The 72089-nt window shown below is 43.6% G+C and overlaps 1 protein-coding gene across 1 annotated transcript; it reads left to right on the forward strand.

Annotated features, from left to right (window-relative positions):
- The first annotated feature begins 4880 nt into the window (after positions 1 to 4880).
- On the forward strand, positions 4881 to 59680 carry PIAS4 (protein inhibitor of activated STAT 4). Its single transcript, XM_069962606.1, has 11 exons — positions 4881 to 5096; positions 13363 to 13807; positions 27783 to 27867; positions 33828 to 33869; positions 33953 to 34043; positions 34140 to 34268; positions 37311 to 37416; positions 37771 to 37844; positions 44476 to 44636; positions 56040 to 56170; positions 56453 to 59680. Exons 1-11 carry the CDS (start codon positions 4938 to 4940, stop codon positions 56659 to 56661), a joined length of 1632 nt encoding a protein of 543 aa, XP_069818707.1. The 5' UTR covers positions 4881 to 4937; the 3' UTR covers positions 56662 to 59680.
- The last annotated feature ends 12409 nt before the right edge of the window (positions 59681 to 72089 follow it).

Here is a 72089-nt window from a genome sequence, read left to right on the forward strand (position 1 = left end):
GGTGTATATTGCACTGTATGGTTCTGTATGGGTGTATATTGTTCTGTATTGGTGTATATTGTTCTGTATGGGTGTATATTGTTCTGTATGGGTGTATATTGTTCTGTATGGGTGTATATTGTTCTGTATGGTTCTGTTTGAGTGTAAATTGTTCTGTATGGGTGTATATTGTTCTGTATGAGTGTATATTGTACTGTATGGTTCTTTATGGGTGTATATGGTACTGTATGGTTCTGTATTGGTGTATATTGTTCTGTATGGGTGTATATTGTTCTGTATGGTTCTGTACAGGTGTATATTGTTCTGTATGGGTGTATATTGTACTGTATGTTCTGTATGGGTGTATATGGTTCTGTATGAGTGTAAATTGTTCTGTATGGGTGTATATTGTTCTGTATGGGTGTATATTGTTCTGTATAGGTGTATATTGTTCTGTATAGGTGTATATTGTTCTGTATGGTTCTGTATGAGTGCGTATTGTTCTGTATGGGTGTATATTGTTCTGTATGGGTGCATATTGTTCTGTATGAGTGCGTATTGTTCTGTATGGGTGTATATTGTTCTGTATGGGTGCGTATTGTTCTGTATGGGTGCGTATTGTTCTGTATGGGTGCGTATTGTTCTGTATGGGTGCATATTGTTCTGTATGGGTGCGTATTGTTCTGTATGGGTGCATATTGTTCTGTATGGGTGCGTATTGTTCTGTATGGGTGCGTATTGTTCTGTATGGGTGCGTATTGTTCTGTATGGGTGCATATTGTTCTGTATGGGTGCGTATTGTTCTGTATGGGTGCATATTGTTCTGTATGGGTGTATATTGTTCTGTATGGGTGCGTATTGTTCTGTATGGGTGCGTATTGTTCTGTATGGGTGCATATTGTTCTGTATGGGTGCATATTGTTCTGTATGGGTGCCTATTGTTCTGTATGGGTGCATATTGTTCTGTATGGGTGCGTATTCTGTATGGGTGCGTATTGTTCTGTATGGGTGCATATTGTTCTGTATGGGTGCGTATTGTTCTGTATGGGTGTATATTGTTCTGTATGGGTGCGTATTGTTCTGTATGGGTGCGTATTCTGTATGGGTGCGTATTGTTCTGTATGGGTGCGTATTGTTCTGTATGACCGTATATTGTTCTCTATGAGTGTGTATCATTCTGTGTGTGGGGGCACAGCAGTCTGAAATGTGTGTGTGGGGGGGGAGGGGGGGGCAAAGCAGCCTGAAAAGGGGGGGGGGGGACCGCAGCCTGAAGGGGGGGCACAGCAGCCTAAAAGAGGGGGGAGGGGCACAGCAGCCTGAAAGGGGGGGGGGGGAGAGGCAAAGCAGCCTGAAGGGGAGAACCCAGCAGTCTGGGGGTAAGGCTCACACAGCAGCCTTAGGAGGTACATATCAACTACAGGTGCAGAGGGGCAATGCAGCCTGTGGAAGAGGGTGCAGCTATAGGGGGTAAAGGGCAGCAGCTACAGGGGGTTGGGGGAACAGATGCTAGTGTGTGTGTGTTTGCCTCTGTCAGCCCAGCCCAGCAGACAGCCCTCTCCTCTCTGTCCCGACCTCCCTCCTATCTACAACCCGAAGTACCTGCATTTATAGCTGCTGAGCAGAGAGCAGGACATGAGGGGGATGGTCAGGGAGCAGGAGCCTGGAGCTGGAGGTTAGCAGCCGGCCTCCTCCTCTCCACACTGTGTAATACAGGAAGTCCCGGGCCAGGAGGAACATGGGACGGTACACAGGGGGCGGGGCTTAACGGGGGCGGGGAGCAGCTTCAGCTGCAACTGGCATCACAGAGCGGCCCTGCAGCACAGGCAGAGAGGAGAGCGCTGGGGCGGTAAGCAGCCTCAGTGCGGCCCTGTAATGTACTGGGGAAGGCCGGCCCGGGGGGCAGATGCCACCCTGCCCCCCGGCCCAGCCCGCCCCTGGCGTTATGGCTGCAGCAGGCTGTGTGTATGTGTGCTATGGCCGCAGCAAGCCGAGTGTGTGTGTGTGGTGTGTGCTATGGCTGCAGCAAGCTGTGTGTGTGTGCTATAGCTGCAGCAGGCTGTGTGGGTGTGTGTGTGTGTATGCTATGGCTGCAGCAGGCTGTGTGGGTGTGTGTGTGCTATTGCATGCCCCCACAGTGTCCTTCTATATCACTTTGTGTGACCCCTCTCTATATTACTATGTGTGACTCCTCTCTATATCACTATGTCTGACCTCTATATTACAGGGATCTGGCATTGTTAGCAGTGTTTCTTTAAGTATGGTGAATATTTAGCTAGAAACATAGAAGACTGTCAGCAGGAAAAGACCACCTGCTCCATCTAGCCTAGTTGTGAGTAGTTCAGGACATGGAGGCTGGAGACTGGCCGCACCCACTGCACACACAGGAGAAGCTGCTTTATATACAGTATTCCTTTATTCCCTCAGAAGTCGCCCCAGGATCATGTAGGACATTAGGGAGAAGCTGCTGAGCCAGTGTGATAAATAACTCCCCTCGTACATGACCGGCCATTTATGAAGGAGCAGGAGTCAGAGTCGCAGTTGGTCCTGATAAAATTCAGGAGTCGGACTTGGAGCCGGAGCTGCGGCTTATTGACTCCACAGCCCTGGAATGCAGGCATATGTACCCATCTTTGTATCACAGCTCTGTAAATTGTGTTATGGATGTTCTTTGAGTCTGGATGGAACTAGAATGTTTTCATTCACAGTCAGCAAGCAGAGATCTAAACCTACACTACACCCTTGCTCCCTGTAAACAGATGCCTGTTATGCACCACATAGCTACACCGTGCGCATGTCAGCTCTGCTACATCATCAGCTAGTAAGGAATATACACTCACCGGCCACTTTATTAGGTACACCTGTCCAACTGCATGTTACCACTTAATTTCTAATCAGCCAATCACATGGCGGCAACTCAGTGGATTTAGGCATGTAGACATGGTCAAGACAATCTCCTGCAGTTCAAACCGAGCATCAGTATGGGAAGGAAAGGTGATTTGAGTGCCTTTGTGGCTTGGTTGTTGGTACCAGAAGGGCTGGTCTGAGTATTTCAGAAACTGCTGATCTACTGGGATTTTCACGCACAACCATCTCTAGGGTTTACAGAGAATGGTCCGAAAAAGAAAAAACATCCAGTGAGCGACAGTTCTGTGGGCGGAAATGCCTTGTTGATGCCAGAGGTCAGAGGAGAATGGGCAGACTGGTTCGAGCTGATAGAAAGGCAACAGTGACTCAAATAGCCAACCGTCACAACCAAGGTAGGCAGAAGAGCATCTCTGAACGCACAGTACGTCCAACTTTGAGGCAGATGGGCTACAGCAGCAGAAGACCACACCGGGTGCCACTCCTTTCAGCTAAGAACAGGAAACTGAGGCTACAATTTGCACAAGCTCATCGAAATTGGACAGTAGAAGATTGGAAAAACGTTGCCTGGTCTGATGAGTCTCGATTTCTGCTGCGACATTCGGATGGTAGGGTCAGAATTTGGCGTCAACAACATGAAAGCATGGATCCATCCTGCCTTGTATCAATGGTTCAGGCTGGTGGTGTCATGGTGTGGGGAATATTTTCTTGGCACTCTTTGGGCCCCTTGGTACCAATTGAGCATCGTTGCAACACCACAGCCTACCTGAGTATTGTTGCTGACCATGTCCATCCCTTTACGACCACAATGTACCCAACATCTGATGGCTACTTTCAGCAGGATAATGCGCCATGTCATAAAGCTAGAATCATCTCAGACTGGTTTCTTGAACATGACAATGAGTTCACTGTACTCAAATGGCCTCCACAGTCACCAGATCTCAATCCAATAGAGCATCTTTGGGATGTGGTGGAATGGGAGATTCGCATCATGGATGTGCAAGCCGACAAATCTGCGGCAACTGTTTGATGCCATCATGTCAATATGGACCAAAATCTCTGAGGAATGCTTCCAGCACCTTGTTGAATCTATGCCACGAAGAATTGAGGCAGTTCTGAAGGCAAAAGGGGGTCCAACCAGTTACTAGCATGGTGTACCTAATAAAGTGGCCGGTGAGTGTATATTGTGGCGATGTGATGCAAAATCAGCGGGAAAAAGAAAACCGATCCTGTCTTTACTGTGCGTTAGTACTGACAGTAGTAGGCCAGAAAGCTAAGGGGGCGAGTACAAAAATGGACCTATCATGGAGATGCATGATGGGAAATGTAGTTTCCTATATTGGTTATAGATCGGCTTTTGAAAAAAAACTTGTAACTTGCATTTAATTTTTTCGTTCTTGTGGATAACCCCTTTAAAGAGGATGTACCACCTGGTACATCCTATTTAACCTAAACCCACTGATCGAACGGCTCCGGCACGGGGAAGCCGGTGCCGCAGTCTGTTTTTCGGACTGAGGCCGCGTTCCCATGCACAGCGCCGTTCTGTGCACCGGAACCAGACGGTGCTCAAGCACCATTCATTCTAAGGGAGCTGCGTCATACAGGGGAGGGAATTCCCTCCCACTGGGGACGGCCCGGCCCGGCTCCAGTGCTTGAGCACCGTCCGGTTCCGGTGCATAGAACGGCGCTGTGCACGGGAACTGGGCCTCGGTCCAAAAAAACAGACAGCGGCACCGGCTTCCCCGTGCCAACGCTGTTCGATCAGTGGGTTTAGGTTAAAGAGGATGTTCCTGGTGGTACATCCTCTTTAAAGCTATATGCACAATGATCTTTATAAGTAATGAATCATTATACCTTCTTTCACTCATTAGTCACAATCTTCATTCCTTTTACTCAATCCTTTCCTCCATTCTTTTTGGCTTGTCCCTATTACCAGTTATGACCTGATTAAAGCCTGGTGAGCGTCACAGCTCGAACCCTCAAAACCCGCCGTTTTCCCAAAGAACTGCGTCACAACGCCGCAACTTCACCATACAGTACAGCAGAGGGAAGACTCCGTACAACCCCGCCCTCGTGTGATTGGCGGAAAAACAATCATGAAGCCGTGTGCGCAGACGCGCAGAGCTGTTGGCCAGGCCCGGCGTGGAGCGGATGGGGATAGGTCTGACACAACGGAATTGTATCACGTGGTGCGTCGTCGGCCGGCGCGGAGGTCGCTGGAGTCCAAGATGGCGGCGGAGCTAGTGGAAGCGAAGGTGAGACCGGGAAAGATGGGGGAGTTACCATGAACGATGCAATATTGTAGTTTCTTCATATGTTGGTGACATGTGAATTTTTCTAGAACACATCTGGAGGAATTATACGGCATTTGTTAGCCCGCACGCTACCCCCCGTTATGTGCCCATTATTACAGCCTCCCTGCCAGAGCAGTCAGTCACCACGTCACTCACACTTCCTGTGAGGTGCTAACAAAGCGCTTTACTGTGGAGCGACGCTGCCGGTCGCTTCTACCTGCTTAGACATCTTTAGGGAAGGTGAAAAATCTGGTTTGGCTTATGTTTCTTAGGAATGAAATTAGTCTGTAGGCCTCTGCAAGTCGGGCTCATCTGTTGGCTTTACTGAGATAACATGAACGGGGTTCACATATTCTCACGAATTTATGTTTAAGAAACAAAAATTAGAGTGCTATATCTTTCCTTAGCCTCTTATAGACGTAGGGGAGTGAAGGTGTATTTTGCTGACACAGTAATATTAAGGGCACGTTCACATGTACCAATATTGCAGCGGATTTCATGCTGCGAGTCTTCTGAGCCTGTTGATGAGCGAAGCACCCGGAGAGGCTGCAAGAGGGCGATATGGGGGGGGCGTGGACAGGAGTGAACTACTACTTTATTGTTTTGATGAGGGAGGCACCCAGGGATGCTGCAGCAGGGCGCTGGGGGAGTGCGGACAGGTAAGAACTACTACTTTATTGTTTTGATGAGCGAGGCACCCAGTGATGCTGCTGGGTGAGCGCGGACAGGTAAGAATTACTACTTTATTCCTTTTTACTATATAACCGCAGCACAATATCGAAGGTTAACAATGCTATGGCAATCAGTTTAGTAGCGGATTTCAGTGCCAAACATGAAATCTGCTGCGATATGGTATGTGTGAAAATACACTTGGGGTGCCTTCACACCTACCGACTCAGCAGGGGGTTTGGGGGGGGACTTTGCTTCGGCAGCTAAAGGATCTGCAGAACACACTGGACACATGGTAAGGGAGTGTTTTGGCGTATCTTTCGGGCACTGGTAGTGGAGTTATCAGGAAATTCTAAGTGACTGGTTCTCTTTGAGGGTAGCTTGATACGTCTGAACGCCCGCTGCGTGTATGTAAATCTGCCGGCCTCCGACTCGGTAGTCTGCCGGCCTGCGAGTCGGTAGGTGTGAAGGCACCCTTAGGGTAGCTTCACACGTACCGGATTTGCAACGGATTTCATGCGAGTTTGCAGTATGGGTCACATACCCGTATGTGACACTGCCCCTTTAACTGCCCACTCCTGGAGCATACATTACCTGCTCGGCGCTGCGGCCCTACAAGGTAATGAAAATTTTGCTGCGGATATGTGACCCATTCAACTTTACAGTACATGGATTCGCAGCAGATTTCACTGCAAACTCGCAGCCTGAAATCCGCTGTAAAATCGGTACGTATCAAGCTACCCTCAAAGAGAACCAGTCACTTAGAATTTCCTGGTAACTCCACTACCAGTGCCCGAAAGATACGCCAAAACACTCCCTTACCATGTGTCCAGTGTGTTCTGCAGATCCTTTAGCTGCCGAAGCGAAGTCCCCCCCCCCCCCCCCCCCCCCCCCCCCCAGGCCAGTTAGAAACTTCTTTTCCTGCAAGAGTGCGCTGACAGACAAAGAGCCGTGACTAGTTACGGCCCAGATGGATAGTTTCCGGCTCTCTGCCTGTCTCGCACCCGGGAATAAAAGACCTTGTTTCAACAGCTAAGCAGTCTATAGAAGACACTGCACACATTGTAAGGGAGCGTTTTGGTCCATCTTCGGGATGCTGCTCGTAAAGTTACCGGGAAAATCTGTGATTGGTTTGCTTTGAAGGCTTTTGTTTTGGGGGTAAAGATAAGCTCTCCTCTTAAAGTGACTGTACCACCAGGCGCAGGCTGAAGCACTGGAGGCGGGCTGATCCACCCTTAGTGGGAGGAAACCCTAGACCCTCTATGATAGGGTTCCATTGATTCTAATGGAGTCACGTCATGGAGGGGCTGGAGTTTCTTCCCACTAAGGGTGCGTCGGCCCGCCTCCAGTGTGTCTGCCTGTGCCTTGTGGTACAGTCACTTTAAGCCAGCACAGATCCTCTGGTCAATTTTACTTTCTGCCAGTGTTGATGCTCCATAGCTGTGCATGACCGCCACAGCCAGTGAGGTCCTTACATGACGAACTACTGGTGTTTTGTAGAGTATGACTGGAGTCATTATTAATAGAACGATTTTAGAGTACAAATAAATTATTGGTTAGCTTTTATTTTTTATGGGTGTTTGGACAATTTAGCAATTGTGCATGATCTGCTGATATCAATGTAACTTAAATGATGGGACACAGCTTCATATCTGTAGATCCTGTACATATGATTAGACCCTTAGTGTGAATGTGACCCCATGACCACTTACTAAGCCTTTGCTTCCATTGAATAGTTATGAATAAAAGCATCCAGAACATACCTTTTGTTGTCTGTTATTTTCATTAGAAAAAAAACTTTTACTGGACCTTAGCATTGCTGCACCTCTCTATGTGGTATAACCGCCTCTTTGCATACAGCACAGAAAGGAACTGCTAGAGCCCAGGGAGTGAGAGGTGCCATCTCTTTGCCACCACAACCCAAATAAAGGTGTCTGAATGGTTATACAGTGGTACCTCGGTTCTCGAACTTAATTGGTTCCAGAAGGCAGTTTGAGAACCGAGCAGTGTCTTCTCATAGGGAACAATGTAAATGTGTGTAATTGGTTCCAGTACCCACTATTAATTACCTACAGTACCCATGTATTACATTGAAAAGTGCCCAGTTTGATCTGTACAGTACATTACAGAACAGCACTATACTGTACAGTACATTATGCACAAGAAACATTCAACAGAACCAGCAATTATAGTACAGTAGTCACTAACTCCTCACTCATCCTTTACTGTATAGAGTCCCCCCCCCCCTCCCCTTATCACAGCACTGTTAAAGGAGAAGCCTGGTGAAATTTTTTTAAGTATTGTATTGCCCCCCAGAAGTTATACAAATCACTTATATACACTTATTATGGAAAATTCTTATTAAAGTGCTTTTTTCCCTGCACTTACTACTGCATCAAGGCTTTACTTCCGGGATAAAATGGTGATGTCACGCCGCGACTCCCATAGTTGTGCGGGCTGTGGCTGCTGGGGAGGATGATGGCAGAGGGATGCTCAGTGTTCCTCCAGTACCCTGTGTCCCTCAGTGTCCCTCTGCCATCATCCTCTCCAGCAGCCACAGCCCACACAGCTCTGGGAGTCGGGTTGTGACATCACCATTTTATCCAGGAAGTGAAACCTTGATGCAGTAATAAGTGCATAGAAAAAAGCACTTTATAAGTATTTCCCGTAATAAGTGTATATTGGTGATTTGTATAACTTTTGTAGGGAAATACAATACTTTAATATAAATTTTCTCCGGACTTCTCTAAGTATGGGAGATGGTGGTGCACTGACTGTACTACTACTACTGTACTGTATATGCAGTCTTATACAGTACTGTGTGTGAAGCCTCACCAGTGCTTAACTTACCAGGTACAACCCACGATCCACACGCAAAAACGTTCAGATACTGAGTTCTTAAAGACTGGGTGCCCGAAAAGTATTTGAGAACCAAAGCAAACGTTCCTTGAAATTACAGTTTGAGTTTCAAGCAGTTTGAGAACAGAGGTACCGCTGTATTGATATTCATCCAGCAGTGCTGCCAGCTTGGTAAATGGTCAAGGGGGTCACAAATTCACTTTAAAGGTGTACTCTGGGCAAAGAAAAAATAAAGGGCAGACAAGGTTGGTGGCAACATAATAAAGAAGCTATACTTACTCGTCCCCCTGCTGCGTAGTGTCACCTGTTTGATCCTGTGACAGCATGGACCCACTAAGAAATGCTTGCTCAGCCAATCAGAGACTGAGGCAAGACATCTCGGCAACTAGGGTAATTCAGGAGTATGTGGGTGGCACGGGGACAGGTAAGTATAGCTTCCTCATTTTCCCTTGACCAACTGCCCTGGATTTTTTACTTATTGCCCGGAGTACCTCTTTAATTTTTTTTTTTTTTTTTTTTAAATACTTTGGGGAGCTTAAAGTGTACCTGTTTTAAGGTTTAAAAAAAAAAAGTTCAAATACACTTAGGGCTACCTCTTTGACTCCTGTTTGGTGATTTTCGCTTCATTCTGGTGCCCAGATATTTCCCCCATCTCCCTGCTTAGATCTTTGGCATTCACTCTCTTGGGGGTGTGTACTCATCAAATTGATGTAGCCTGTCAGCAGAAGCTGAGCAGGCTATGGCTCTCACTCAGGAGTGCTCCTGGCATGAACTCCTACATGTGCCAAGGGCCAATGTGTTACATCCCAGCTTGTATTGCTGTCGCCCCTGTGTACAGAAGCTTGCTGCGGACACCTCCCTTCAGTCCCCTGGTTTTCTTGCCATCCAACTTCTGCAGCTATAGGGTATCAAACCTTAAGCATTCAGATAATGTTCCTGAATATTCTGGCAGAATCGCTTAACACTACTCCCTACCTTTCCCCACATAACGTGCCCCTTAGAGAAATAAGGCCCCCTCTCAATGGTGTCTTCAGCAATAATGGGAGGGGGGGGGGGAGTAGGTAGGTGGCTCCAATAGATAGGTGCCCCCAATGAAGTAGGTCTCCCCTGGAGAGGACCACATCTTACTCCTATTGGATAGGAAACTGGTTCTTTAAAAGAAGCAAAACAATGCGAGTACGTTAAGCAACTTACCCCTAAACCCGCTGTGGCCCAGTGAATGCTTTACCTTTCTGCGCTCCGGCCTGCTTCTGTGGCTTCCGGCCCACTGATTGGCTGAGGGGGGGGGGAGTTGTAATCTAGGTGGCCACCTTTTTTTATACTTTATTTTTTTATAAATTATTACTGCGCTGATCTTTCATATAGATCAGTGCAGTATACTTAATACAGCACTGGTTGCTTACTGATCGATCAGTGCTGTACTGAAAGTCAGGATTAGTGTCAGTGTGACGCAGAGGCCCGACTGGGTAAGATGAAGGGATCTCCCTTCCATGATCGCATCACGGGGGTGAGATTTCCCCCCTCACCACCACTAGACACCAGGGAAGGCTATTTAAAGCCATTTATTTAAAATCAGCTGTCAGTTTTGACACCTGCATTTAAGTGGCTAATTAGCGGGTGTGGTTCGATTGCCGCACCCGTGTGGCGGTTCAGAGCGAGGTTACAGCGCAACCCATCTCTGAAGCCCCCACCCACAGCAGGACATGCAGTTACATTCTGGTGTGGAAAAAAGTTAAAGGAGTACTTTGAAGGAAAAAAATGTTTTAAAATCTACTGGTGTACAGATTACTAAAAATTTTAAACATCTCATGTCTTCCAGTATTTACAAGCTTCTTTATGTCACACAGGAAGTGGTGTATATTTTCCAGTCTGGCATTTTGCTCTCTGCTGCCACTTCTCCATGACTAGAACTGTCCAAAGCAGTAGAGGTTTTCTACGGTGATTTGCTACTGCTTTGGATAGTAAGGAACAGAGGTGGCAGGCGAGAGCACCATGTCAGACTAAAAAGAAAATCCACTTCCTGCAGGGCATACAGCAGCTAAGTACTTTAATTCACCAATATGTATAACTTTATGACACAATTTCTCCAGAGTTCCCCTTTAAGGATTTGTAGTGCAGCATCTTTGTCCCTTATCCTTACTAATTGGCTGTGCGGGTAGCTATTTAGTATATTTAATTTCTTTCCGCCCACCTTTACTGACGGTTTATTGGGATACATCTCTGAACACACAAACTGGTACAGGAGAGAAATGTAATACTTGCTATATGCAAGCGCCACTTAGTCTACTCGATCGTGCAGCAGCGCTTGCATAGACTTTGTTAGCGATGTCCATATTCCCCTGTTATCACCCTGGCTTTTTTCTGGAATTGCCTGCAGCTGCCATGGACACTTCCAAACTAGTCTCTGCATTGACAGCTTGCTCAGCCAGTCACTGGCATGGTAAGTGGTTGGCTGAGTGGCCTGTCACTACAGAGACTGGTTCAGAAGTGTGAGTGAGGAATGCAAAGAAAGCCAGGACAACACCCAGGTAAGGATGTGGCAGGTAAGGATCTTATTTTCTTTAGCCATAAGCCACACATCACCATTACTCAGTGGAGGAGGCGGGATCCGTTTGAAGTCCGCTCAGATCCCGCCTCCTTTACTGAGTGGCTGAGCGGCCCTGAGAAGTAGCGTCTCGGGCGGCGTCAGACACCAGGAAGCGGCCGGGGACCGGAGCGCAGCGATGAGTGACCCGCCGCTGGAACCGGGAAGGTGAGTGGACGTCTTTTATTTCAGCCTCCTCTTCCCCGGTCCCCCCAAAAAAGTGCCCCCACGCTGGATAACCCCTTTAAAGCGACTCTGTACCCACAATTTGCCCCCCAAAAACACTTGTACCTTCAGATAGCTGCTTTTTATCCAAGATCCGTCCTGCGGTCCTTTGGGAAGGTGATGCAGTTATTGTCCTAAAAAACAACTTTTAGGGTAAATTCACACGGGCTGATCCACAGCGGATTTAACGCTGCGAATTTGCAACGAAATCCGCTGAGGATCCTATGCCAGTGACTTTCAATGAGGATACATACTCGCAGCGGGATTTACATCCTGCTGCTAGTATGTATGTGACAGCGACGTTGATCCCCGCCTGCCAGAGCATACTTCACATGCTCCCCACTCCGGCTTGCTTCAGAGGCTCCTGGCGTCGGGAGCGAGGGTAGCCGGGAGCGTCTCACACAGCCGGTAATGTATGGTCGGGGCAGTGGGGGGGCTTAAAGGGACCGGGTCCCATGCAGACAGCGGATCCACTGTGTGTATGGGACACATTTAGCTTCATACTACAGGATCCGCAGCGGATTTAGCTGCAAACCTCGCAGCGTGAAATCCGCTGCGGATTCTGTACATGTGAAGCTACCATATAACTTGCAGCCCTGAGTCAAACGGCTGTAGCTTAGAGTATCTGTGCCCTAACTTTACACCTCCCCTCCTCATCATTATTAGGAATGCCCCTAGAACATTTTCTCCTGTCTGAGCATTGCACAGGTGCCTTAACGATCCAGCCCATGAGCCGTGCTGACACAGCTGATGAATAGGAGACAATCTGCCTGGCGCATTCCTAATGATGAAGAGGGCAGGGAGGATGGACAGAGGTTGTGCCAGCCTAATGCATACACAATCTAGGCAATGGCTGTTTGACACAGGGCCGGAAGTTGTGTTTTTATTTTTTATTTTTTTATTTTATAACAAATATATAAATACAAATCCTCTTGCCATCAAAATCCTACCTTTCACATAATATATGTTTAAAATCTTTTTTTTTTTTTTTTTCTCTACACATTTCAAGTTCCCTTAGGGGACTATTACATGCTCTCATTAGATCGCATAAACTGATCAAAGCTTTGCCATTGCATAGCATTGATCAGTATTATTGGCTATCTTTCTATAGTCTGCTTGAAGCAGACTCTGAGAAGATCGCTGATCTGAAAGGACTGGGGTAAGTATTATACCCCGCCTGTCAGGAAAAGTGATTCGGAGTAAAGCTGTGGGGATCCCAGTTGGTCAGTGACAGGTACTTCGCTTTTACAGACTCAAAGAGCATGTGTCACCTAAATTTTCTTTTACTGTTTAGAGGCAGATACTTTTTTTTTTTTCTTCTTCATTTTTTTTGTACAATGTTATAGGGGCTGTCATATTGCCTGGGCTGTTTTTAACAGCATTTAGTGACATGCTTTACAGCAAGACTTATGGACATAGATGACAATATACTGAGTCTGTCCCCTTGAGATGTATGTGAAACATCGCTAAGCATACCTTTGAAAAGATCATTCCACAGGGAGATGTATATTGTCTCCTCTATCAACTGATGTTGCATGCAATGCTGTACGGACCACTTTACAGCAGCCCTCTCATCACCACAGACAAAACAGAAAGTCGCAGCTTAGTTCCATCCTCAGTGGTGAGAATAAAAACTGCAAGGTCTCAGGATTATATTAGAATATAGATAGAAAAATGGAAAATTAGAATAAATGTCACCAAAAAGTCTTAGAGATGAGCGAACCGGGTTCGGGTTCGAGTCGACCCACAAATTCTTCTGTAACCACTATTGGCCCAGTTTATCAACAGCTTATTGACTGGCAGAACAATATATTTTGGTACTTAGTTTAATATTGAGTACAAGTGTGAGAGTTAACATGACTTTCCTTTTTATTTTTTTTATTTTTTAAGAACATGGTGATGAGCTTTCGAGTGTCAGATCTTCAAATGCTTCTGGGATACGTTGGACGCAGTAAAAGTGGTTTGAAGCATGAGCTTGTAACTCGAGCATTACAGCTTGTACAGTTTGATTGCAGCCCTGAAGTCTTCAAGAAAATAAAGGAGCTTTATGAGACTAGGTATTCAAAGAAGCCCACTGATGTTGTCTCTATTGCCCCAGCACCACCCCCACATCGATCACCAGACTCTTTAGCTGTCCATCCATCTTATGACCATGGAACACCAGGCCCAAGGACTTCTCTTTCTCCGACTAATATGGACTACACAGCTCTCTATGGCAAACATGTTAATGGCCTTTCACGATTACCTCCCAAAATAATTACCAAACCTGAGGTTCGACTTGTGAAGCTGCCCTTTTACGATGTAGTGGATGAACTTTTAAAGCCGACCGAACTTGGTGAGTTAAAATACTTTGAGTATATTTACAAAGTTTTCATGCAAGGTTAGTTACATTTTATAAAGTGATAGCATATTGCTGAGATATGCCATTACTCTATGATTGGTAGGGTACAATCCTACATCTTTGTAGTGTTGGGAATTGTGGGAATTAGTTCGCTATGATCTAGTTCATTTAAAAGATCAGTTTAAGGGTACAAACACACACGGCATATACGCTGCGTATTTACTGCTGCGATACGCAGCAAATACGCAGCAGATACGCAGCAGATTAGATCTAAATAACTGAACACAGCATAAAATCTGCACCACCAAATCTGCTGCGTTTCTGCTGCGTATCTGCTGTGTGTGTTTGTACCCTAAAAGATCAACTCATAAAGTTCATTATATCTCTGGCTCTGGGATACTAATAAGAAGTCACTAGAAATAGTTGCAATCACATATACAAAAAGCTCATATTGTCACACTGAACCCTGAAAAATAATTTTATGTACTATGTAATATACAAAATTTTTTTCTGCTTTTAAAAATTCATTGCATTTGCAAAAACAATGAGGCTATAAATAACCTGAGTCAGAGTAGTATCATACCCACATGGCATTTTTGTATCTTATCAGAATATTTTTTTAGGATAATCCCTTGCTCTGACTGCTGTTTTTTCCCCAAGATCTTCTATAGGAGGCAAAATGCTAACAAAAAAAACATTGCTAAAAGATTGTAATAAGATCAAGATACCTTGTGGACTAAAGAGAAGCACAGTACAAGCTCCATCATGGCTGCAGCTTACAGCTCCATCATGGCTGCAGCTTACAGCTTTGTGGCCTAACGAGCCACAGAGGTGATGGAGCATCATGTGGCCTACTGAGCTACCGGAGAATCTAGTTCACTCACTGAGTTATGAACTATATGAGCCAGTATATGAGCCAGGAGAACGAATCAAGAGTCTAGTTTAATCACATATATAAATGTTACATAATGGTAAATGTTGAGGTAGCTGATCAGTGACCTACTGAATGGATGAGCTGTTTGTGCCAAAGCCATGAGAATGTATCGTGAGAGTCTAGTTCACTCTGCGAGCTACAAACTATATAAACAGGAGAGACTAGTTTAAGCATATGTATGTGACTGTGCTCAGCAGTTAGGGGTGCCATAAGTAGAGTTGTGTTGCAGTTCCACAATACAGTGAGTAGTCTGATGTAGCTCTGCAGGAAATAAATGGTATCTGGACCATGACCCTCTTCATTCTTAGGATAGGTGGAAGTTCCGGCGGTTAAAGAGCTAGAAGAAACAGTGTGGTGCCACTGCCATGTATATGAGTGCACCCCACAAACTATAAACACAATCACCAAAAAGTATAAATTTTTTAATGCATCAAGACACACAAGTATGGTTAAAAACACACAAGGGGAATACAAACAATACCCAGGTACATCTGAGAGGAATCAGAAGGGCAACTGGCAGGAACATGTTAGCGGAAGGAAATCATGACCTATGTTACTAAAACATGGTAAGAAGATCACAAAATAAACTACACCATTGAAGAGTCTCCCCAATAATAAGACCAATGAACAACTAAATCACAGTGCAGCAAATGTGTGTATTCAATATTCAAATAAATCTAAGAATATCCAAGCACATATGAGACAATAATAAGGTGTGGAAATAGACCCCCACACAAACAACTAAGGCTAAAACCCTTCCAAGGAAAAAAGTATAGAAAGGTGTTGACGTAATGGATGGCCATGTTCTAGCGTGTCCTTGAGAAAACTCCACGTGTATCGTCACCCTCCGGTGATTTTAGAGTTCCTGAGGTTAGACGTCATACTGTAGCAATCTGCCAATACTTTTAGATGGGAATAACTTTTATAAAGGGACATGTTCATCCGATTTTATTTTATTTTTTTGCAATTTTTATTTTTTATTTTGACAGCACTATAGAATTAAAAATCAAATGCTAAAATCTTGTAGTTCTGCAGGCAGAAAGCAGCAGGGCTCGGGAGTCTGTAAGCCACATCTTCGACTCAAACTCCTGAATTTTATCAGGGGATAGACTCCGACTCCAGCTCCTTCATAAATGGCCAATCAGACACCAGGGGAAATATTTATCACACTAGTGTAAAGTTGATCTTGCTCAGCAGCTTCTATGTGATGTCCTACATGATCCAGGGGTGACTTCTGAGTGAATAAGGCAAAGATATTAAGTAGATTCTCCTCTGTGTGTGCAGTGGATGCAGCTACTCTTTAGCTACCATGTGCTGAAGAACTCAAAACTAAACTAGATGGAGCAGTTTGTTTTTTTCTGCTGACAGTCTTATATGGCTATAACTAAATATTCACCATACACAAAGGAAAACTGCTAAGAATTCCAGATACCTGTGATATAAAGGTCAGACACAGGCCCATATTTATCATCCCTCAGTCTGCGTCTGCGGTCCCGAATCATTGCGGCCCCACAGGAACTACCTGCTCAGCCATTCATTGATTGTTTCCCGCCTGACTTACTGATTACTTACTGAGCAGGCATTTCCGAGTGCAGCCATCACATCACAAGAGGCGACCGTGAGCTGTGACACCGCACCACCCTCTGCCCCACTGAATTTTTTTTTTTTTTTTTTTTACTGTTGCCCACAATTTCCCTTTTAACTTTTTGCTTTTCTCTCTTATACACACACGCAGCCATAGCTTATACACGTGCAGCCTTCTGCAGCCATAGCACACTGAAGGACATATTTTTCTCCCAGAGAGAAAACACCACATTGAGGACAGAGTTTACTGTTACACTACTTATGGCTTCTCCTCCGGCACTTTAAAAAAAAAAAAAAAAAAAAATTTTATCCAACTCCACAGCCCTGGAAAGCAGACACTGTGTAAACTTGGTGAAAAGCTGAGGAAACAATTGTCACTTAAAGGGAATGTATCACTCGGTATGTTTCACCTTAAGGGCTCATGCACACTGAGCAATGGACGAGGAATTGAAGAGGAAAGATTTCTGCTTCAAATTCCTCTTCTAGGGTATGTGCACACTGAGCAATTCTCGAGGAATTGTAGCTGAAAGTTTTGAGGCAGAATTCAAGCAGAATTTAAGCCCCCCATTGACTTCTATAGGATTCCTCTAGCAGATCTACAGCAGAAAATTCTGCTCGGAAATTCTGCAGTGTGAACAACAGAGCAGAAAACCCATTGAACACAATGGGACTTTGCTCTGTACATATTTTACAAGAGGAATTTCAAGCTGAATTCCTCGCCTTTTCCTCAGTGTGCACATACCCCTATTCTGCTCTGGCAGAATAGGAGCTGAATTAGGCCCCATTCACACTGAGCAAGAACGTCGGAATTCTCCGCCGTGCTCAGCTTTGAGTGAGGGAGAGGGCGCGCATGCGTCAGCTTCCTCACCTATCTGCTCAAAGAAATGTCATGTCATTTCTTTTAATGGTGAGCGGCGGCAACAGAGGAGCGAGCGCCCTCTCCTTCACTCAGTGGGACACTGAGCATGGCGGAGAGCTCCACTGCGGAATTCGGACCTTCTTGCTCAGTGTGAACGGGACCTTTGACTGCAGTTAAAGTTGAATTTTAAGCAGAATTCAAGCTCTATTGACTTCTATAGGATTCCTCTAGCTGAATCTGCCCAAAGAAGAGACATGTCACTACCTTGGGCGGAAAGCGGATGTGCGGCACAAAATTCTACTCTGAATTTTTACAGTGATAACAGATGGTAAATCCCATGAAACACAATAGGACATTGCCCTGTTTATATTTTACAGGAGCAATTTCAAGCAGAAATTAAGAACTGATTTCTCCAATTCCTTGCCTATTGCTCAGTGTGCAAGTGCCCTTAATGAGGGCAGCATAAACTAGTGCTGAACAGATTGTTGTGTTACTTCATTTCGTTCAGGGTCAAAGGGGTAGTTACCCTCCTTAAGGACAGCTCGTCATAAAGACGTGTGGAGACTTAAACACCATTGCTGCTCCACTGAGAATTCTGGGAAGATAGAATATGCAGTTCAGTCATTCTCCTGAAATGCAAGGCAATAGGATTGTTGCCACACCCCTTCCTCCGCTCTCCAACTGCTGATTGACAGTTGACTATTTATACACAGCATGGATAGATAACTGCCAATCAGCAGCTGGTGGGCAGAGTTTTCTCATTCATTTGAATATTGAGGACTACTGGGCTCATGCTCATAATGGAGAGGACTACTTATTGTCTGTTATTCATGAGGATATCTTTGCATCCGCTGCAAAGAACAATATATGAGATTCATCATTCTGTTCAGCTTCTGCCACTAGTTTATGCTACCATGAAATAGGACAGCAGAAACCTACTCAGTCTTTTACATCTGTTTCTCATAGCTGAAGTAAACTGTGATGTAGTGTCTGTGTAATAATGGGTGGTGCTCTGACCCCATGTCAGTGATTCTCTTGATGCCCCTAAATGATCATGGCTTAGAAGGTATGGCTTAAAATTACAAATATATGTATGTATGGTGTTTTAAATATGTATTCATATAACTGCTAACTGTATGCATTCATACACACTTATGCCCACACTCACATGCATACACATGTACACTTGAATATGCACACTCATACGTACACTTGCATATACATGCACAGGTACTTGAGCACATACACATGCACAGTCACGTTCACGTATACAGAAACATTAAAACATTTGCACATTCACACCTAAATATATACATACTCAAAGTATAACCATTTTATATGGTGAATCAAAGTACATAATCATGTACATAAAACACCAGTTCATTATTAAAGGTATTTTCAGGTGTTTTTATTTTCACACTACACATTGAATGGTCTGGAAGCATTTGGTCTTTTTTTAAAGCTAACACAGCAGATAAAAAATACTAAATTGAAACATTGTGTTAAAGTGGATAAAACACAAAGTAAATAGTAGGTATTAGTAATAAATATGGCAAGTCTAGCCAGGTGCGTCTCTTCAATAGTTTTCTACCTTTTTCAGGATCTTTGTAGAAGACAAGTCTCCCATTGTCAGTGTCTTTCATTTGGAAAGGGTAGAGAAGTTGGAACCCGACACTGTGTTCCAACAGAGAACGTTGGATGGGAGTAAAGGCGCTTCTTTTCTGTCGCTGAAACAGAAGGGTTTTGAGGGATCTTCTTGTCATTGATGTGTTCTTTTGGCGGTATGCTTGCAGGATCCTTTTTTTTTTTTTTTTTTTATGGGGGGGAGGGGTAGCCATGTGTACAGCCATGGCCAAAAGTTTTGAGAATGACAAATATTAAATTTCCACATGATCTGCTGCCCTCTGTTTTTTATGTGTGTTTGTCAGATGTTTTTATCACATAAAAAGCTTATATTGACAGTCAGACTGAGTTAATGCAGCCAGTCATTATTTGCAGTGTTGACCCTTCTTCTTCAGGACCTCTGCAATTCTCCCTGGCATGCTCTCAATCAGCTTGTGGACCAAATCCTGACTGATAGCAGTCCATTCTTGCACAATCAATGCTTGCATTTTGTCAGAATTTGTTTTGTTTGTCCACCCGTCTCTCTATGATTGACCACAAGTTCTTAATGGAATTAAGATCTGGGGAGTTTCCAGGCCATGGACCCAAAATCTCTGTTTTGTTCCCGGAGCCATTTAGTTATCACCTTTGCTTTATGGCAAGGTGCTCCATGCTGGAAAAGGCATTGTTGATTGCCAAACTGCTCTTGGATGGTTGGGAGAAGTTGCTCTTGTCGGACATTCTGGTACCATTCTTTATTCATGACTGTGTTTTTAGGCAAGACTTCGAGAGAGCCGATTCCCTTGGCTGAGAAGCAACCCCACACATGAATGGTTTCAGGATGCTTTACAGTTGGCATGAGACAAGACTGGTGGTAGCGCTCACCTTGTCTTCTTCGAATAAGCTGTTTTTCCAGATGTCCCAAACAATCGGAAAGGGGATTCATCAGAGAAAATGACTTTACCCCAGTCCTCAGCAGTCCACTCCCTGTACCTTTTGCAGAATATCAGTCTGTACCTGATGTTTTTTTTTCTGAAGAGAAGTGGCTTCTTTGCTGCCCTCCTTGAGACCAGGCCTTGCTCCAAGAGTCTCCGCCTCACAGTGCGTGCAGATGCACTCACACCTGCCTGCTGCTATTCCTGAGCAAGCTCTGCACTGCTGGTAGCCCGATCCCGCAGCTGAAACACTTTTAAGAGACTGTCCTGGCGCTTGCTGGTCTTTCTTTGGTGCCCTGGAGCCTTTTTGGCATCAATGGAACCTCTCTCCTTGAAGTTCTTGATGATGCGATAGATTACATAGTTACATAGCCAATACGGTTGAAAAAAGACACATGTCCATCAAGTTCAACCAAGGAGGGGATGGATACAGGGAAGGGGGAGGGGCGATAGGTTCTATACATATGCATTTATATTATTTTGCTCTAAGAACTTGTCTAGGCCAGTTTTGAAGCCCTCTACTGTTTTTGCTGTGACCAGATCCTGTGGTAGACTGTTCCACAGATTCATAGTTCTCTTGGTAAAGAAGACTTGTTGCCTCCGGAGATTGAACCTTTTTTTTTCTCTAGGCGGAGGCAGTGCCCCCTTGTCCTTTGAGGGGGTTTTACCTGGAACATCTTTTCCCCATATCTCTTGTAGGGGCCATTTATATATTTAAATAAGTTAATCATATCTCCCCTTAAACGTCTCTTCTCCAGACTAAACAAATGTAATTCTTTTAATCTCTCCTCATAACTAAGATGCTCCATTCCCCTTATTAGTTTAGTTGCCCGTCTTTGTACCCTCTCCAGCTCTAGAACATCCTTTTTATGAATCGGGTTCCAAAACTGGACGGCATACTCCAGATGGGGCCGCACCAAAGCTTTATAAAGCGGTAATATTATATCCCTGTCCCGAGAGTCCATGCCTGTTTTAATGCATGACAATATCCTGCTGGCCTTAGAAGCCACTGACTGACATTGTGTGCTGTTCTGTAGTCTATTATCTACAAGTACACCCAGATCCTTCTCCATCAGCGACTCTCCCAGAGTAACTCCCCCCAGGACATATGATGCATGCGGGTTATTAGTACCCAGGTGCATAACTTTACATTTATCCACATTGAACCTCATTTGCCAAGTGGACGCCCAAACACTCAGTGTGTCTAAGTCATCCTGTAACATCTGCACATCCTCCATAGACTGTACTGTACTACAAAGCTTGGTGTCATCTGCAAAGATAGAAACATTGCTGTTAATTCCATTCTCAATATCATTAATAAACAAGTTAAACAGAAGAGGGCCCAGTACTGACCCTTGGGGTACACCACTTATTACCGGGGACCATTCGGAGTAGGAATCATTGACCACCACTCTCTGGGTACGATTATTAAGCCAGTTTTCAATCCAGTTACACATTAAATTTTCCAAACCGATAGACTTCAACTTACCCATCAGACGTCCATGAGGAACTGTGTCAAACGCTTTTGCAAAATCCAGGTACACTATATCCACAGCCGCGCCGCCATCCAGGCTTCTACTTACCTCTTCATAGAAACATATTAGGTTGGTTTGACAGCTTCTGTCCTTAGTAAAACCATGCTGGTTATCACTTATAATACTATTAGCCACTACATATTCCTAGATGTAGTCCCTTATAAGCCCCTCAAATAGTTTCCCCACAATGGACGTTAAGCTTACGGGTCTATAGTTACCTGGGGAAGTTCGAGAGCCCTTTTTGAAGATCGGTATTACATTTGCCTTACGCCAGTCCCTCGGCACAATACCAGTAAGCAAAGAATCACGAAATATTTCATACAAGGGTAGAAAAATTACAGAACTGAGTTCCCTAAGAACTCTGGGGTGCAATCCATCAGGCCCTGGAGCTTTGGTTACATTGAGTTTGTTTAATTTATCTTGGACCATATCTATAGTAAACCAGTTCAGTACATTACATGTGTTAGCAGCACTGGCCCCACCCACCTCAGTACTGGCCCCACCCACCACAGCTCCATCCTCTTTTGTATATACAGAACTGAAGAACCCATTAAGTAACTCAGCTTTCTCCTGATCCCCAGTTATTAATTCCCCGTCACCATTATTTAAGGGTCCTACATGCTCTGACCTTGGTTTTTTTGCATTAATATATTTGAAGAATTTTTTGGGGTTTCTTTTGCTTTCTATAGCTACCTGCCTTTCATTGTGAATTTTTGCTGCTTTTATTACATTTTTACAGGTTTTGTTGACTTCTTTGTAATGTTTAAATGCTACAGCTGACCCCTCTGATTTATATTTTTTGAATGCCCCTTTTTTCTCATTTATAGCCCTTCTAACCTCGGTTGTAAGCCATGTGGGATTGGATTTTAACCGTTTATATTTGTTACCCATAGGAATATATTTGGCAGTACAGTTATTTAATGTGGATTTGAAGATTTCCCATTTATTAGCTGTATCAGTATGCGACAGCAGCCGCTCCCAGTCTATGCCCTGAAGTTCTGCCCTTAACCCAGGAAAATTGGCCCTTTTAAAATTAAGAGTTTTTGCCCTCCCAATATGTTTTTCTTTTCTACACTTTAAGCTAAAAGTCACTATATTGTGGTCACTATTCCCCAGGTGTTCATGGACAGTGACATCCCCAACCAGCTCAGCGTTGTTAGAAATAACCAGATCCAACAAGGCATCACTTCTAGTTGGCTCCTCCACAAACTGGCCCAGAAAATTATCCTGCAGGAGGTTAAGAAATTCCCTCCCCTTTGTGGTTTTAGCTGAACCGTGACCCCAATCTATATCTGGGTAGTTGAGGTCCCCCATTATCACTACTGTTCCCTCCCGGGCAGCCCGCTCTATTTGTCTATTCAACTGGCCATCTACCTCAGTAATGTTGGGGGGTCTATAGATTACACCAAGAATAATTTTTTCACTCTTTTCCTCCTTCTGTAGTTCTACCCATAATGCTTCCACATCATCACAGTCATCGCCCACTATTGCATCTTTTACACTCACTTTAATATAATTTCTAACATACAGACATACTCCTCCTCCCCTTCTGCCCACCCGGTCCCTTCTGAACAACGTAAGTCCCTGAATATTGACAGCCCAGTCATGTGAGGAGTCCAGCCATGTCTCAGTCACACCAACCACATCAATGGACTCCTCCAGAACCAAGGCTTCTAGCTCCCCCATCTTGCTGGCTAGACTTCTGACATTAGTAACCATACACTTTATATTACCATCGAGTTTAACCGCTTCATTATAAGAAATGGGATTTATTACTGTGCTGTGGCTACAATCATCCCCACTGTTCATCCGCAACATATGGATCTCCCTATGCACTGGTCTTATCCTCCCCTCACAGGACCCTCCTCCTCCCACCTCAATGTTCTGTCCCCTCTCTAACCTATCTGCCACTACATTACATACTACATTGTCCTCCCTCCACATCCCTAGTTTAAAAACCCCTCCACCCCTTCTAGGATTCTCTCCTCCAGCACAGCGGACCCCCTTCCATTAAGGTGCAAATTATCTGCGGAAAACAGATTGTACCCCAATGAAAAGTCAGCCCAGTGCTCTAAAAACCCAAACCCTTCTCCTCTACACCATGACTTGAGCCATGCATTTAACTCCCTAAGCTCCCGCTGTCTTTCCTGCGATGCGCATGGCACAGGCAGTATTCCAGAGAATACCACCTTGGAGGTCCTTCCCTTCAACTTAGCACCTAGTTCTCTAAGATTATTTTTAATAGACCTCCACCTACCTTGTATCCTGTCATTGGTTCCCACATGGACCACGACAGCTGGGTCATCCCCAGCCCCCCTAAGTAATTTATCCACCCTTTCCACCACATGCCGAACCCTGGCACCAGGGAGACAGCAAACCATTCGGTTGAGGCGGTCTTGGCGACAAATTATTCTATCAGTCTTCCTGATTATAGAATCCCCTACAACCACTAGCTGTCTAGGCCTACCTACAATACCATCCCGCCCACTACTAGTTGGACTGTTCCCCCGGCTGTTAGGGAGAACAGGTTCCACTAGAGCTGCCATTTCTGACACTGATGCCCTTGCATCATCACCTAACTTGGCAATTTTGCTTGGGCATATAGTAGGAGAAGTGGCCTTCCTTTTCTTGGATCCCTTACTGGTCCCTCTAACTACATTAACCCAGCTACTTACTTGGGCCTCCTGATCTACATCACCACCCTCCATCTCTAACCCACTAACTTCCTGCTCAGTGAGCCGAAGTTCCCTTTCAAGGTGGCCAAGTTCCCTCAGTGTTGCAATATGCTTCTCCAGATCTCTAACTCGAGCTTCTAGATAGGCAACATGCTCGCATCTATCACAGCGGTACTCACCCTGGAACACCTGCTCCAGTTGTGCGTACATGCGGCAGACTGCGCACTGAATGAATCCTTCCATCTCGCTAGCCATCATCCTCAGTGCAACAAAAACAGTGAAAAAGAAAGAGATTCAGCACTTACCAGAACTTTGAAACTCCTTCTTTTAACTCCTTTTTTAAACTCCACTTATTTCCAACCACTTGTCAGCAAGCACACACAGTGAGTGCTGAGCCTTGATTTAAGCACCTGAGATCAATTAACCCCACCCCCAGGTGCAGAGCAGACCAGAGAAAAAAAAACTGTTTGGACCTGTTTAACTAAGCAACTATGGCACTAGCTATCTATGCACTGCAGCAATGCACACCACACAATTGCACAAAAACAACAATATATCAGTCACTCCAAACCCACAGAATCACCAACAACTCCTTTTTTAAACTCCACTTATTTCCAACCACTTGTCAGCAAGCACAGTGAGCAAGCACCTGAGGTGTTGACTGAGGTGCAATCTTTCTAGCTGCGATACTCTTCCCTGTTAGGCCATTTTTGTGCAGTGCAATGATGACAGAAGAGAACAATGATGCCAAGCACCAGCCTTCTTTTAAAGTGTCCAGTGGTGTCATTCTTACTTAATCATGACAGATCCAAACCCACACCTGTGTTAATGGAGCAATTACTGAAACGATGTTAGTGGGTCCTTTTAAGGCAGAGCTACAATGATGTTGAAATGTGTTTTGGGGGATAGTTCATTTTTTAGGCAAATATTTACTTTGCAAGTAATTGCTGTTAAGCTGATCACTCTTTATAACATTCTGGAGTATATGCAAATTGCCATTTTAAAAACTGAAGCAGTAGATCTTGTCAAAATTAATATTTGTATCATACTCAAAACTTTTGGCCATGACTGTTCTGGGTCCCATCTTGGAAGGGCAACTCTATGGGCTTGTTTGATCATCTATGGTTCAAATGCTAGATCCACTTGAAGAGTTGGAAGGTCTTTGGTGAGATATTGAGTAAGGCCCAAAAAAAAGATTTTTCCTCCAGTCCTGGTTCTCAAGATCTTCCAACTTATCTTTGAGGATGTTCTTTGCATTCTGTTGTTGAGAGAGCGAAATTGAGCTATCTGTCAGGGAGTGCTCACAGGAAGCAGTTCTGGTCTCGAAGTCTGCAATTTTCTGCTTGTTAGTGTTGATTTGCTGCGAAGCTAAGTTGATAGAAGTACAAAGTTCATTAAAACATTTATCCAAAATAGGTAATAGGTGACAGGAGACCTCTTGGACCAGTTTGGCTGCTGAAAGGTTATTGGAGGTTGTAGGGTTAGGGCCTTATTGCACCAGCAGATTATCTGACGGATATTTTTGAGCCAAAGCCAGGAACAGACTGTAAATAGAGAATGGGTCATAAAGAAAAGACTGAGATTCCGCCTTTTCAAATCCATTCCTGGCTTTGGCTTAAATCTGTTTGTGTAATAGGGCTCTTAGTAATATGGTCTGGTGACAAGTTTGGAGGTGCTATGTCATCCTGGTGTAAGGTGTCTGGAGGTGGTGGTTGAGAGTCCTCTACAGATGGAGTACAGTGAGTCTGACATTTTTAGCAGTCTTAAAGAGGACCTGTCACCCCCTGTGCCGGGGTGACAGGCTCCCGATCCCCAGCTAGATCTCCTTATACTGACCTCATCCCGCCGAGTTCGCTCCCAGAGCCGGTCCGGGGACGGAGATATCCTGGTCAGAAGCCGGCGCGCGCGCTGTGGAGATGGGTCCGGCGTCCATAGAGAATGAATGGAGCTGGACTCGTCTAGCTGGGGGTTGGGAGCCTGTCACCCCGGCACAGGGGGTGACAGGTCTCCTTTAAGATTCGGCGGCAGATGTCTTGGGTTGATATTGTATCTGGCTGCGGGTTTGAATGGATGAGTGTTTTGTGCTAATTGACGTACTTTTGGTAAGACATTTCTCCATGTAATGAGGACGTAACAGGGTTAAAGAGAGAGGGGTATGATCCTAGGGTACTCTAGTCAGCATGCATGGATGATTACTTCAGAGGATGCGGACGGAAGCTTTATCTAGCGCGGGGGTCAAGAAGGTATAAATTTAAAAATGTGGTTGCCTGTGAGATGCAAACGGAGCTTTAGAATGGTGTGAAATTGTCAGATAGGAAGCGATTCAGTGGTGGGGTAGGAAATACCAAAAAGAGGTCTGCCAGGTAGCAACAGTGTATAAAATTAAGTTCTCTGGTAGGAAGAGGTCCAGTGATGAGTAAGGTAATACCAAAAAACATCCACTAGATGGCAGCAAGTGTAAAGAAAGATAGCTTGTAGGGTATGAAAGATTGTGATATGGTAATATACATTTGTTTTGGAGGTCTTCATTCTGTATTTTGTGGCTGTACTTTCTGGTTGAGCAGTTGTGCACAGTACTACAGGTTCCAAAATGCAATGCTTTCCCTCAGCTGTCCATTATAGTCCCCCACCCTGCACATTCTCCGCCCAAAACTGTTGCAGAACATCTAGGCTGTGTTCACACATTGCAGTTTCATTGTGTTACTAAATTAATTGCAGTACTCTTATCATTTCATTGTGGTCCCACCTACACAGCACACTGTATTCTCTATTCACTGTATCCGCCACACTAGACACCAGGGATGGGCTGCAGTAAGAGATCGGATGCAGCTGTCAACTTTGACAGCTGCACCCGATTACTTAATCAGTGCACACTGCACCGTGCCCGCTAATAGCTGCGGTCCTGGGCTACGAGCGGCACCTGGGACCGCGGCGATCCAGAACATCCCTAGGCGGCCCAGGATGTACAGGTACACCCAGGGTCACCTAGGGGGTTAAAGAATCACTGTCTCCCAGTACAGGAATCCTCTGCTCTTCCTGGGCGGCTCTAGATGCTGCTCACCCTGCGCGCGGTCTGCCCCATGTTTGGCGCTCCGTCCATTGGTGCAGCACGTGGTGTGGTAGACGTTAATGTGAGGGTGATGTTTGCTCACAGCATTCCAGGCTGAGTGTTGCACGTGGGACAGACCATGTGCAGTGTGTGCAGCATCCAGGGCCACTATCTAAGAGGCGAGAGCCGTCCTGGCAGAGTCAAGGACTCCTGTGTTGGTGGACAGCAGTGCCCAGGGGAGCTGGATGCAGCCACTCCGTGGTCCGTGTGGGTGGGAGGATGGGTGCACTGTGACTGTGCCGCACTGGGGGGGGGATATGGTGTGCTCTGACACTCAGTGGTCTGGGTGTGTGCGTGGGGTTGATTTGCGCTCTTGACACTTAATGCTTGGCGGGAGGAGACAACCTCCACCAACCTGTGCAGCGCTCAGGGTTTAGACTGGAAAATACCATCCTGGCAAAGTTAAGTCTGTTAACAGACACCAGAGACTGTATGGGTATTTTCACATTATATCGCCCAGCCCTTGTTATATTACATTATATGCAACTAAGCTCATTAAAGCAATGTCTTCGCAAAAAGTGTCTCCTGAGTACCTCCTTTTTAAGGGGTTAAATTGTGACTTTTTTTCAAAAAAACTTTTCTCTATTTGCTAGCCTATGTGATTCCAAACATTTTCATAAATCAGTTAATTTACCCAAAATGCTATTGCAGAATAAAAACAATATATCATGAAATAATACATAACTGTGGAAGTGTTAGTAACTATTCACAATATTAAGTCTGTTTTGTCTTTCAGTTGCACAGAACAATGAAAAACTCCAAGACAGTCCCTGTGTTTTTGTACTGTCTCCAAGACAAGTGGACCTAATAAAGAATTCAAGGTATTGGTTTTGTACAGTAATAATGGTGCTAGTAATGATCTACTTCACTAGCAGTGGTGTCTTGTATTTTTGTTATGTACCTTTATTATACCTTTAAAGTATTCCTATCTTAAGTAACATAGTTTAACTTGACATGCTCTACAACATGCATGCATGCGTTTAGCAGACTTGCCTGCTTCTCCTGTCATGCCCATTTTATATATATATTTTATATATATATATTTTATATATATATATATATATTTTATATATATATATTTTATATATATATATATTTTATATTTTATATTCGGACGTACAGGTACGTCCAGGGTCGCCTAAGGGTTAAAGGGAACTAATCAGGGTTTATAGCTGAAAATACTACCTAATACAGTCATTCCTAACATAAATTTCCTCTGTTTGCCTGGGCCAGCTATCAGCGGAAAACATACTTTTATTATGTACCATGCTGTCTGCAAATGATCTTCAACTGGTCATATGGGCGTTCTTTATTCTTCCAAGTAGTCATAGTGCGTGGACTCTAATTCGTTGTAATCACCCCTTTCTGTGTGTGATTTGAATGGCGTTGGCCCTAATATTTAAAGGACAACTCCCGCGGGACCCCCCCAAAAAAACAAAACACAGACACCATACTCACCATCCCTCCGGTGACGATCGCCACTCCATTCGCCCGCCGTCTGCCGTCCAGCGATGTCTCTGATTTCCGGGTCCTGGGGATGAAAAAGGCTGCCAGTGCGCCAATCAGGGCTGACGAAGCTGGAAGCCATGTGATGCGCTCCAGCCAATGAAAAGGCTGCTGGTGCGCATGTGCACCAGCAGCCTTTTCCGTCCCATTCACTCTCTATGAAGACGCTGAGGAGGAAGAAGACCCGGACCGCCCCCCGGCTCTGACGTCGTCGTCACCAGATGCCGCCCGGGAGAAGAGGACCGTGACGACCGTAATAGGTAATGTATACATTCTTTAACTTCCGGGGTGGGAGGTCGGGGGTCGGAAAGTAGGGGAAGGGGGCCAGACCGGGTATTTAACCACATTACAAAGTTATATAACTTTGTAATGTGTGTTAAATAAGCTAAAAAAAAAAAATTTCGTGGGAGTTGTCCTTTAAGCTAAAGGGCCGCCTCAGCTATGGAGAGGTTCTTAACCCCTTCATAACCAAAGGTCATTGATATACAGATGTCCTGGTCACATTGAAGCAATGTTCGTCCTCGCCTTCTAAGAGCCGCAGTGCTTTTATTTTTTCAGCAACAGGGCTGTGTGTGTGTGTGTGTGTGTGTGTGTGTTTTTTCATAATCTAAGATGTGTATGATCGCCTTTTTTTTCTGATTGCATAATTTAAGATATCAGCAATTCTCTCTCTCTCTCTCTCTCTCTCTCTCTCTCTCTCTCTCTCTCTCTCTCTCTCTCTCTCTCTCTCTCTCTCTCTCTCTCTGGTGTGAGAATGTTATATTTTAATAGATCAGACAATTTCGCTTTTTTTAATGTATTTGTATAATGGGAAAGTGGATGATTTAAACTTGTTGAAAGAGGTTGTTTTTTTTTTTTTTTGTTTTAAATGATTTCCTTTTTTACACTTACGCATGCAGTCATTAGATTGCATATACTGGCCCTTGGGTTTCGGATCTAAAAGTAGGCTCGTTTGAGCATACGACTGCAGCGTTTGCAGATGATCTGCTTCTCATTCTCTCAGACTCCAAGCACTCGTTTCCTTTCCTTATGGACATATTAAAGACCTTCAGTCTAGTCTAAATTATGCAAAGTCTGAGCCACTGAATGTCTTGGTTCCTGCCAAACTAGTTTTCTATCTTAAAGGGAACCTGTCACCCCCCGTGCCGGGGTGACAGGCTCCCGACCCCCGTTAGAGCCCCCTATACTTACCTAATCCCGCCGGGTCCCGCTTCTGGAGGTGGTCGGGTGATGAAGATCTCAGCCGCTGCAGCCCGGAGCGCGCGCTGAGAGATGAGTCCAACGCTCATAGAGAATGACGGAGCGCTGGACTCTCCTGCCATTCTCTATGGGTGTTGGACTCATCTCTCAGCGCGCGCGCTGGGCTGCAGCGGCTGAGATCTTCATCACCCGACCACCTCCAGAAGCGGGACCCGGCGGGATTAGGTAAGTATAGGGGGCTCTAACGGGGGTCGGGAGCCTGTCACCCCGGCACGGGGGGTGACAGGTTTCCTTTAAATCCACCTACTTTTTTCTGTGGGAATAAAAGTATCTAGGCATTCGTGAGCAAACCCCCCCCCCCCCAACCCATTGCATTTTTTTAAATCTAACTTTACTCCCCTTTTGTAAAACCAGTTTGCACTTCTCCAATTTTCACCTGCATTATATGTCCTATAAGAATTACATAAAGTCCTATATATTAAGCCAATACTTGTACTTATTGCAATGGAATGTGTCCCAACCATGTGCCGAAGCATTTTTCTAGATTACCTCAGTGTTCCCTAAATTTCTCTAGCGGGAACAGAAGCCATTTCCTTTAGGCTACTTGACATAACCCACTTGACATACTTGCAGCACATTCTGTGGTGTCCTTTTACTCACCTGCTTATCACCTGTGCTGGTACAAGACATTTCTTTGTTACCCTGTCTCTAAAAGTTTGGTTTCTGTGCCATTATCTGTATCTGCTGTCAGTTTTCTAATTGATCAGCATACTATTGATCAGTATTATCGGTGATCTGTGCTTTGTCTGCTTAAGGGCAGACTCTATGAGAAGATCACTGGTCCGACAGGCTGGAGGTAAGATTTATACCCCCTGCCTGTCAGGGAAAGTGAACAGGACCTCTGCGGTCATGTTGCGGGGGTCTCCATTTTTATATGACATGAACTTATCCTGTGGTGGTACCTCACCTCCATAGGTGTTCCTGGGACACCACAGGGGTGGATTTACAGGTGAGTAGATTGAGGAGGCTGTGTTGTGTGAATTGTGGAGAGTCCAACATTCTCACTTTAAATAGTCAATAATAGACATGTCCATATTAACATCCATCCACCTAGATCTGCAATGTCTGCTCACCGACCTGCAATGTCTTTCTTTATTAGAAGTTCACATAACGACAATTCATTCCTTGACAGGTAAGGGAGGACAAACGCATGCATGCAAACAACGGCAACAGTTCCATTTGTCTGTTAAAGTGGGCATGCATCAGTCAGATGAAGTGCACGTAGTCGCCGCTGTTTGCATACTTGTTTGTCCTTCCTCACCTGTCACAGAATGAACTGTTATGCAAACTTTTAATGAAGACATTGCAGATTCATGAGTTGCCGCTGCTTCGTTTATGTGAACGGCTATTAATTTAGTGCTAGGCTATTTGAGTCGCTGAGCATCACTACGGCTACAGATTTGCATTAACTCTTCATTACCTGGTGTGAACAGTCCTGTATATCCTGAGCAGTGGGGGTGCCAGGTGTTATTTCTTGGGTATTATAGACAAGGCCATAGGTATGCTTGCCTTGTGGTCATATGTACAGAAAATATATCCTTGTTTTAGTAAAATATTAGTGATAAAATTGGTTTATCTTGACAACCATATTTACTTAATTGTAACACCTTTTGTCCATAAATGAGTAATTGATCCTTCCAGCACCCTTGTGAACCTATACTGTGCTACAGAAAGGCCAAATACAATTCCATTCTATTGGTAGAGTTTTTTTGCTTTTCACTAAAATTTTAGACATCTGTATTTGGGGGCAATTGATATCGAGTGAAAGGCATCCTTTCTATATTTTTATGAGAAACTTTTTTTATTTTATTTTTTTTGTTTTATAAAAAAGGATCACACTCTTTTTACTAATCTGAACTTTTTTTTTTTTTTTTTTTTTAATTTAAAAACTCTTTGAGGGGTTTTACGTTTAAAGGGGTTGCCCGGGAAAAATTAATAATTGGCTGAGCTGCAGGGCATATTTTAGTAAAGTAGATTTACCTGTCCCATTCTGCAGCAGCCGCTGGTTCCTGCCCGCTCCCCACAGCTGACAGCATTTTGAAAACCTGTTGACGTGCTGCTTCCACTGAAAACTGTAAATTAGCATAGACTATATGCTGACCTGCCATTTCCTTTGGGAACAGGACGTCAGAACTACTACTGAATGGACACTTTGGGAGGAGTTTTTTGCTAATTTTTACATTAGTGGTTATGGTCCATTCTTTTGGATAAAGCAGCTGTTTGATTGGTCTACATGGTAATGTCCTTTTAATTATACACAATTAGATCATGTATGATTTCTTTTATGAATTTTATTTATTTTTTTGGGAGGGTTTCTGTGCTTGTGCAATACACTTTATGGTAAAGCTGACATGTTGTTTTTTTTTTTTTTTTTTTTTTATTTCTAATCTTTTATTAATTTTACAAGTATATAAAAACACTAGGAGAACCAATTCAAATAAAGACTCTTTCCGCTCAACAAACAGACAAGATCCATATCATATAACAAAATTTCTAAGAAAAACCTTATTGTTTATACCTATAAATAGAGAGCAGAAACTAGTATCCTTGAAAATTCCAAAGCCTTAAGGTGTAACTGTCATGTATTTTTTTTTTATTGCAGAAATCTGTAGTATAAGCGATTTTAAGAAACTCTGTAATAGGTTTTATCAGCCAAAAAAGCCGCCTCCTGTACTCAAGAAGCAATCTCCCAGCCTCCCCCCCTGACTTCTTATCTGTGCATTATCAGGCAAACACGTCTTCATTACAGAGAAGCCAGTGAAGACGGGCTCCTCTCTCTCCATTCTATCCTTATGGAGGGGGGAGGGGTCGAGGGAGATGAGGGAGCAGGAAGAGGTGACATGAAGGTCAGCTGTTTGTAGACTCTCTGGGCACCTAAAACGCTAAATTCAGGTGTCAGGAAGGTCAGTACTTATCTATGAACTTACTGAGAGAAGATTGCAGGGTGTTGTGCTGTGCAGGACTGCTCCGTGCTCAGTCACTCCTAACAGCCCCTCCCCTCTCCATAGCCACATAATGGAGACAGAAATCCTGCTTCATTTGATGTGAGGGGGGAGGCTGGGAGATTGCTTTTTCAGTCCAGAAGGAAACTCTTTTAGTACATAAAACCTATTAGAGTTTCTTAAAATTGCTTGAACTGTTGATATTTAATGTTTTCAGAAAAATTACCCTGAAATGACAGTTACGCTTTAACTATTCTTCAGCATTTGCTAATCTAAATGGATCTTCCCACCCCTCACCCCTATCCTACCCACTCCACCCTCCCTAGAAAAAAACAAAACAAAAAAAAACCCCACTCACCAATTCCACCCTTGACCACCTCCTTCCCAAGCCTTTCAATAACCTCAGCCCAGGGCTAGGAATTCATCTGTTTCTTTAAAGTTGTCCCACTCTGCCCATGTGTTCCGGAATTGCATTTCAAGTTGGGCCGAAAGGTCTTCCATTCTGTATATCTGTTCGACCTTATTTAACCAAGACCTGACCGAGGGAGTGTCCACCCTTTTCCAGTACGTTGGGATACAGGCCTTCGCTGCATTAATTAAATGACGTATGACTGATCTTTTATAAATGCACTGATTCTCCCTTTTGGCACGGGCTTCAAGTTTAAAAGTATTTTTTAAGGACAATAACTACAATCACCTGCCGGACAGATCTTGGATTAAAAGCAGCTATCCGAAGGTACAAGTGGTTTGGGAAATCAGATTGTGGGTACAGAGTCTCTTTAAATATAAGGTGAACATAAAATAAAAGTTCAACTGGCAGGATCAGTGACACAAAAAAAAATGCAAAGGATAATTTTGTCACTTGCATTGGGCAAGAGACAGTCAAATGGCTGTAGTAGTCTCTACTTCCTTGAATGGCATATAACAGCCGAAGGTAGTGGTTGGTTGCTGTGACATGCATGTGACATGCAGAAAACATGTGATTACGGCATTCCTGTTTGCGCCTGTTGAATTTTTTTCTCTTCCCTTTCCACAGTCAGATTTATCTTAATTTTTCATTTATTGTCCCTTAGAGATTTACACCCTGGCACTAAATCTGTTCAAGTTGTTTTGAGGTGAGTAATTTGCAGTACCTAGCTTTCTTTTTCCTGTGCAGTACTTAGTGTGTCTGCTACATGTGTGCAATGTTTTCTTTCAGGATTTGTTACACTGACACTAGCTGTCCACAAGAGGATCAGTACCCTCCCAACATTGCTGTAAAGGTCAATCACAACTATTGTTCAGTGCCGGTAAGTAAATGACGTTACTTACATGCTCCTTTATTCTCTTGTGTGCTTCACCTACTGTAGCATTGGGCTTCATTTAATTGTTTTTTTCCCCTTTAGGGCTACTATCCCTCAAATAAACCTGGCGTTGAACCCAAGAGACCTTGCCGCCCGATAAATCTTACCAATCTCATGTATCTGTCTTCAGCTAGCAACAAAGTAACTGTCACATGGGGAAACTATGGCAAGGTAGATTTCCACTCCACACTATATTTTTCTATTTTTTTTGTGGTAGAGGAATCACTATATTTAGAAGTGATTTTATTCACCAGTATTTTATTTAGGCGCTTTTTGACTAGTAGTAGATAGTAGTAGTGTTGACCAGTCACTGATCTGTATCAGATTTTTTTCACGTGCAAAAACATTTCCTGTTAACTGCATTCTTTGGAGAAGAGCCCTCTGCAGCCCATTTATTACAATAATGCTGTAAAATGCTTTGCTTCCTCTAATAGTTATGGGTTCTAATAGGTGTATACTACATTTTTCCTTTTCTGCATATTAGGCACACATTTTGTTTACATGGCTTCACCATGTAGAAATCTTATATTTTAATCTTACATATTTCGCACGAAAACTCCCCTTTTCCAATCATTAGATTGCTTGTACTGGGCAATGCAGTTGAATAGCAGTGAGAATGGCACTCTGCTACTAGAGTCTGCCTGAGCCAGACTCGAGGAGCAGATTGCCAAACAGACAGCATGGATGCAGGGATGTGACTGCTGAGTTACTGATGAGGAATTTAAATGGTTGGGGGCTAGGTGATATACAGTCAAAATACTGATACCTTTTATGGCGTTGGTTAACAAAACTGGTCTTTGTCAGGTTGGTATTTTTGATATTTCTCTGTGCGGGTGACGGGGATGTCCTGGCGTCCAGGCAGAGGGAAGAGCAGGTGTGGGCAGTACAGAAAGCTTTGCTGGGGAGCTAAGAACTGGTGCTGAGCTAAGTGCAGGCCGTGCTGGTCTGGGGGTGACCCCCGCATAGCGCCCTGCTGCTCAATAGTGCATTTTGGTAAGCCCTAGAGACTGTCTGCACCAGTCTGAAACAGCATGCTTCAAAGGCACCGTGACCCTCAGCTGCTTTGGTTACCAGAATGAGTCAATTTGTTTTTTTTTAAAACTGCACACACTTAACTGTTTTCTGTGTGTGCACCCGCTTCACACGCTGGGGGCACTGTAGGCTTTCTGCCTTGGGGGAGCAGGCATACTAGGTCACAGGCTTTCCTCCTTGAAGGACCCTTGTACTTGCGCCATAGGCATATCGCCGTCTTGGATGCTTCCTGCTGAAGGTTTCCCCTGTGACCAGCGCGACTGGTAATTAGGGGGTCAATTACAGGTGTATGTAGGTAGGGGGTAATTGCAGGCAGCAAGGCGGTTGGTCAGAGGGAATTAAAGGGGTTATCCAGTGCTACAAAAACATGACCACTTTCCCCCTACTGTTGTCTCCAGTTTGGGTGGAGTTTTGAAACTCAGTTCCATTGAAGTAAATGGAGCTTAATTGCAAACCGCACCTGAACTGGAGACAACAGTAGGGGGAAAAGTGGCCATGTTTTTGTAGCGCTGAATAACCCCTTTAATTGCCAGCAGTGTAGGGATCAGCGGGGGTTAACTGCAAGCCTTGGAGGAGGGGGGGTTGTATGCGGTTAACAGCAGGCAGTAAGGGTCAAAGGGGGTTAACTGCAAGCTGTAGGGGGCATCGGAAGGGGGTTAAGTGCAGGCAGTGGGGGGTCAGAGGGGGTTAATTAACTATGACGGTGTATGGGGGCATTTTACTACACAAGGGTGCACATCAGAGAGCAGCATTACCATGGGGTGCACAGCAGCGGGCATTATTACTGTGGGATGGGGGTTCCCTTCAGGGGGCATTATTACTATATGTGATACAGCAGGGGGCATTATTATTATATTAGGGCACATCAGGGGGCATTATTCCTATATGGGACCAATTAAGAATTTTTTTTCAAGGGGTGCTCTGAGGTGGAAAAATTTGGAAAGCACTGCATTAGTGTTTCCAACCTGTAACTTTCCAGCTGTGATAAAATTACAACTCCCAGAATGCCCTGACTGCCTTCGAACCACTACTGTTGCTACTAATACTCCCACTACAACTACTACTACTGCTAATACTACTCTCACTAAGGATACTCCCTCCCCTTTTCTTCTACTACACCCATCATTAGCAAAAAAAAAAATTAATGGGCGATGTAGCATTTGACTTACTGTCATCATTAGGGGGATCGGTTGGTTATCGAGGTTACATGGTCAATTAACCATGATATTGGTTTAGGCAATTATCACCCAGCCCTACTAAACGGTTACTATTGAGCCTGAGTGCCCATTGAGTACCCAAGGTTGGCCATATGGTATCAAGTGGTGTCTTAGATTGGGCATTCCACTGTTACAATTTATGTCTTGATTAGTGATACATTTTTCTACTTTTAAGAAATGTATAAGCCTGTTTTTCCTCGTTTCTTCAATGTAGTCAATTCCTATCAAGTGTGGTGTTTTTTGTTTTTTAGTTGGGTAATTGCTGAAATATCTTGGATATAAGTTTAGAGACAGGTATGAGGCAGCTTTTTTTTTCGCTTTGCAGAAGAATAACAGCGATGTTAGTGTTCTGTGGTCGATAAATGCTAGTTGAACAGCTAGTTTAAAACAAAAAAATTGCATGGTGTCTATTACCTTTTTATTAGAATTGTATTTATAAATTTTTTTTTTTTTTTTGAAGTGTGTAGTTTTATTACATTAACCCTTTTGAGTTGTAGTTTTAGAGCCTAATCCTGTTATTTAGCCTATTTCATGATCCTTCTATTTTCTGGAGGTGGGACCATAGCCGCCCTGTTTGCCAACAGAATGTCCACCTAGACTACTTTTTTCATTAGCTGCCTGGCCAATCACAGCACCTTGATAAAGCGCTGCTATATGACATTGTGTTGGTGAAATAGATGGTATGTGGTGGCAGAAAGTGTTACTGGTGCATTAGCTTTGCAAGGTACCCTTTGAGCAGAAATAAAAGGCACAGAAAGGAATGTGTTGCACTAAGAGGGCAGATTCTATCAAACGATCAACTATTTCTCGTTTAATCGTTGCCTGCTATTACACGAAACTATAATCGTTCCATTTAATACGGCCCTAAGTCCTGGTGCTACTTAATGTATTCTGTTTTAGTGTAGTGCTTCTTTAAGCTTTGGCTTTTTATAACAGCCTATACCCATTTTGTTTTCTTTAACAGAGTTATTCAGTGGGCTTGTATTTGGTAAGACAGAGAACCTCATCTGAACTTTTACAACGTTTAAAAACCATTGGAGTGAAACATCCAGAGTTGTGTAAGACCCTTGGTAAGAATGTTTAGTTTAAAAGACTAACAAAAACTATTTTTTATTATCCTCATTTTACAACTCTGTGAAGCGTGTGTTGTAGTGTACATGGTAAAGTCATTTTACATAGTATGTTAGGTGCTATTCATTTATGTAACTTTATGGTTAGTTTCCGGGAGTAACCAGCCACCTTAATCTCCCAATATTGCACACACATATATTTTGTTTGTTTTTTCTGTTTAACATTTGTGGTTGGAAAGCACAAGTTCTCTAGTTCATCTGTTTGATCTGCTATTTCTTTTCTTTCGTCTTTTTAATGCTGTATTTTATATTGAAGAATGCTAAAACACTGTTTTCTTTCCTTAACCAATGCAGTAAGGGAGAAACTGCGTCTTGACCCAGACAGTGAGATTGCTACCACTGGCGTCAGAGTTTCACTTATTTGTCCGGTAAGACAATGTTTCAAATGTGGGAGCTGTAGCAGACATGGATTATTTGTATTTCCCACTGCTTTATATCAATAGCAGAGACTGCTTCTATTTAGTTACAGCAAAACCTCCTGAGCAGACCACTTCTTTGAGAAGACCACCCCCCTTCCAGACTAATTTTTTTTTTTGTGACTGATTTTAACCATCCAGCAGCCACAGGGACGCCCCAGACTGTCCCCCGTGTCCTTTCCTGTTAATAAGCCTCCTCTGGATGACACAGGTACAGAGAAGCTGTTCCTGTGTCATCAGTGGTGGGTCCCGGCTTTCAGTGATAGCCACAACTGTCAACACACTCCGGTGCTGACGACAGTTAACTCTAACGAGACTCTGATGTGTTCAGAGTCCCGATGGTAGCTGTGGACACGAGACCTCAGGCCTGTGATGTCCTCACTGCCTATAGAAGCTGAGGGGGGGAGAGGGGAGGGCTGTCCTGGCTGCTTACTGAGACCACAGGGAGAGAGGGGAGGGTGTCAGGCTACTTACAAAGGCAGAAAGGGGGTAGCACTGGCAGAGTGCACTGCCGGAACTTCTGCCTTCTCCCCCCTCTTCCCTGCCATTGGCAGCTGATACCAGTGATGCACTGTAATGGAATGGTGTACAGATCCTGATACTAGTGATGTAATAGAATGTTTTATAGATCCTGATACCAGTAATATAATAGAATGGTGTATAGAGCTCCTGATACTAATGATGTAATTGAATGGTGTACAGAGCTGATACCAGTGATATGATAGAATAGTGTATAAATCCTGATACCAATGATAGAATAGAATTGTGTATACAGCTGATCCTGTACTTAATGTATACTGTATCAAGTTCTAAGAATAGTTTTAAGCCCCTATTACCTGGGGCGACAAAAAGTAGCAAACGAGCGGGAAAGTGCAGGGGAGGCCGCGGGGTTGCAGCCCGGGTGATTGCTAGATCGTCCAGGCAGCCCACAGAGGATAGTGGCTGTCTGCTGCCCCTCCTATTCCACTGAGCGATGGCAGCAGATTGTTGCTATCTCAGTAGTTTGTCTTTCAACATGTTGAAAGACAAACCACAGCAATGATTAGCCAACATCGTTCTTGTCGGCTGATCGTTGCCTTCTATTACAAGGGACGATTATCGGACGAATATGGCTTTTAGGACTGGGTAATACTTCAGTTCATAGAGATTTCACTGTATTTTAATTAGAGATAAACAAATTTACAGTATAAACGAAGGAAAGAGCTTTGTTAGCCCGGCAGTCGGCTTATCAACTCTCTGCCTTGAACTCTGTGCCGCTGTTCTCTGGGTGCCTGGGAAGACTGGTTCCAGTCTTGGAAAACTGGGAGAAGTTTCTCAAGACTGGAACCAGCATGGAGTTCAGAAGCAGACGGATGATAAGCAGACTGGCAAGCTGATAAAGCGCTTTGCTTTGTTTATGCTGTAAATTTGCTAATCTCTATTCGTAATGTATGGCTTTGTAATATTAAAGAGTACCTGTCATTAACAAGTTTTGATAGGTCAGATATATCAAAGGTTTTGATTTGTCTGAGTATTAAGATCGCGACCAATCAGGGGAAGGCGTTGGGAGAAGTACGTGCTTTGCACAGTAAATCTTGGCTCTGTATCACGTGACCTGGACCGGACTCCTAATACACGTCTATGGGACAACAATGTTTCAGACAGTGGGGAGCCGCTGGCATCGCGCCACTCGTTTTACTGATTTGGTCAGGGTATAAACACAGCCTTTTTACTAATCTCAAGATAACGCCTTTTACAGAGTACCTTATTTGTATGTCACTTGAATAGGGTCAGGCTGCAGTGATGTCCATTAAAAAAAAAAAAGAAAAAAAAACACGCATGAAAGAAGTTTATAAAACTGAAATAATACAGGGTAAATTGCTGGGTAATACAACCTTCATTGCACCAATCATCCCTGCCTGCTGCCTCCTTATGAGTATTCATCTGGCGCTTTGCGGTAATGAGAAACTGGAGTAACGTCACTCCTTTAATAATTATGAGGAAGCGGTGGGTGGGGCGGGTGCTCTGTATCATAAGTGCTGCTTAGTGAAGGGGATCGGAAACTGCTGGGTTTACATGTCTTGATATTAGCATTGGTGGCAGCAGAGGGACCTGTGTCGCCCATTACTGCTGGCACTGAATGGAAATGGTTAAATAAAATGTTTTGTAGGTTTTTTTTTTAATAATGTTATAAAACTATAGATATAGATATAAACCCCTTAAAGACTAAGCCTATGTGGGCCTTAATGACAGGCTCATTTTTCAAAATCTGACCGGTTTCACTTTGAGCTTATAGCTCAGTGATGCTTTAACGTATGTTAGCGATTATAGGATTGTTTTTTCGTCACATATGGCACTTTATATTAGTGGCAAAATTTGGTCACTACTTTGTGTTTTTTGTGAAAAACACTAAAATATCATGAAAAATTTAAAAAAAATAGCTTTTTATGAACTTTGAAATTCTCTGCTTCTAGAAAAAGAAAGTCGTATCACATAAATTAGTTACTAAGTCACATTACCGATATGTCTTCTATTCTGGCTTCATTTCATAAACATATTTTACTCTTTTAGGGTGTTACAAGAGATAAATTTATCAGCAAATTACCACATTTTCGTAAAAATTTCCAAAACTGATTTTAGGGACCAGTTCTTTTTTTAAGTTGATTTAGGAGGCTTGTATACTGGAAACCCCCATAAGTGACCCCATTTTGGAAACTAAACACCTTAAAGAATTAATCTTGGGGTCTAATGAGCATTTTAACCCTACAGGGGCTGGAGAAAAGTATTCACCATTAGGCTGTTAAAAAAATGGAAAATTAAAATTTTACAATAATATATACGTTTAGATTAAAGTTTTTCATTTTCAAAAGGAACATGAGAGAAAAAGCACCCCAAAATTTGTAACGCAGGTTCTCTTGAGTACAACGGTACCCCATATGTGGGCGTAAACCACTTTTTGGGCACACAGCGTGCCTCAGAAGGGAAGGAGCGCCAATTAGCTTTTCCAGATTTTGCGGAAGAAGTTTCTGAGGGCCAGGTGTGTTTGCAGAGCCCCTGTAGTGTCAGCAGAGAGAAAAACCCCTATAAGTCACCCCATTTTGGAAAGTACACCCCTCAAAGAATTCATCTTGGGGTAGGATGAGCATTTTGACCCCACAGGTATTAGAGGAAAGTATTCAAAATTAGACAGTAAAAATGAAAAACTCGAATTTTTCCAATAATATGTTCGTTTTAGTTTGAAATTTCTCAATTTCACGAGAAACAAGAGAAAAAAAGTACCCCTAAATTTGTAACGCAGGTTCTCTTGAGTCAAAAGGTATCTCACATGTGGGCATAAACCACTGCATGGGCACACAGCGGGGCTCAGAAGGAAAGGAGTGGCAATTAGCTTTTTCAATGCAGATTTTGCTGAAGAAGTTTCTGAGCACCAGGTGCGTTTGCAGTGCCCCTGTAGTGCCAGCGGAGTAAAATCTCGCCATAAGTCTCCCCATTTTGGAAAGTGCACCCCTTCAGAGAATTCATCTTGGGGTGTGGTGAGCATTTTGACCCCACAGGTATTAGAGAAAAGTATTCAAAATTAGACAGTAAAAATGAAAAACTCGAATTTTTCCAATAATATGTTCCTTTAGTTTGAAATTTCTCAATTTCACGAGGAACAGGAGAGAAAATTCACCCCAAAATCTGTAAAGCAGGTTCTCCTTAGTAGAACGGTACCCCATACGTGGGTATAAACCACTGTATGGGCACACAGCCGGGCTCAGAAGGGAAGGAGTGCCTATTAGCATTTTCAGTGCGTGATTTTTCTGAAGAAAACTTGAGCAACTTGAGGGACGGACACCATTTTTTTTTTTTTTTATCCCGTCACCAATCATCTATTGTAACTGGGGTAAAAAGTGCTGATGAGCACATGGTACAAGCGATCAGCGGTATATAGTATATACCGCTGATCGCTTGTACTGGGACCCAGCAGGGGGATCCCCAATCACTGCCCCCGGAGGTAGAGGAGAGCATGGGGCTTTGATTATTTATTTTCCATCGCTGTGAACAGACATAGTCTGTCCACAGCGATGCCGGTGGCCATCTTGGATCTGATGGCTGCCGGGGGAGGGAGAGGGTTAGTGACCAGCCTACTAGGGGGGCTGATCTGGGGTCTGATGGACACATTTCATCTCCCCCCACCACCGTGGATTCACGGTGCGGGGAGAGGAAAGGCACTGCGGCGCTGGCCTATTAGTGACCGCCGTATCGGCGGTCACTTAGGGGTTAAAATGCAGATATCCGGCAGGATCTCGGCAGTTGCGACGGGTGCCCGGCCATCGCCGACAGCCGGGCCCCGCCAGGGATGACAGAAGTTCAGCCCCTGCTCCCCTGTCATCCCGAGGACGTACCGGCATGTCCATCTGCAGGAACATGCTGCAGATTTGGACGTGCCAGTACGTCCTTATGTGGCAAGGGGTTAAAGCAATGTTTTAGCAAAAAATAATCTGTGGGCGTACCCCTCTTAAGTATTTCCTTGACGCTGTAGATCAGAGGTACTCAAATAGTAGCTTGCCATACCAGTCTTTTCTTACGACTAAACTGAGAATTGATTATGTGGCATTGTGAATGATATGATTATATCTATATACAGTGGTGCCTTGGATTACAAGCATAATTCGTTCGGGACCGTTCTTGTAAACCAAATCCACTCTTAGGTTAGCTTCACATGTACCGAATTTGTAGCGGATTTCACGCTGCGAGTTTGCAGCGAAATCCGCTGCGAATCCATGTAGTGTGAAGTTCTATGTGGTTACATATCCGCAGCGGAATTTCATTCTGATGCGGATATGTAACCTGGCCCCTTTAACCCACGCAGCCCCCGGCCCGAAGCATATATTACCTGCTCGGCGCCGCAGCTGTGTGTGAGGCTCCCAAATTTTCCCATAAGAAATTGAAATGCAGACAACTGGTTCCACACCCCAAAATGTTTTTTTTCATTCTGAATAACATATAAAACAATGAGAAACAGCAAGTTATTGTACAGTATAGCAATCGGCATGTGAAGTATAATGTATATCAAGTGCATAAAGGCTCCCGACCCCCAGCTAGATCCCCTTATACTGACCTCATCCCGCCGAGTCCCGCTCCCGGAGTCGGTCCGGGGACGGAGGTATCCTGGTCAGAACCCGGCGCGCGCGCTGTAGAGAGAGGTCCGGCGTCCAGAGAGAATGAATGGATCCATTCATTCTCCGTGCACGCCGGCTTCTGACTAGGATATCTCCATCCCGGAAGCGGGATGAGGTCAGTATAAGGGGATCTAGCTGGGGGTCGGGAGCCTGTCACCCTGGCACAGGGGGTGACAGGTCCTCTTTAAACCAAGGTACCACTGTAGTTATATTTAGTAATCAGCAAACTCGCTGAACTTGATTCCCAGTTGCTGGAGAAGTTGTATGCAGCCCTAGGTCTGTTAGGAAAACATGGATACAGCCTATGACTACTGTATCCATGTTTTCCAGGGCTCCCTTGGACTGCATTCAACTTTTCCAGCCGGTGGGCGCAATTGAGTCAATTTGGGTTCGACTTAGTGACACGTCACCTCCTTTTTGCATTCTGACTTCTCTACACAGGTGTAAAGGGTAAATTTAGCGGTTTTCATACCTTATTTTATATCATACGTCATGGTGCTTGTTCAAGTAAAGTCATTTTTTATCAACTGCAGATTAAGTTGAGTGGGCGGGGCCTCGCACCATTAGTGCCACTTAGCCCTTCCCACAACGCCACAGTTTGCTCTGCCCCCTCGCCGGCCATTGGGCGTCAAGGGGGCGGGGCCAGTGGTACTGTTGTGGACGGGGCTAAGTGGTGCTAATGTCACTAGGCCACGCCTACTTAATACAATCTGCAGTTAATAAAAGGACACTTTTTACTTGAACATGCACCATGACGTATGATATGAAATAAGGTATGAAAAATGCCAAATTTACCCTTTACACCTGTGTAGAGATGTCAGAATGCACAAAGGGGGTGACAGTCACTTTAACCTGGTTGTTCGGCAAATTCACTCTTTGATAAATCCACCCTACTGCTGATTATTGGTAAAGTCTGCATCTGCTGCAGATGGGGCTTAGCACAGAGGAAGCATGGATTTGTGTGAAGGGGCATGGCCAGTTGACTACAATTTACGCCTGCATAGAGATCAAATGCTGTCCCACAGGCAGCCTCAGGTGTAAATGAGTTTATCAAAAGACATGCACCTCTAAGGTTTGGGTAACCATAGATATGCCCACACTGGTGAGGGTGAGTTCTGTGCTCAGGCCCTATTCTGGTTCAATAGGGCTTGTGCACGAAACTCTCCTGAAGTGTATGTATCCATGGTTACCCGATCTTGCCTCTGCGAGAATGACTGCACACCGATCAGGGAAATTTGCATAATAGCGGGTACGTTTTAGTTTACGTTTTCAGTTTCTGAAAATGCAAGTCTTGGTAAATTCGTAGCAGTGTTTGCAGATTCATGAAGACTTGTTTCTCCACACTTTATCGCTTCAATGTTTTGAGTTGATGTGGCTTACAAGGGGTAAAAGGTTGGGGACCACTGCTTTAGATAATATTTAAATGTCTGTTTCTGCAGCTTGTAAAGATGCGCTTAACTGTACCTTGTCGAGCAGAGACCTGTGCTCACCTGCAGTGCTTTGATGCAGTCTTCTATCTACAAATGAATGAAAAGAAACCAACATGGACATGCCCGGTGTGTGACAAACCGGCACAGTATGATCAGCTTATAATTGATGGGTGAGTTGTCACATTTTTTTCTGCAACTAAAGATAACCTTACATGTTAAACAGTTTGCTTTTTAGCAGCTAGTGTTTGGCAACCTCATTTGAAATGCCAAGAGAGGCAGATGTTATCTCTTTCAAAATAACAAGGAAGTTTGTCTGCTACAATTCACGTTTTAAACCAGTAAAAAAAAAAAATGCCCCCTCTTTTATATAGTATGTTTTTTTTTTTTCCAAATAAAACTATAAAACTGTTTGTCCTGCATAGTGAACGCTAAAAGAAATCCAAAAAAAACTGTGGTCCCCTCAAAAAAAGCAGTATAAAAATTATTGCATGGAAAAGGTTGGTAATAAAAACTATGGTTCGTGTAGCATAAAAATATGCCCAGATGCAACTTCACTGGCCAGATAAAGAAGTTATGGCGGTTGTCATATACTGAGCCAAAGAAATGTTTTTGTATTGATTTTATTGTGCAAAGTTGGTAAGGCATAAAGCAGCCACTGGGGGAAGGAGACTGAATAGATAAGTATGGAATGCCAGGGGTTCCCACTTAACTGGTATCTCAGGGGTTGTTCATGTTTGAAATAGCACCCTTAACCCAGTCCAGCTAAATCTGCACTAAAATGCCACTTCTCCCTTCTGAGGCTCATTCTGAGCTCCGTTATGTGGGCTACTGCCATAACTGCATATGAAATATTGGCATACATATACCTCTGTGTTTCTAGTCAAAATGAGTATTTTTGTGCAAAAAAAAAATTTTAAAGTAAAAACTTTCCTCACACACATGTGGGTTTTAAATGCTAACTACACACCTTAAGAGGTGTAGTTTCTAAAATTGGATCAGAGGGGTGCACGTATTCATACCATGGGGGCACTGCAAATACAAACCATTTCTGAAAAATGTGCACCAAAAATAGTGCTTCTCCCTTTCTAAGCCCTGTTGTGCTCTCGAATGTGGTCATAATTGGTGTACCGCTGTGTTCAGGAGAGACTGCATAATGAACTTTGGGGTGCATATACCCCTATGTTCCTTGTAGAAAGGAGTAATTTATGAGCTAAATGTTTATACTAGAAAAATGTACTTGTACTGTACTGTATACCGCTACATCCATTTTTCCATGTAGTGATGTAGTTTCCAAAATTGGGTGACTTCTAGGGGTTTCCATTGTACTTGCCTCACAGGGAGGAATGGAAATGGTGCCCAAAAAAGTTAGTGCTAAATCTGCTCTAAATATGCAGAATAAATACACCAATGTATCAGAGAATGCAAAATACTATATTGAAATGCAAATACAAGAAGTAAATATCTGTGTAATACCCCACCCTCCAATAAAAATAGCTCCATGGGACTGTAGGGTATAACAAATCCCTGGACAGTGACCCTAGTACAACACAATTACTCTCCTCTAGTACCTTAATGCAAAACTATGCCTGCCTCCAAAAATGTACATTAAAGGGAACCAATCACGCCGAAAATCCATCTTAAGATAAGGAAACGTGCTGGCACATCACCCAGCACGTTTCCTAAACATCCCCCTGGGATCCTAAACCTGGGGGCTTGCGTTTCACGTCGGCGGCGCGCTGACATCATCCGCACGCAGCGCCGTCATCTCCCGGAGTCCGCGCATGCGCAGTACATCGGCAAGCCGCCGGGTCACGTGGATGGAAGGCAGACCTCAAGCATGCCCCTCTGGGCGTGATTACAGCCATTACAGACGCCCAGGACCTGTGACTGATCCTGCCCACCTTGACTAAATCCGCCCACCGTGACTACTTGCCAGAAATTTACATACAGCGCGGGACTTCTTCAAAGTAAGATTACTGACTGATGGAGGGGGGCACGGAGGTTACAGGGGGATGTTTAGGAAACGTGCTGGGTGATGTGCCAGCACGTTTCCTTATCTTAAGATGGATTTTCGGCATGATTGGTTCCTTTTAAATTAAGCTAAATTGCAACTGCTGAGATGTATAACCGAACAGTATAGCCACTTGTACACAAAAGCAAATAATGCAAATGCCCAAGAATATGCCCTATGACAGGATGAACACAAAACACCTAGCAGCACAGGCAAGAGAGAGACTGGGACTCATGAATGAACAAAAATGGTTTGAAGGGGAGAGAAAAGGAAGCGTCTGCTGTGCCCAAGTTCCATTTGTATGTTGGATTTTCTCCAATGTGGCTGCCATCTTCAAAATCAGTTCTGTCATTGCAATGTAAGCTCCTATGATGTTTCTGTTGCTATGACAGAAATGGGTTCTCTCATTACAGTAAAGAATTTGAATATGCTGCCAGCTCATAGAGGTTTTATGGCAGGGGAGTGGGCAGAGATAGTAGCTTAAGCTTATGGGATCATTATCCCATGGGTGAAGTTTAAAATTTGACCTGGCTATTGAGGCATCAATGACCAATGGTCATATAAAGGTTAAGGAGTGCCATTAACCTCTTCACAACAGCAATACATTTATATTTGTTCCTGCTGCAGAAGCCCTGTGCAGCAGGAATGTATATAAACAGGTTAAGCACCTGACACTGACCAGGATGCCCGCACCTAGGCGGGGGTCCCGGTGAATCGTACCAACGGGCGCGGGTAAGACGCCTAACGCAGTCCTGTCAGATTGGCAATCTGCGTATAGAGTCTGCTCTCAGGCAGGCTCAATGCACAGACCGCCAATAACCCTGATCTGTGCTATGCTAAGGCATAGCATATATCAGTATATGCAATCTAATGATTGCATGTTTTACAGTAAAATAAAAAGTTTTTAAAAAAAATGTAATAAAGTTTGATGACCTTGGTCATGAAGGAGTTAAATTAGCTTAGTGATTTTTTTTTCTCTCCCTTACTGTGTGTGGTTCTCTGCACCATCTACAATTTTAGATGCTGTACGTTTGATAGATACTCGTATAAAAAGCCACTCATAAAAAAAAAACAAAAACGTATCATATTCTAACAAAGTGAGAATAATATGTAACATCACTTAAAAAAAAAAAAATAAATACTGGCACTTATGAACACATGTTGAAAGTGACGGGCTGCAGCATTGTCCTTTCTCGGCCAGTCATTGACTGTGCAACCTGTCACAGGATCAGAAGTCCCCAAGGTGCCTGCGGTGAGTGGAGGACACCAGTGGAGCCTGGGCTGGTAAATGCTCTCTCTATTCTTAAGTCAAGGCAAGGGCTGCATGGACATCGATAACTATATCCATGCAGCTCTTGCTGCACGACAATCGCGCCATATATAACCTCGGTAAGTGAGCACTGATCTATCAGTTTGTCGCTTGTTTACTGTGTAATGTTGGCCCGTGTAATATGGCCTTAAGCTGAGACTTCCTGTTCTGTCTGCGGTCATAACAAGAGGCTACTGTACTTCGTAGAGAGCAGTGGTGTAAAACCATAGCAGATTCCCAGGGAGTGACCTCTTTGAAACATTCCTGAGTGTACTCTGAACTTTTAAATTCATCTTAGGGTTTTGTCTATTGGCTTCTATGTTTGTGGTGCTTGTGGTAAAGCTCTTCACCATATGCTGTTAAAAACAGCCCAGGCAAGATGGCAGCTCCCCATAACAATGTACAAAAAAATGTTATAAAAATCAGATTCAAGAGAGAGTACACGTTTCAGTATCTGACTCTATCCGGTAAAAGAAAATCTAGGCGATACATTCCCTTTAAGCTGTGGTCCTGCAGTAAGGTGGTTATTTGGTATTCTCCTGTCCTGCTGTAATGGAGGATGTCTTGGTATTTCGGTTTCCAGGAATCCTCTGACAGTTTGCCACTTTTTTTGAGGCTTTATAGGTAGTAGCTTTTTTCAGAGCGTCCCTCATGACAGCACCACCTGGAGATTGACCCCCATAGATCCTAATAGGAACAGGAAGCACAAGAGGTTAAAAAGGGCCCCACCCCTCCACCTTCTCAGTGTTTTCCTGTTCCTACAGGACACAAGCACAGAGAGGTTTACCTCTTTCTCCTGGCCCTGGGGCTGGCGTGGTATCAGTGTTTTTTAAAACTGCCAGACGGGCGAAGGCGACCGGATCCTCCTCTCCCGTTGCTCTCACCGGGTCGCGCGACTTTGGGTCTGTGTCTCCTGGTCCCATCATTGCCCCGCTGCCGCGCTTAATGAGTTTAGGCAGCGGGGAAGCAGCATGGAGCTGCTTGCCAGGCCTTGGTCCCACGAGTGTGGTTTCCCTGGCTTCCTTCCGGCCCAGGATCCCTGCTGGCGCGCACGGCGTCTCACGTCACGACGCCACATACTACGTCATCACGCTGCGTTGTGCAGGGTACCCTGGAACCAGAAGCTCCGCCTCCAAGATGGCGCCATCCACCGGAAAGCTGCCGCTGGGGGCGTTTGGCGCCAGGATCCCAGCTGATCTGAGGTCTGCTGCTTATTTAAGGTAAGCCAGTGCTGCATGTCTTTCTCTTTGAATCATGGACGCTCCCCGCTCTGAATCTGTGGAGCAGGCCACTGCGTTGAACCCAGTAAGTAGCTGAGCCAGGGGCTCACTTACTATACTTTGTTGCAAACATACTGGTAATAGCTCTCCTTCTCTCTCTAGGGAGACCGCTAAGAAGCCTAAATCCAAGAGATGCAGTATATGCAATGACAGGCTGCCAGAGGGTTATGAAAAACTAGCCGTACAGGGTTTACACAGCAGAGTATTACGGCAGGAGTCCACCTCAGTTATGGATGAACTCCGTAAAGCTATCACTGAAGAGGTTAAAGTCTCGGTGTCTGCAGCTTTAACTAAAGATAAACCTCAGTCCCCTCAACCACCACCTAAAAAGAGGTGCATGGTTATTGCTGACTCCGATTCAGAGGTGGAAGCTATATCTGTTGGGGATAAATCTGAGAAAATTGAGGCTGAGGATATAGAACCTACTGTAGAGAATGTGATACAGGATATCAAGAAATACTTCTACTTTTCGGCTGAAGACACTGACATCCTATTGAATGCTGTGAGGAGCACAATGGATATTAAGGAGGTGCAGCAACCCTCTAATAAACAGGACGACAAGTATTTCCTGTACATGAAAATGTAAAGGGGTTAATTATAGACGAATGGCAGGAGCCAGAGAAGAAATTGCAAATTGCAAAAGAATACAGAGCCAGGTTCCCCTTTGATGAGGAGGAAACTAAATTATGGACTGAGTCTCCAAAGGTGGATGTTCAGGTCTCCAAGATGGTGAAGAAAATTTCTCTTCCCTTTGAGGATGCTGCACAGCTAAGGGATCTGATGGACAGGAAGATAGATGGACTGTTGCGCAGAGCATGGACCTCCACATCCTCTGCGATCAATCCAAATATCGCTGCTACCACCGTAGCCAGATCTCTGTTTATCTGGCTCCAGGAGTTGGAAAGCCACCTGGAAAAAAAATACTCCTCCAGAGAAGATCTTAGAGTCCATCCCTATGCTTAAACTAGCCACTGCTTACCTAGTAGATATCTCAGCTGAATCAGTTCGTTTTGCAGCTAAATCTGCGGCCGTAACTACGGCAGCCAGGAGGGCCATGTGGCTAAAAAACTGGGACGGGGATAGTACATCTAAAATTAAACTGTGTGCCATTCCCTTTGAAAGTTCCATGCTGTTCGACTCCATGCTCGACACCATTCTAGAGCAAGCAGCCGACAAAAAGGACTTCCCCAAGGAAAAAGCCGCAAAAGGTAAACAAAATTTTCGTTCCTTCAAGCATTATCCTTCTAAATAGAGGTAAAGGCAAAACGGGGAGGTGGAGCTACCCCAAGGGTGGAAAAGGGAGAGAGTTCCTCCTCAACCCTAAATCCTTTGACAAAAAGCAATAACATCATCCCAGTGGGGGGCAGACTCTCCCAGTTTTATCATCAGTGGGAGAACATAACAAAAACCCCTTTCATTTTGTCATCTTTAGAAAATGGGTTCAAAATAGAATTTTCTGACCCCCCCCCCCCCCTCCTCAAAAATATTGTACCACTTCATTAGGGTCAGCCATCTTAAATGAGCGTCTGTGGCAAGGGGTGTGCTTGTTCAAGTAAAAGTGTCCTTTTATCAACAGATTGTATTAAGTAGGCGTGGCCTCACGGCATTAGCGCCACTTAGCCCCGCCCACAATTGCACAGTTAGCCCCGCCCCCATTGACACCCATTGGTTGGCCGACGTAAAGGGGTGGGGTGTAGACCTTTCGGCCAGCCTGTTCCAATGGCCGGCGAGGGGCCCAATTTAATACAATCTGCAGTTGATAAAAGATAACTTTTTACTTGAACAAGCACCATGATGTATGATATAAAATAAGGTATGAAAACTGCTAAATTTACCCTTTACACCTGTGAAGAGATGTTAGAATGCAAAAAGGAGGTGACAGTGTCACTTTAAAGACTCCTATTTTCACATACCCATATACGAAAAACATCAGAAATATCGCAATATCAGAGATATCGAAACATCAGAGATTTGCAATAGTTCACAATCACATTACTCACCATTTTCAGTTCAAAGCCCTACCATTTGGTATAGCGTCAGCACCACGCATATTTACAAAGTTATGGTCGAAGTAGTGGCTTATCTCAGACTACAAAATGTGACAATCATTCCATATTTAGATGACCTACTGTTGGTGGCTTAATCAAAAAAGCTTCTAGAGTCAAATATTGCAATAACCATATAGTGCCTTCAGGAACTAGGATGGATCGTAAACCTGCAAAAATCAGACTTACATTCGTCTTACAGAAAGAAGTTCCAAGGCATGCTTCTAGATACGGAACTTCAGACAACATTTCTTCCCCAAGAAAAGGTAAACACACCTAGAAAAATTCAGGAAGTTCTCCAAGAAAAAAGTGACGACCATATGAGAGGCAATGTCTTTCCTGGGATCAATGACCTTGCATCCCGGCAGTACCGTGGTGTCAAAGCCACTCTCGGACATTGCAGTCCCAGATCCTGAAATCATGGAATCGGCTTCAGTCTTCTTTGGATAAGAAAATGACATTATCCAGTCAAGTGAAGGCATCACTAAAATGGTGGGTAAACTAAAAGAACCTAACCAAAGGTCTTCTCTGGTTTCCTCCCCAGGTGACAGCTTTAACCACAGATGCAAGTCAACAAGCCGGTACCTACAGGGACAATGGTCGGAGAGGATAAGTCTCTGTTCCTCCAATTATTGAGAATTAAGAGCAACATACGAAGCTTTAAGAGCAGAACATCAACTCTGTCAACAACACGTCAAAGTGTATTCAGACAATGTGACAACTGTGGCGTTTCTAAACCATCGGGGGGGACACGCCACTCTTTTGCAAAGGTTATCAGAAAAGATCTTTGTCTGGGCGGAACTGCATCTACAGTCCCTTACAGCAGTACATCTAAAAGGCTCAAGCAACATTGTGGCGGATTTCCTCAGTCGCCAATGAATGCTACCAGGGGAATGGAGCCTCAGTCAAGCAGTATTCCGAGACCTCACAGAAAAATGGGGCATCCCAGAGATAGACCTATTTGTGTCAAAAAGGTAAAAAGATTCTTTTCCTTAAATCCACGGGACAATCCAGAACGGGTGTATGCTCTAGCACAAAATTGGAATTTTCACCTAGCTTATGCATTCCCTCCCTTCCCTCTACTGGGGAAAGCCCTTCACAAAATTCTAACAGGTCAAACGCAAGTTATCTTCATAGCCCCAGTTTGGCCGAGAAGGAGCTGGTTCTGCCTCCTAAGACGTCTGGTGGGAGGAGAAACCCTCAAGGACTTTGGGATCCAACAGCGATCTTCTGAAGTGCCAAGCGCAGGTGGAAAATGGAGTTGCGTGGTAATAATAAATAGTCGCATGTGCGGTAACCACAAAATGTAACTCCCAGTCAAACTGGTAAAAAAGCAAATAATTTATTGGTAGTAGCGACGCGTTTCGGCACCAGCATCCATGGGTGCCTTTCTCAAGCCTCAAGCAATTTAGATTAATTACGTAAATTGAACCGTTTTTTAAATATATGAAGCAGAATGTCCCCTCATCTGTGTGTTTGCCTCTCTGCTACTTGTGCAAAAAAAAAAAAAAAAAAAGTAGCAGAGAGGCAAACACACAGATGAGGGGACATTCTGCTTCATATATTTAAAAAACGGTTCAATTTACGTAATTAATCTAAATTGCTTGAGGCTTGAGAAAGGCACCCATGGATGCTGGTGCCGAAACGCGTCGCTACTACCAATAAATTATTTGCTTTTTTACCAGTTTGACTGGGAGTTACATTTTGTGGTTACCGCACATGCGGCTATTTATTATTACCACGCAACTCCATTTTCCACCTGCGCTTGGCACTTCAGAAGATCGCTGTTGGATCCCAAAGTCCTTGAGGGTTTCTCCTCCCATCTGTATATGTGCTCCACAAGCTGTGTGGATGATCTTGTGCCGAGCTGCGGTATTTATCTGAAGCCCTAGATAGTGTTGTGCCTATCCTTTGCACAACACAACAAGGTGAGTGCATTGGAGATTGACCTCTGCACTGCTATTTTATAACCCTCACAATATTGCACTAGGAAGCGCCTCTCTCTCTCCCCCCCTCCCTCTTTTTTTCCTAAGACGTCTGTCAGTAGAAGATCCCATCATTCTTCCCCAGACACACGACCTTCTGACCCAAGGCCCTCTACATCATCAGGGATTAGAACAACTCCATCTGGCAGCGTGGCTTCTGAAAAGTCCTTCTTAGCCCGCAAGGGTCTCTCCCCTAAGGTTATAGACACTATGCTGAAAAGCAAAAAAGACGTAACCTCCACTATCTATCTTAAATACTGGAAGAAGTTCTGTACTTGGTGTGGTGAGTCCCCTCTGGATCTTCTTAACCCAGACATTACCCAAGTATTAGAATTTTTGCAAGATGGTCTGGATAAGGGGCTAGCCCTCAGTACCCTAAAGGTACAGGTATCTGTGTTAGGTTGTTTTTTTGATTCCCCCATTGAGGAACACAAATGGGGGTTAAGAGATTTTTTTCGCGCCATTTCCAGGATGAACCAAAAATCACTAATCTTACTCCTCCTTGGGACCTTACTTTGGTTCTTCAAGCCTTAACCCAAAATCATTTTGAACCCATTGACAAGCTATCAATGAGATTTTTGACTCTTAAAACAGTGTTTTTGATCACCTCAGCAAGAAGAGTCTGTGAAATCCAGGCATTATCTGTGGAAGACCCTTACCTGACCATTTTAGATGATAAAATCATCCTTAAATTAAATCCGTCCTTTCTTCCCAAGGTCGTAACAAATTTTCACAGATCTCAAGACATCGTGCTACCTTTTTGTGATCCACCGAATAACGATAAAGAAGCTAATTTTCATTCCTTAGACGTCCGTAGGACTGTCATTACTTACCTAGAGGCTACAAGAGAATGGAGAAAGGATTCCAACTTACTAGTACAGTGTCAAGGGCCTAATAAAGGTAAGAAGGCTCCCAAAGCCTCAATAGCAAGGTGGATGAAGTCTGCAATAACAGAAGCCTACAAGTCATCAGGTAAACAAGTTCCAGAAAAACTTAAAGCCCATTCCACCAGGGCAGTCTCTGTCTCCTGGGCAGAAAGATCGGCAGCTTCATTGGAGCAGATATGTAGAGCGGCAACCTGGTCATCACCCCCATACGTTCTACAAACATTACAAGCTGAATGTGACAGCGTCTCAGGACATGGCGTTCGGACGCAAAGTGTTACAGGCTGTGGAGACACCCTAAATGGATTATCTGGTATGTATCCAGGTGGTGCTGTCATGAGGGACGCTCTGAAAAGCTGGAATTATTACTCACCAATTCGTTTTTCATGAGTCCTCCATGACAGCACCCATTTATTACCCGCCCGCAATGTATATTTATGTTGTGTTATATTGGTAGTAATCTGTAAACCACTGAGGAGGTGGAGGGGTGGGACCCTTTTTAAACTCTTGTGCTTCCTGTTCCTATTAGGACCTATGGGGGTCAATCTCCAGGTGGTGCTGTCATGATGGACTCCTGAAAAACAAATTATTGGTGAGTATTCTAGCTTTAACACCTCTCTTCCTGTCCCTAGAAGGGCATGGAAGTTAACTTCCCATGGTGCTGTCCTCCTATTACACTGCAGAGATTAACATTTTGATGCCAGATACATCTTTAGTGGTTTTATGTAGTCTATTCCTTAACAGAATTATTTTGATGAACCTTCACAATTCAGTTCATTTCACCAAATGAGGCCCATGTACATCCTACTGTAGAAAAAAATAAAGGGAAAGTTACTTTCTTTTTTAATTATAAAATATAATTTTCCAAAATGTTTTAGGTGATATTCTTTTTTTATTCTTTTTTTTTTTTTTTTTTTTTTTTTTTTTTCTTTTACATGTGGCATCTCTATTTTAGAACCTTGTGATACCTGCATGGGGGGCTGCCATGTTCATTAGCGTCCCTGTATGATGTCATTTCACAACACATACACAGGCGCAATATGGCACCTCCAGAGCATTGAAGTGAACTGACGGAAGTCCATCTGGTTTACTTACAATGTGCCTCCTTCCCCGCCACAGTGATGAGGGCAGCCATTCCAAACCCCCTTCCCCCTGGGACCAAGAGACTGTGTTCAGGGATGGCAGACTGGAACTGTAGCACTTCATCCAGGGAGCAGGAGCAGGCCGTACACACCACAAGCATGGCCTGGATCCATTCCCTCTGCTTTTTACATCCCCAGCACCCAATGTCTATAACCTGCTGCTAATTTTGATCACCTTGCACACAGCTGACAGCCACAGAGAAGGTGAGCGTGTCTACTGTTCTGCACCATCTGAGGTGTAAAGTATGGGGTTCTGCAGCAGCTGAGGTGTATAGTATGAGGTTCTGCAACAGCTTAGGTGTGTTATGATGATCAGTAGTTTTTACCACCCACTTTTATGAAGTCTACTGTGCAGACGACAACAAAATAGCGCTGCACAGCAATACACATTATATCAACTCTGCCCCTCCCTTACTCTGTTTCTGCTCTCTGTACTGCAGGGTTAATCACAGTAAGGTCACAAGTAACTTAATCTCAGATTACCCCCCTGGCTTCACTCAGTGTATAAACGGCCCGTAAGGGATGTTTTCATGAGCAGTCTAGTCTCAGAAGGGAGGGGGGAGGGGGTTGAGTGCAGAGACTGAACAGATCACATTCAGTAAGTTTTCTGTGTCTTCAGCAGAAAGTCTCAGAATTGAAGGAAGGAGCCAGAAAAGGCAGCGACATGTATTGAATAAATTTAGTCTCCAGGTTTGGTAGTGGTGGTGGGGGGATGATTCTTCATATATTTTACCTAACCAGATAACCCCTTCAAAGTATAATTTTGAATGAAATCTAGAATGTGTTCACTATTTTTTCTTTTTGGTCATCTGCGAAATCCTGCCTTTACACTTTGTCAAAATAGTCCATAATCCATGTAGCTCAAGGCACTGCATTTAACAATGTGTTGATTGTGAACACAATGTTTTCTGTTTCAGACTTCTGGGAAAGATCCTTAGTGAGTGTAAGGATGCAGATGAAATTGAATTTTTAGTTGATGGCTCTTGGCGTCCAATAAAAGCTGAAAAAGAAAGAAGCTGCAGTCCAGTCTGTCCTATTCTCGATTTAGGTATGTCTCAATATTTCTTGTATTTCTCCAGCTTTGACCTTGTTTCACTAACAGTCTTTAGTTGTTTTTGGTTTATTTCTGTTTCATGAATGGTTCATTTTTTGTTTTATTTTAGTATATATATATGTGTGTGTGTGTGTGTGTGTATATGTATGTGTGTGTGTGTGTATATACAGTGTGTGTGTGTGTGTGTATATATATATATATATATATATATATATATATATATATATATATATATATATAATTTATATTATAATTTATTTATTTTATATTTATCAGGTTCTCCAGAAATGACAGCAAAGGTTCCCCCTCCAAGCAGCATGGTGTCAACTGAGAATGGAAAGCCTGGGCCAGATGTGGTAGATCTGACACTGGACAGCTCTTCGTCTTCTTCCTCCTCCTCTGAAGAAGACGAAGAAGAGGAAGAGGAGGACCGCCCACCGCATAAGAGACGCTGCTTTGAGAAAGGGATTTTATCAGCTTGCTGACCCCTTCCTGCTTTCTTACTATGAACTTGGACGTTGTAATAGCAAACAGACATAGCTGGGTGCTGTTGTCCCCTCTTCCTAACAAGACCTGTATGCATCTTGACACTTGCAATTACCTTCTACATGTGCAACTTAGGAGGCATAGAACATCATGTTGACCTGCATTGGGTTACTTTTTGTTTTCTTCATTCCCCCTTTTTTATTTTATTTTTTTCTGTTGTATATTGGAAGTGGGTCCAGGAGACAGACTAATAGGGAAGACAACCATTCCATGCCTCCTTTTCAACCACTCTCCTTGCCTTCAGAAATATGCTCTCATAAGAGGTGGCACTGTAGTAATGTTAAATATCTGGAGCAGTTGGATTGTCATTGAAGGGATTGTTAATCTTTGGATGGAAAATTAAAGGCAGATTAATACTGTAAATATCTTTTTAGAGGTGAACCTGGAAGATGAGTTAAGGTGAAATTAAAAAAAAAAAAAAAAAGTAAAAAAAAAAAAAGCCAGCTTGATATACTAACTTTTCACTTCCTAGTTTATTGGGGGGGTGCAGTTTTATTCATTGTTCTATATAGTGATATGCAAAAAGCGGGGTGTGAAGATTTTTTTAATCAACATTGAGGAGTGGGAGGGGGGTTTACACAATGCTTTCAATCAAACTACCTCTCTGCTATTCAGGTTTTTGTTTCTGTGCTAATTAGGGGAGGGGTTAATGCTGCTCTAGACTTTCTTTCTCCTCCCCACAATGACCCCTTTAAAAATCTTTACTCTGCTGTCCTCATATTCTAATACCATTGACAACATCTCCGCAGCCTTTTTTTGTTTATTAAAACTTTCCAAGTGGCAAATATAAACTCCAGTGTTCCAGCACCCTCACAACCCCCCCTCCCCCAGCCTCAAAACCGAACCAACTTAATACTACCATATGCATTGGATGTGTTTAAATCCATAAGGATAGGAAGCCCTGGTAATCATCCTCAACCTGCAGGAGAATGCCTGCCGAGTCCCACCATATTTCACATAAGGGGCAAACATGTGTTTCCAAAAACGTCCTATCTTTCCACACCCTTCAGAAGACATTTTACTATATCTAAATATATTATTTGGTGTTCATTATCCTTATCTATACATGGTTAGGTAACCATGTCCTATTTGTATACTGTACATCAATAAGTCCTGAATGGTTAAGATTTCCGCCCTCTGGTATTTTTGTGATCATAGTTTTCACATGACCATCACGACAATATAGCTTGTGCTAACCACAATTGTTAACTGTCACAGCAGCTCTGAAAATTAACTAGGTTACAAATCATGCTTAGAATAATATACTTTAGTAACACAAAAGCTATATCTTGATGTAAGCAAGCAGTTGGCATTCAGATGTGATTATGGGTGCTTCCGGCATGGAGTAATCAATAGCTCTAGTGAAAATGGACTGTGTCATTGTTCAAGAAAGAGAAGTTTTATGTGTAACAAAATGCAAGTCTTACACTGATTTTTTTTTTTTTTTTTTTTTTATATTTCTCTTGGGAATTGGGTAGAACTCGCACCAATACTTCTGTTCTGCTCAATCATCCTCCTGGTCCTCTGCTTCAGTTTTATAGATGCACTTATTGGAGGTCCTAGGAATAGAAATTCCACTAACAGCCTAGGTGTATGAAATGGGTTTCCCAGCTGTGCAGAACCCATTATTTATTCAATACAGACACAGTTGTCAATAAGCCCACTATTCAGATTTTCCCCTTATTACCTGGCTTCAAGTTTAACCCGGCTTCAAGTTTAACCCTTTCATTGTGCATTAGAAATATCCACTTTATTGCTACATTTTCTCAACTTAACATATTTTGTAGACATTCAGTTGTGCTATCAATTATTAAACTACTATGGTGTATATGAAAACATGAGTTTCAAACTCTTAAATTAAATTATGTAAATGGAAGGTATAAAATTGTTACAGGTGTATTTCAGAGAGAAAAAGTTTTCATATCAACTGGTGCCAGAAAGTTACTAAACAGATTTGTAAATTCTGTTTGGGGGAAAAAAAACACCATGTTCTGCAGGACATACAACTGTTTATAAGTACTGAAAGGCTTGAGGTTTTTTTTTTTTATCAGTTTCTGACACTGTGAGGGATGGCAGCAGGGAGCACTGTCTGTCAAGAACTGAAGGAAACCTCTCCTGCTCTGGACAGTTCATGACACAGGGGAGGCAGCAGGGAGCACTGTAAAAATACACCACCTCCTGCAGGGCATACGGCAGCTGATAAATATGTAAAGGTTTGAGGTTTTTTTTTAAATTGGACCTCATCCACACATCCATTTTTTTGTCTGTAAACAAGATAGGAAAACGTTTGATCCTGATTGTAGGAAAGAAAAAGAACAAATTGATTTCAATGTGGTCATCCACACATCCGTCTTGAAAACAAATCTGGGTGTGGCTTGATCTCTAAAAAGTGGAACCTGTACTTACATGATCAGCATTGCAGTCTGGGCCCTTAAGAAGTGCACTGCCCCTGAATGCAGATGGCCTGCAGTCATGGAATGTGCATTAGTCTTACACATGACATGTGTGAATGAGGCCTATAATTTTTATGACCCTGTAAAACTTTGACACCAGTTAATCTAATTTTTTTTTCTTTCCTCTGGAGTACTGCATTGAATATTGACTAAAAGTAAAATGTAAAGAGCTGGGGGCTGTTCGCTTTCCCTTAAGACATTGTCCTTTTTAATCCCTTCCCCCTGCAGAGAGAGATACTAGACAAAATGCAACTCAAAAATTGGCCAGAATGAGATGGCATTTTTTTATTTTCTTGTCCTAATTTAAGTGTTTTTAAATCTTCCTAATCAATTTCTAGTGTCTGTTAACATGTTACTTTATGGATGTTATGTTTTTTGGGGGGCGAATTGTTTGTTTTTTTTACATGCTTTTCAAAAATCTTTTTTTTTTTTTTTCCCCCTTCCCAAATTTAACAGGAAAAACACAAAAAGATAGTGTTTGTTACAATAAAGATATTTGCAAATATGCAGTTGCTGAAAGGTTTTTGTATTCACATTATGACAAGAGATATCAGTCATGTTAAATGGGCATTGCAAGATAAAATAACTAATCCCCTATACACAGAATAGGAGACAAGTAAGAAATTGCAGCTGCTCCGGCCTCTGTACCCCTTTTCTATTTCCATACCTGCCTGTGGCTCCTTTGTTTTAAATAGAGATGCGGGTATGGCAAGTGACCTGCAGCTCTATTCATTCCTATGGAACTGTCAGAAAGAGCAGAGTGCTGTACTTTGCTCTCTCCGGTTGCTTTATTCATTCTCTATGGAGGCGCTGGAGAGAGCTAAGTACAGCACTCTGCTCTTTCCGTAGGATAGGGAACAAGTTGTTTTATCTTTGAGTGCCCTTTTAAATTGTTTAGGGTCATGCATGTCCACTTCATGACAATTCAGATACAGTGATCCCTCAACTTACAATGGCCTCAAGATACAATATTTTCAACATGCAATGTTCCTTTCTGGACCATCGTAACTTGAGACCAGACTTAACATACAATGCTACAGACAGTCAGGATCTGCAGCACATGTAAATAACTAGATCAACCAATGAAAGTGGCCATTCTACTGGTAAAACCCCAGTATTAGTGAAATGCATGTACTGGTTGGCTGTCTAGTAGTATAGTGTGATACTACATGTTCTGTGCTGCTCTTGTGCCAGTTTTCCATAGAATCTTGGTCTCAGCATACAATATTTTCAACATACAATGGTCGTCCTGGAACCAATTAATATCGTTTGTTGAGGGATCACTGTACATTCCACAATCCAGCTGCTGTAGGGAATCTTACAGGAAGTGCTTCCTGGAGAAAATTTCAAAATCTCTGCAGTGTTTTGTGAGGTTCTGAAGGTAAGCTGTAGCCTGCACGCACCCACTTCTGTAGTGCTGCTGGCCTATGTCCAGAGGTGCATGCAGCATGTCTGACATCAGGCTAACATACTGAAACAATGGCCAACAGGATCTTCCAACCTTTCTAACGCCACCAGGAGAGTATTGTGGCTAAAGCACTGGCAGGGTGATTTTACAGCAAAGAGTGAACTTTGTCAAATTCCTTTTCAGGGAAACCTCTTTGGTTCAGTCCTAGAGGAAATGTTTTTTTTTTTTTTTAATATATTTTATTTTCATCCATTATAAAATTATATACTTAAGGCCCTATTCCACCAACTGATCTGACAACAGATTATCTGCCAAAGATGTGAAGCCAAACCCAGGAGTGGATTTGAAATAAGGAGAAATCTCAGTCTTTCCTTTATGACCTGTTCTCTGTTTATAGTCAGTTCCTGGGTTTGGCTTCAAAGCTTTGGCAGATAATCTGTTGTCAGATCTGTTTGTGGAATAGGGCCTTTAGGAGACAACTGCCTTTAGGAAACAACGGCTTTATCCTATCTCACCCCCACCCCCCCAACCCCCCGGTCGCTTAATTTCCTCCACCATCAATCCATAGGGCTCATAGCTTACTACATCTTTGTGTGGCTTTTCGGGAACTCTGCTTTGCCCAATATTTCTCATATTGCCATACACTTAATACCAGATTTTTCCATTCCTCAAGTGTGGGGGCCATTGCTCCAATACCACCTTCTAGATATGACAATTTTTAACCAAAGAACTCAACTTATTTAATAATGATCCTATCATCCAGTCATTACTATATCCTTCTAGTAGTAACCTAGGAACATCTGTACCAACTACTGGACCCAAAACAGCTTCTATGGAGAGTGCACATGCGCGGACGTGCGCCGCTGAGCTCCGGGCCGCTGACAGCCCAGATGGCCTCAAGAACGAGCAGGAGTGGCGGCGGACAGTACCGGGTTAGCACTGGCCCGTTGACGTCACAGAAGAGGGCAGAGCAGAAGCAGAGGGAGACGGCCGTCGCCATTACAAAGAGCAGGAGCCGCGTGTCGCAACCCAGCTCCCCGCAGCTACAGTCATCCAGCAGCAGGTCTGTGGATATGAGCACCCCTCACCCCAGAACCCCCAGCCCTCAGTCTGATATTTTTGGAGACAATTCACAGACATCCTCCATGGACAGAACTATAGCAGAATTGCCATTCAGTCAGTCCAGTCCTGAGGTACAGGAGGGGGAAGATAATACAGAAGGAGGGGGGCCCACAGGGTCCACTAAATATTCTGGGGACAAAGTTCTCATTGCACGCTTCTCTGTGTTATTGCAAAAAGAATTGGAGAAGGCATGTGCTAATATCACGGCAGATCTGAGAGCTGATTTTCAAGCTATTGGAAGCAGATTTGAGGCCATTGAACAAAAAGTGGACTCCACTATTGCTACGGTGAATTATCATTCTGCTGAGATGGAAAATCTTGTGGATCAACTGGAAGTTACTAACTCCAAGATAGAGGACCTTAAAAATAGGTCTAGAAGAGAAAACTTTCGTATAAGAGGCCTGCCACAGACGATCACTGATTTAGATGAGGCGACTAGGGAGCTGTTGCGTAGTTTACTACCTGACATGTCTGATCGCTATTATGACCTTGATTGAGTACATCGTGCCTTAACGGCCCCTAGAGCGGATGGCCTCCCCAGGGACATTATTACTCTACGAAGGAGAAACTATTGCGGGCGACCCGTGACACGCCGCAATTGCAGCTTCGAGATACCCCTATACAAATATATGCAGATTTGGCTCTGCGGACCATACAGAGGAGACTGAAATTGAAACCGGTACTGCATATCCTTCAACAATGGGACATACGCTATCGTTGGGCATTTCCCTTTCGTCTGGTGTTTCTCTATAAGAATCGCAATCACAGCTTCACTACTTTCTCTGAGGGAGAGTCGGTGCTGGAGTCGCTGGGACTTCTCTCTAGAGATCCGCCCTAGTCACCCAAAGAATCCTTTACAGATGCCGTCCTGGAGCAAAGGAAACGCCGGCCTATCTTTCTGCTGTGGAAGAGAAGCAGCAGACCAGTTCCTCCATGATTCTTGAGCTATTGGTTTAAACTGGTCAGTTATGTAACTGTCGCCAATGGACGCTGACTGTTGAAATTGCCTAATCGAGGCCCTCCTGGGAAGTGTCCTACATAGGTTTTGTTGGACTTCAGGGTTACCTGTTCGGAAGTATCTAGTTTTAGTTGACCGGGACTGCCACTTTAAGTGGGGCTGCGGCGAGCCGGTGTGATTATGCGCCTGTGCTCTCCACGACTCCTAGAATGGGTTCCCTGCTGAGTTGCTGGGTGAACCCTGACCCGGGGTCCTGTCAAGGGGCTCTGGCCCTTTGGTCCATTGGGACCGGTATGAGTGTGTCTGTATGGTGGTTGTCTTGTCTGGTGTGTTATATGTTTGTCTTTGTCCTTCCCCATCCCTCTGGTGTTTTGCTGGGTCGTCTCCTGCGCTTTTCCAGGGCTTTGTCTGTTAAGCGACTTTTTGATTACTTATGATGGCGGATAAATCTATATTTAAAATAGTTTCTCATAATGTGCAAGGACTAAATAGTCCGGTAAAAAGGAAAAAAGCGTTTCAATTATTTAAGTCCCGGATGTGGTGTGTCTACAGGAGCTGCATTTTTCTAAAAATTCTGCCCCAAAGTATATGCATAATCAATTCCCTTTGTTTTTTCTTTCTTTAGCAGAGGAGAAGAAGAGAGGAGTGGGCATTTTTTTCTCTAAGGCGGTGGACTTCGTGTCGTCTGGTGTGCATTGTGATCCAGATGGCCAATACTTACTGGTAACGGGTACGCTCCAGGGCTTGCCGGTCTCTTTTCTATCATACTATGCTCCCAATACAGGACAGGTAAAATTCTTTCAGGACATGCTTAAGACACTTGCCCCTCATTTTGTGGGACAGCTCATCTTTGCTGGTGACTCTAATTTAGCGTTGGACTCCACTCTAGATAAAAAGGCTGGAGAACTTCCTAAAAGTAGAGCCCCCACCAAAGCAGGCTTGTGCCTGGCCAAATTATTTCATGCATACGATCTGATTGATGCCTGGCGGTCAGCTAATCCGACATCCAGAGATTACACATTTTTTTATAGCACACTCTTCATATTCCCGCATTGATCATGTGCTTCTCTCTTCCCAACTTTTTTCAGGTTAATCTGGCTTCTGACACATCCCCATTTATAAATTGGGAAGCTCATAAAGCATGTCTTCGGGGAAAACTAATCAGCATTGCTTCTAGGTTGAAGAGGGATAGGGAAGCCACTCTGATTAAAAAATATGAATATGCAGCCCTCTTGTTGCGGCATAAACAGGATCCTCAGGCCAAAGTGTTATCGGCTCTAGAGGCCGCCAGGATGGAGTTGAATATGTGTTTGACTTCGGTAGCGGAACGTAGTCTGAGATGGACGCAATTTAGATTTTTTAGTCAGAGCGACAAACATGGTACCCTTCTGGCTCGGAGGCTGACCCCCAGATTAAAAGCTTCTGCTTTACCCACCCTTAGGTTGGGAGATTCACATTCCCAACACCCTCATCAGGTGTTAGAAGAGTTCCGTTCGTTTTATTCCACTTTGTATGCCAACACACATTCTTTCAATAGACAGAAAGCAGATGAATTGTTTAGAGACATAACTCTGCCCACCCTTTAATCAGCACATAGTGAGTTAACGGATGAACCGATCTCTTTAGAAGAGGTCCTTTCGACAATAAAAGTACTTAAAGGGGGTTCTGCCCCGGGGCCTGACGGCTGCTCTAGCCTATACTATAAAAAGTTTGCTGAGGAACTTGCCCCCAACTTGAAAGATATGTTCAATGCACTACGTGATGGGAGTATGCCATGCCCAGAGACTTTGAAGGCCTTCATTTCAGTTATTCCGAAACCTGACTGAGATCATACCCTGTGTGAAAACTTCCGCCCCATTTCACTGATTAACGTAGATTTGAAAATTCTTACAAAAATTTTAGCCACGAGGTTGAACTCTTTCTAAGAAACATATATTCATCCAAATTAGGTAGGTTTTGTCCCTAATAGGCAAACGGCTGACCAAACAAGGAGGGTTATCGACTTGATCTCTTTAGTACAATCCCAATGGGCCCCAACTTCCTCTAAAAAAGCTTTGTTTGTCTTTGGATTTACATAAAGCTTTTGATTCTCTGAACTGGGATTACTTATTTTATGTTCTTGAGCGATTGGGATTTGGTTCTAGATTTGTCATGGCCTTTTACGGGGCCTTTACTCTGCTCCCTGCACCCATGTTAACATAAAAGGCCATCTGTCTCAGTCGATCTCGGTAGCTCGGGGCACGAGGCAAGGATGCCTGCTGTCGCTGGCATTGTTCATACTGGCGATTGAGCCACTTGCACATCTCTTTAGAGCGAATGGTGGCATCAAAGGGATCGAGGTCAATGGGGCCCAACATAAATGCGCGTTATACACGGATGATATATTGCTGATGCTAACCTCCCCATTGACTTCTCTTCCTAATGTTTACAATGTTTTAGATAAGTTCTCCCAGATTTCTGGCCTCAAAGTGAACCACAATAAATCTGAAATTCTTAATATTAATATCCCAGTAGATGAAGCTAATAGGCTAAAGTTAAATTTTGATGAACAATGGAAGGAGGATAAACTTAAATATTTAGGAATTTTTCTCACCCCCTCCTTGCCCACTCTCTTTCCTGCTACTTATGGGTGGATGGGACGGAAGTTGAAGTCGTAATTAACCTTGTGGTCAGCCCTGAATTTGTCCTGGTTAGGTCGTATAGCTGCCATAAAAATGACCCTGTTGCCCAAAATTCTATATTTATTTAGAACTATTCAAATTGATGTTCCGATCTCATTTCTACAAGCTTTTCAAAGAGAGATCCTGGAATTTGTATGGGGCCCACGGCGCTCTCGGGTGGCTAGGAGGACCCTATACACCAGTAAGACAAATGGAGGGTTGGGATTGCCCAATCTCACAAAATATTATTATGCGGCACGCCTAGCATCAATCATTGTGTTGCATCGAAGATTTGCCCGTCCATTATGGGCTGACATTGAGCAGCAAGCTTGTCTAAAGACTCCCATAGATCAATTGCCATGGATGCCTATGTGTAACAGACCTCTGATTCTCTGCCCACTCCTCTCTTTCTCTCTGGCTCTTTGGGATCGGCTGTGCAAAGCTCCGATTTTTGGTAACCCAGAATTTCCACCAGGGGTACGATCTAGACAGTTTCAGTGGTGGGTGGATAAGGATTTAGGCTGCGTTCACACTACGTATATTTCAGTCAGTATTGCAACCAAAACCAGGAGTGGATTAAAAACACAAAGGATCTGTTCACACAATGTTGAAATTGAGTGGATGGCTGCCATATAACAGTAAATAACTGCCATTATTTCAATATAACAGCCGTTGTTCTAAATAACAGCAAATATTTGCCATTAAATGGCAGCCATCCACTCAATTTCAACATTGTGTGAACAGATCCTTTCTGTGTTTTTAATCCACTCCTGGTTTTCGTTGCAAAACTGACTGAAATATACTGACTGAAATATACATATACTGACTGAAATATACGTAGTGTGAACGCAGCCTTATATAGGATTGGGAATTTTTTTGGCCAGAAAGGGGTGTGACCTAAAGAGCATTTTATTTCTTTATATAAGATGCCGAGGGAAGAGTATTTTAGATTCAACCAGATTTTTCATTTCCTTTCAGCAGTGCAAGCTAGGACAGATGATGAGTTAACCCCCACGTTATTTGAAACACTATGTATGAAGTATGCTGCTGGTGGACACCTGTTGTCCAATATATATAATGTTCTTATATCCCCTCCGGACAAGCTAAGTTATATGGCCCAGTGGGAACGTGATCTCTCTTTATCCTTCTCCACGCGAGAATGGCAAGATATGGCTATGAACACAGCTAAGGTTTCCATCAATGTCGTCTTGGTTGAAGCCAATTGTAAAGTATTCATGAGGTGGTACCTAGTCCCTGCTCGGATAGCAAAAAGGGTCCCTAATTACTCAGCTAATTGTTTTCCAAACTGTGCTTTGGAGGGGACGAAGTATCACACATGGTGGACCTGTGTGAAGGTCAAAAGGTTCTGGAGGAGGATTTTTAACATGTTATTCTTGCTAACACAATGTAATGTTAAAATTAGGGATGGTCCGAACCTGCCGAGGTTCGGGTTCGTGTGAACCCGAACGTTTGGCATCAGATTCCCGCTGTGTGCCCGCTCCATGGAGCGGGCGGATACATCGGGAGGAACGCCTGGAAAACTGGGATACAGCCTATGACTGTATCCCAGTTTTCCAGGCGGTCCTCCCGCTGGATCCGCCCGCTGCACGGAGCGGGCAGACAGAGGGAATCATTACCGAGGGTTCTGGTTCGTAACTCTGTTCGGACCATCTCTAGTTAAAATGTTGCCTTTTTACGTGTTGTTAAATGTGAGCATTCCAGGGCTCTCCAAACCTTCTCAACGGTTTGCCTCCTTTTTGTTTTTAGCGGCTAAGATTGCTATTGCTACCTCTTGGAAAAAGGCACTCGGCACTAGGGATAGGGGACGGGCTAACTGGCTTAGTCCCCCCTCCTTCCCCTGCCCCCCCCCCCCCCGTCTCTGTCTCGTGGGTGTGTGTGTGTGTGTGTGTGTGTGGTGTATTTGTAGTTGTTCTATGTGGTTGGTATTTACATTTTTTTTGCGTTATGAAGTTGAAGTTAGCGGAAGTCCATAATACTGCCGCTGAGATTAAAGATTGTAGTTTGGGATTGGGACTTCTCATAAGAGCGATTGAATGCGCTGTTTTCTATGTGAACATTGCTAATACTTCTATGTGGTATTTGCATAATTGGCCCCTGTTGGGCCTTATCTTGCAGCCTATGTTGGGCTTTTGTGCTGTATATCCTTAATTTGGAAAATGTAATAAAATTTTTTGAAAACCAAAACAGCTTCTATGTAATTCTTTACCGATCTTCAGAGATCTTGCAATTTGGGACAGTCCCATAATAGATGTAAAAAATCAGCGTCCTCAACAAGGCATTTAGGGCAACAGGAATTGGATCTGCATCCCCTCCTAAATAGGTCTTTTGGAGATATGTATAGACCATACAGAATTTTAAGCTGTATCAACCTATGGGAGGGGTTAACCGACACAAACTGTATACCTTCCACGATATCGGTCTACATATCCTCTGTAAGTTTCCATCAGTTCCCATTTTTCCCTAGCCCTGTTCAAATATCCATTGCCCCTGATTTTCAGTAACCGCAGATAAATCTCAGTAAGACACTTTTTCCCGGGCATGGGAGACCTCAGGCATTTAATTTGTGCCTCTGAACACCCCACACCTCTTTACCCCACACCTATTTATTAGCTTTATGCCGAGGTAATCAATCGAGTCGTCCACATCCAACACCCATACAAGTGAGCTAGTCATGTTAAATCCTTCACTAACCCACTAACCTGCTATAGGGAGGACTTCGTCCAATTGACCTTAAGTCCAGAGACCTTTCCAAATTCTGAAACGTTTTCTATTACTTTCCGAACTGCGCTCTCCCCCCCCCCCTTCAAAAAAAGGAGAATATCATCTGCATAGAGCAGGATCTTTTTGTTCCTGCCCTGCAGACCAAAACCCCTGACCTCCTCAGACCGTCTCATCTTTATGGCCAAAGGTTCTATAAAAAAAAATAAAAAGTAAGGGAGATAGAGGGAACCCTTGCCTTGTCCCTCTCCCCAAGCTAAACCATTTTGTAGTCCTACCATTGCAACTGACATTGGCAATTGGAGAGGCATACAAAAGGAGGAAATAAATTGACTACCCAGGCTGAACGCCTCTAACACCCTCCACAGGAACCACCCGCCTTCCAAACGCCTTCATCGCATCAAGGGACAGGATGGAATGGGGGGGCCTCAGACCGCAACTGGACATTAGCAAAGGCCCTAGAAAGATTCTCAAAAATAACCCTACTGGGCACAAATCCTGTCTGCTCAATCCCAATCAGACCTAGGGTCACCTTACCTAACCTAGGCCAGCACCTTGGCGATAATTTTACAGTCACAGTTGATCAGTGAGATAGGTCTATAAGATTCTATATACAGTGGATTTTTCTGTTTTTTCCCTATCAGGATAATACTAGCCTCCCTCATAGAGGGAGGAAGAACGCCCCTCGAACAGGATTCATTAAAGGTCTCCAACAACCAAGGCAAAAGAATATCAGAAAATTCCTTATATACAGCAAACGGTAACCTGTCGGTGCCAGGGACCGACTGGCCCTTACAACTTTCCAAGGCTACCTTGAGATCCTCGAGCGTAACAGGAGTATTCCTGGATGTCCTCCGGCAGCAAAACAATGGGTTAAGTCCAGGTTCCCTGGAACAAGTCAGAAGAGACTAATTAGCAGTAATTAACAATCAAAGATAATTTAGAACCTATAAGAATGCAGAGAGACCACCAACACACTGAGTTTTATTTCTTCTGCAACAACTTCAGAAGAGACTGTTTGACTCTTGGAGTCAGGGTTTTTATATATATATTTATTTCTGTGTTTGTTCAACTATAATAATTTGTGTTTTCTTCTTTTATTTCAGTTACATTTTCCAATATATTATGCCTGTAGCCTTCCTTCTTTTTTTTTTAATATTTATTTTTCAGATTATAAAAATAATTTCACATACATAAATGGGATCTCAGAGAAAAATACGCCCCGTGCCATCCCACCCAGCAGCAAAAAATACCGTACTATGACTATTTGATTATAGCCCACTAGCACCGCACCCCCCGCCCCACCCATCCCCCCACCCGCCGACCCAGAGAGAGAGGACAAGTGAGCAAAAAAAAAAAAGAAAAGATAAGGAACCACAATTATCAACAAATACAGTTTTTCCACGGCCCCCATAATTTTCCATGTCTCTGAAATGCCTTACTGGATTTACATTTTGACCAATATTTCTCATACTGATATACATTAGATACCAATCCCTTCCATTCCATAAGCAAAGGGGAATCGTTCGCAAACCAATGTCTAGATATAACTACTTTTGCCAATGCACTTAATTTATTTAATAGAGAGCCAGTCAACCCATCATTATTGTAACCCCCCAAAAGTAGTCTATGGACCTCTGTCCCGACCTTTAAACCCAGATCAATCTCTATATAAATCTTAAGCAATTCCCAAAATTCTTGGAGTTTAGGGCATTCCCATAATAAATGGAAAAAATCTGCATCCTCCATAGAACACTTGTTAGCGTTAGATCTAAGACCTCTCCTCTTTAAGTCTTTGGGCGAGAGATATAGACCGTACAAGATTTTAAGCTGTATCAACCTATGAGAGGGATTAACTGAGAAATCCTGTATGCCCTCAGTAATCTCTGACCACTGATCATTAGATAAGATTCCTATTCTGAGTTCCCACTTCTCCCTCGCTTTACGTGGATAACCACTCCCCCTTTCCTTGAGTAATCTAAGGTAAATCTCAGAAAGACATTTTCTCCCTAGCATGGGCGTCCTCAAATACTCAAAAAAATCATGTGAACTAATCCACCACATATCCTTATTTAGTGATGCCCTAAACGCATGTTTTAATTGCCTATATATAAACCAATGCGAATCAGAAAGTGCAAACTTATTCTTAAACTCGTTAAAAGAAAGTAAATCCCCACCCGATACAATCTGTGAAATATATTTGATCCCCTTCTGGCACCACAAGGGGTGATCCTGAAGAGGACCAAATTCTTGTAAATACATATTTCCCCAAATGGGCGAAAAGTGAAAAAAAACCTTAATCTTATATAACCTTATCAAAGCTTTCCATGTCTTGATGTACAACTCTACTTGTGAAAGAATCTTAATACCTCCTAAACCCCCTTCTAAACAAACAAAAAAATCATCAGAATTGTGCTTAATGTTACATAATAAAAATTGAATAACAGGAGATAACTTCCATTTCCTAAATAATTGGGCACCCATGGTGAGAAAATACAGTCGAAAATCGGGGAGGGCCATTCCACCCTCATCACATCTCTGGGACCAACCATGATATCTTATCCTAGGCCTTTGTTTACCCCAAATAAAAGAATTCAATACGGTCTCTATTTTACCGAACCAGGAATCGGGGATCCAAACTGGTGAAGAAAAAAGAACAAATAAAAATTGTGGTAACACAACCATCTTAATTATGGCCATACGGTCTGCCATCGATAATGGCAAACGACCCCAGAATTCCACTTTCTTACTAATTTTAGCAAAGAGCGATTGCAAATTGACGGCAATATATTTATTGACATCTGATGTAAGCTTTACCCCTAAATAATCGATCGAGTCATCCACACCCAATACACGAACCAATAAACTACTAAAGACGCCGCCCCCTATCGGCAGAAGGGAGGACTTCAACCAATTAACCCTCAAACCAGAGACCTTTCCAAATTCAGAGACAATATTTATGACAATACGAACTGCGCTCTCATCCCCCCGTAAAAAAAGGATGTCGTCCGCATAAAGCAGAATTTTATCCCTATCCCCCTGCAAACCATAACCACAAACTTCGTTAGAATTCCTTATCCGTATAGCCAAGGGTTCAATAAAGAAAACAAATAGTAAGGGGGACAGAGGGCACCCTTGCCTTGTCCCCCTCTGCAAGTTAAACCAATTAGTAACCCTACCATTATAGATAACATTAGCAATGGGAAAAGTATATAAAAGTTTAATCCATGCTATAAAACCCTCCCCGAGTCCAAACCCCTCCAGCACCCTCCAAAGGAATCCCCACTCCACCCTGTCAAACGCCTTCATCGCGTCAATAGACAGGATGCAGCGGGGGGCCCCGGACGGCAGCTGGACATTAGCAAAGGCCCTTGAAATGTTATCAAAAATGACCCTACCGGGTACAAAACCAGTCTGGTCACACCCAATCAGACCCGGAGTCACCCTACCCAGTCTAAGAGCCAGGACCTTGGAGATAATCTTACAATCACAATTAATCAAAGAAATGGGCCTATACGACTCTATCTGTTGTAAATCTTTCTGTTTTTTTTCTAACAGGGTGATACTAGCCTCTCTCATAGAGGGAGGAAGAATGCCTCTCGAGCAGGATTCATTAAATGTCTCTAGTAACCAGGGCAAAAGAATATCTGAAAACTCCCTATAAACCGCGAAGGGCAGGCCGTCGGTACCCGGTGCCGATTGACCTCTAAAGCTCCCTAAGGCTGCCCTGAGATCATCCAACGTAACAGGGGCATTTAACGCCCGACACTCCTCCTCTCCTAGCCTAGGAAGTTCAACCTGACCCAACCAACCGTCAATCTCTGCCTCCATACCATATGACTCTGATCGATATAGCTTGGAAAAAAAATCGTGGATGACTCGACCGATCCCTTCCTTTGAACTGTCCAACCTGCCCTCTTTATCATACAGTGCTACTATAGGAGTTCGTGGCTCCTGTGCTTGAATAAACTTTGCCAAAAATTTACCCGGTTTGCCTGATTCGGTAAAATACCTCCGCCCCCTAAAA

The sequence above is a fragment of the Dendropsophus ebraccatus genome, chromosome 3 (genome assembly GCF_027789765.1).
Source record: "Dendropsophus ebraccatus isolate aDenEbr1 chromosome 3, aDenEbr1.pat, whole genome shotgun sequence".
In the NCBI taxonomy this organism is placed as follows: Eukaryota; Metazoa; Chordata; class Amphibia; order Anura; family Hylidae; genus Dendropsophus; species Dendropsophus ebraccatus.

Coding starts and splice junctions, on each gene's coding strand:
- PIAS4 (XM_069962606.1), top strand. CDS start 4,938: ATGAAGCCGTGTGCGCAGACGCGCAGAGCTGTTGGCCAGGCCCGGCGT. Junction 34,044..34,139: donor ACAACTATTGTTCAGTGCCG/GTAAGTAAATGA, acceptor TTTCCCCTTTAG/GGCTACTATCCCTCAAATAA. Junction 56,171..56,452: donor CTGTCCTATTCTCGATTTAG/GTATGTCTCAAT, acceptor TATATTTATCAG/GTTCTCCAGAAATGACAGCA.